Here is a 50832-nt window from a genome sequence, read left to right as displayed (position 1 = left end):
GTTTGAAAGTGTAATAGATGGAAATGAGTGATTGGTTATTGACTAGTAGTGGTTTACAAATATTCTCTGGAGTGTTTCTTGCTTTATGACTTAGTTTCTTTGTTGAGGGTTTCATGAAAGTATATTAGTGAATGACTTCACCCAATAGTTTATTTCAATATTCATTTGCCAACTATAAGGCCTGAAATGAGTTGTTAAATAGGGAGAATTTTGAGTTACAACGGCCATTTTATAGGTTTCACTCAAATTTCTATATTGGGTGTAGCTTCTTTTGTTTATAGGTTTATAGCTAAAAGCAGACGAAAGCAATATTGATATTGTGAAGGTCATAACTCATGGATTGTTTGTTTGGCCTTCAAAGAGTCCATGACTTAAAAAAAGTGTTTAATTTTCGGTTTTTCAAAAACTCTAATTTGACTTATCTAAGGATTTTTTTCTCATGTTTAATGGAATTTTTATAATATTAATAATATCCTTTGAAAATTGTGATTTTGATTTTCGTTTTAGTCGTGGTTTTAAATTATGAACTCTTTTAATAAGATTAATTTGCAAAAATTCCTTTTGAGTTGAAATAAAATGAAAACATTTTTGCAAAAGAATGTTTAAGATCTTGTTTGATAATTGTTTTATAAGATAATTTTTTTTTGTTTTATTGAAAAAAACAACTTTGGCGGTCTTCTTGAAAACAGAAAACTTGGAACTTGTTTGGTAGCTACTTTCAAAATTAATTTTGAATTTTTTTTTTTGAGAATAGTTTTTAAAAATTATTTTATTATGATAAAATTTTTTCAGAAAAAAAAAATATGTTTTTAATGTTTATAAATATGTTTTAAAAATAATTTTTATATATGTTGTATTTTTAATCATTTTGCATATATATATATATATATAAAATCATTTTTTAAATAATTTTTAGAAAATAAGTTAAAACAACTAATAATTTTATATAAAAATATTATGTTTTTTGTTTTTAAGAACAAAAAATGGTTTTTTCGTTGCCAAACATATTTTTTTATTTTTTTATTTTGAAAAATAAAAAATTATTGTGGAAAACAGTTACAACATGAGGTCTTAAAGCCAGTTTGATGGTGATTTTAAGAAACATTTTTAATATTTTTAATATTTGAAAATTTTCATCATTCAAATATTAAAAATGCTAGAAATGCTTTTTAGAATCACTTCCAAACATAGTTTAAGTGTTTTTATATTTTATCTTTTAGTTGTGTTTGATTGCTTTTATTTTTTAATGATCGATTTAAAAAATAAAGTATTTTATATACAAATTACTTCTAACATATATTTAAAAATATAGAAAATATATTGAGTATATTTCAAGTTCTCGTATAGATTTTTGTTTTACAACACATCATACAATAATTTTTCAAAATTAATCTTGAAAACACTTTCAATGTAAAGCTTAAAGATTTTATTACTTTCACCCAATGTGTTCTCACTAATTTTCATCAAATTCAACGAATCATTAAATGGTTGATAGGAAGGTGTCAAAGTATTTTTTAATAGATAAAGCTACCAAGAATTGTGTCAAATAATGGGTCAATCAGTAATCCCATGCTAAGAAAGGTTTGAACAAAATCAAGTTTCCCAACAACCAAACACTTTTCCAATTCAAGATAAATCTTTAAGAATGAGAAAAGGATTTTAGCTTATCCCCCCCATTCAAAGTCTTGAAGGTTCCACCCAGCTGCCTGAAGAAAACCAAGGTCTCTTAAGGGTCTTCACAATGGCAAAAAGGGGGGGTTTGATCATAGGCATGAAGACTCTTAAGGACTCTAGAAAAATATTTTTAAAATAAAATAAAAAAGAAAAAAAGTTGCTCTGCCAAGAAAAGAAAGTAACTACAGATTCTAAAGAACCCTAAAAAAAGTAATAAAAAAATAGAAAGGAAAACTGTTGGTCCACCAAGAAGAGAAAGTAATCAGAGACAACTTTGACTTCTGTTGCAGAAGTGGCTGGCTTATTATAAAAATATTTTGTCATTTCACTCTTGAATTAAAATATTATTTCTTTTTTCATAAATATTTTTATATTCTTATCCATATTTAATGATGAAGTCCCCCATATGGGGCCCATTTATTGCATGTGGTAGTTTGTAAATTTTCCTTTTCAAAAGTTGGGGCTAGGAATCTCTTTGATGGGTAGAAAATAGTAAATTGAAGTTACTTTTTCTATTAATTTCTGAAAAAATTGACATAAGTGAGGAAGCATTCACAAAGAAATGTCTTCTTTCACTTTGTAAATATAGGAAAGAAGAAATTTTTCCTTCAAGCTAGATTGTTTGTATTAATGGGTGAACCACTATTTTGTTTATTGTCACTACATTTTTCTATTTTTGTCCATGATTTTATTGGGATGTGTTAGTTTGTCACATGAAAATAGGAAAGGAGGATGACATTTGTTAGGTTTGAATTGGTTTTTAGAAATAAGAATGGAAATAAAAAATTGCGATAATGGAAAGCAAATTTGAATTTGTTAAGAATTTTGGTTTCCTCCGTCCCATGGTATTCTTAAAAGATTTAAAAAGTACAAATTTTTTAAAAATATGGCTATTGATCTTTTTTTTTACTAAACTTACCAAAAAAATCAAATAAAAAAAATTATCTTTTAAAAAGACAAAATCAATAAAAAAGAAATAATAATATATGCACCTATCTAAAAAAAATTGCAAAATTTGATAATTAATCATAGAAACTCGATCGAGTTTCTCCTCAAAAATTGTATGGACTACCATCAAAACACCAAATTTTGTTATTCGTTTTGAGTAACAAATTGACAATGACTACCAAGGTTATTGAGTTTAAATCAAAATCTATCAAACTTCAGTCAATCAAGATTTCTGTTTTTGAAAAGTTATTGATTTAACATATGATCGAATATTAATTTGTAAGTTATGTACGTCTAACAACTAGTTTCGGCTTGAACTACCGATTTTAGACAATTAAAATTCATTTATAAGTATTGCAAATATATTTGTCATTTAAAAACGAGTTTATAACTCATTATTAAGTATATTTACTTCCGAACTTGCAAAATCCTCTTAGTATACCTTGGACTTAGTTATAATTTATCTTTTATCCCATTTAAAGTTAGAGACCGTATTCTTGAGAATTTTTTTTAAAAATTTTAAAAAAGGGAGTTGGCAAAGCATAGAAGAGCACTTTAAGATCATAAAATTCCATTAGAATTTAAGAAATTCAAATGTAAAAAGAACAAGGAAAGTCTTAATTGAAAATACCCTTGGAGTTGGAATTGAATGCCTCAAAGCTTTTGGAAGGGTTATAAAATTCCATTAGAATTTAAGAAATTCAAATGTAAAAAGAATAAGGAAAGTCTTAATTGAAAAGACCCTTGGAGTTGGAATTGAATGCCTCAAAGCTTTTGGAAGGGTTAAAGTGCTCAAAGCTTTGGTGGGATTAAAGGGCTTGGATGTAGATGGACCACTCAATTAGATAAAATTGCTTTTTGTAATATCTTTTCTCCTACTTTTTTCATGATCAATTTTTTTGGACTCTTCTTGGGACCTATACCTCAAGGTGCTAATTGTTTTCCAATAATTAACACTGTGTAAATTCAAAGTATTATCAATGATAAAATTCAAATCCAAAACCATGTGTCATTTATTAGAACCATACTTCCCAACATTTGCTCTAACCAAAGAGCAATCTAAAAGCATTGAAAGACATCTTCTAGTAAAGCAACATGCTTCCTTTAATTGTGGCCTTGTGGCTAAGGAAAAGAAAATGGATTTTCATTACATGTCATGCTTATCATGTCCACATTTTCATTTGTTTTCAAGCCATAGAAATGCATTAATTTGAAAATGTAATTAAAAATAATTTATGTGAATTAATCAAGAAATAAATTGATGATTTATTACTCGAATTTAATTATATTTTCAACAACCTTTTTATTTCATATTTTACTATAGAACAAATGGAAAATTTTGGATTTTTTCTTTCCATATTATTTTTTTAAGCTAAAAGGATTAGTGAGGTTTAAAGATTTTATTTTTATTTTTAAAAGAGTTAATTAAAAAGATTGAAGTATTTTGTTTTGCATAAATCAAAGTTATAATCTTGAAAAATGGTTTTGCAATAATAAAAATTCTAATTAAAACCTTAGAACTATGAAAAGAAATTTTATTTTTACAAGATTATAAATTCATTTATTTTAACTTTTATATACAAATAAGTAATTTTAACTAATTATATTGTTTTTACTTTTTAAAATAAAATCAATTTCTTTTCTTGATAAAATTGTTTTTTGTAATAACTTTTCTCATACTTTTTTCATGACCAATCCTTATGACTTTTCATGGGAATCTAAACCTCACGGTGCTAACCACCCTATAACAATTAATATCAAGTAAATTCAAAGTATCATCAATGATAAAATTCAAACCCAAAACTATGTGTTACTTATTAGGATCACAGTTCCCAATATTTGCCTTGATCAACTGAGCTACCTGTTATTTTGATTTTCAATACACCATATGTAAAATAAGAACCAAAAAATGTAATCAAAATACAAAAAAAAAAAAAAAATAGTGATCAAAACAAGATGGATACAAATAATTTGATTAAAACAAGAAAAAAATTATTAAATACTAAATAATACAATTAACACAAAAATTATAGTATCAATTTAGTATCATATCAAATTATTGATATGAGCTACGAAAAATATATGACAAAATTTTAGCAAAATAATAGTCCAAACATACGATATCAAAATACAAATAAATGAAATCAAGCTATAAATACGACGAAGGCGTCGATTAAAAAGATTATAACTAAACTAGAAAATAATAAGACCCGAGTACAAATTAATGAGATCTTTCTCTAGTACCATGGAATTGAGGTATCTTTTCGGTATGGTATAGAAAGTATACATGATATTTCGGTACCATAACCAAAACCTACAATATTTGGGAGGCGGCTCAAAAGGGCAATCTAAAAGCATTGACGCCGCTATCTATTTGACACCCCCAAAGACGTCTTTTAGTAAAGCAACGATGCTTCCTTTAATTTTTTGTTGCGGGCCTTGTGGCTACCTCGTCCACATTTTCATTTGTTTTCAAGCTATAAAAATGCATTAATTTGAAAATGTAATTAAAAATAATTTATGTGAATTAATCAAGAAATAAATTGATGATTTATTACTCAAATTTAATTATATTTTCAATAACCTTTTTATTTCATATTTTGGTAGACAACAAATGGAAAATTTTGGATTTTTTCTTTCCATTTTATTTTTTTAAGCTAAATGGATTAGTGAGGTTTAAAGAGTTTTTTTTTAAAATTTTTTTTTAAAAAGAGTTAATTAAAAAAATTGAAGTTTTTGTTTTGCATAAATCAAAGTTATAATCTTGAAAAATGGTTTTGCAATAATAAAAATTCTAATTAAAACCTTAGAGCTATGAAAAGATTTTTTTTTTACAAGAAATGATATTATATTTTTTATTGTATTAAGGTTTTATATATATAAATATTATTCATCATGTAAATTTTAAAATAAAATATTATTTTTACAAAAAAAAAGTTAAACCATTTTTAATAAAAAAAGAGATAAAAAAAATAAAGAAAAAAAAATAAAGGGTTAGATTTTTAAATTTCGATCATATTTAATTTTGAACAATAAATATGAAAAAAAATAAAATAAAAATAGATTTAAAGTATATAAATTTATTTATTTTAACTTTTATATACAAATAAGTAATTTTAATTAATTTTATTTTTTTTACTTTTTAAAATATAATCAATTTCTTTTCTTGATACTTTCTAAAAACTAAACATAAACTTAAATTTCTCACAACCAATCAAACAGAGTCTTAAAAATTCAAGTCATTCTTTTTTGCCCAATACTAAAAGATGGCTTTCCTTCCCCTTCTTGGAAGAAATGAAAATGAAGACCGAGTATGGGATATGAGCACTTTTTTGAACAGGAAAGGAGTTGATAAAACCTTTTCGGCGAGTTCCCACAAAGACGAGTACATGAAACTACAAAGAAATTCCCTTATCGTCAAGCATGTGATAATAACTGTACAGATAAAGATAACATGACTCCTTTAATAATCACATCAAGGTGGAATACTTCATCTCTCAGCCTGATTTCCAAGTCATTCATATGGTAGGGCCAAGGTCGAATATGGGTTCCTTTTACCTTCCGACCGATACTCAGACCAATGATCCACAGCCAGATTCAGTATAAATACCACACCCATCTGGAGAGCTCAAGCCGAAGAACTCAATAACAAAGATTACCCAGCAAGGAAGCTGATTCTGAATGACTTTGTTCTTTAATTCTTTGGCCTTGAGACTCGTTTTTATAGGCCTGTGAAGCCAACCCCATTTGCATAGCAGACACACATCTCATAATCTGATCATGGGTTTGAAGAAGGGTACGTGGAAATATGCGTTTCCCAGCTGTTTCAGGCATACCGGCTCCAGGAATGTTGCTTTGAAACGAAGGTCGCTGAAGAGGCTGTGTAGTTCTCGCATTGCGACAGACCTTGATGTGTTTACTCTGGCGGAGGTGAGGGCGATTACTCATAACTTCTCTTCGAGTAGTTTTCTGGGTGAAGGTGGGTTCGGACCAGTGTACAAGGGGGTCATTGATGAGAAGGTTAGGCCTGGATTTAAGGCTCAGCAGGTGGCTGTTAAGGTGCTGGATTTGGATGGTCAGCAAGGCCATAGGGAGTGGCTGGTGGGTTTAATTTTCTTTTTCTTTTTCAAGTTCTTATATGGATTTCTGTGTTTTGAAATGTTGTGGGGTGGTGTGGGTTAAGCTTTTTTATTTTATTTTATTTATTATTTATTTATTTATTTATTTTATGTTTTGTAGGCTGAAGTAATCTTTCTTGGGCAATTGAGGCATCCCCATCTGGTGAAATTGATTGGATATTGCAGTGAGAAGGAGCAAAGGGTGCTGATATATGAATACATGGCTAAGGGAAACTTGGAGAACCAGCTCTTCAGAAGTATATATGCAGGCCATTTCTTTTACTGATAATTCAATTCTACCTCTGAAGCAATGAGAATTCACACAATATATATATCTGTCATTACTGCAGGATATTCAGCTTCTTTGCCATGGACAACAAGAGTCAAGATTGCTCTAGAGGCTGCAAAGGGCCTTGCTTTCCTCCATGAAGAGGAGAATCCAGTGATATTCCGAGATTTCAAGGCTTCAAACATCTTATTGGACTCGGTAATGGCCATGGCCATTCCTTTGTGGTCTTTAAGTATAGGGCACCATGAGCAATATCATTGATGTTGCTTTCTCTTCTTTATTTGTAGGACTATACTGTTAAGCTCTCTGATTTTGGCCTAGCAAAGGATGGTCCAGAAGGTGATGAAACGCATGTCACGACTCGGGTTATGGGGACAGAAGGCTATGCTGCTCCGGAATATATCATGACTGGTAATAATAAGCAGCTTGAGTTTGCAATTTCATTGAATTTTGGCACCATTGAGGAGCTATAGTTCTCAAGTTTTATGGTCTTTTCAGGTCATTTGACAACAATGAGCGACGTATACAGCTTTGGTGTAGTGCTTTTAGAGCTGCTAACAGGGAGACGGTCCACGGACAAGAGCCGGCCCAGTAGAGAGCAGAACCTGGTGGGGTGGGCATTGCCATTTTTGAAGGATCCCCAGAAGCTCAAGCGAATAATCGACCCCAAGCTCGAAGGGATGTACTCAACAGAAGGAGCCAAGAGGGTAGCCATGCTGGCCAACCAATGCTTGAGCCAAAAGGCCAAGTGCAGACCCAGAATGAGCTCTGTGGTCAAGACTTTAGAATCTCTCATGGACTTGGCAGACACTGGATTTATGCCTTTTGTCTACATTGTCCCAGCAGAAGGCCAAAAGAAAGGTGAAGCACAAATTACCTTAAGGGTGTGTGGGAAAGATGAAGCAGAAGCAGAAGCAGAAGCTAATCACAACAATGGAAAAGAAGCTGGAAAAAAAGACGAAAATAAAGAGATTGGGCTGCTCAAATGTCCTAAAGGCCTTAGACATACGCATAGATTGAGTCAATTCAGGTCAGGTCCTGTATACTCTGATAATAAATTTTGTATCACTCTTCAAACTGGCATGAACTGCACAAATCAGTAGAGCAAATGTAAAAATGAGTTCATGAACATACGATTAACTCTACTGCAAGTTAAAAATATATACAGATCAGGAATAAGAAAGCTTAGTCTAGTTTTTTCGATATCAGTTTCTTAATCCTGGATATGTACTCAGTTCCCATTCAATCAAGATAACCGAACCATTTCCTCTCATTTTCTTGAGTCATTGCCTTGTCTTATACACCATGCAGGTAACAAATCATATGCAGACAAAATCAACTCTCTGAAGTTTGAAAGTTCATCATCATTTTAATAATTTGACCACTTTTTCAACCCAAAATAATTGGTTGATCCATAGAATGAAAATATATTTCTATTTAGGAAATAATAAATTATCAGAACACAGAATCATTTTGCAGATAAGCTTTTCTTTTGGAGAATTTCTAGTGGGTTCTAGTAGTTCAGGCCGTTGGCATACTGGTTAGACCTGTAACTTACAATTTCTTTTGTTAACCAGAAAATTTAGAAAATTTTCCAGGAAATGAGTCCCCACCAGCCTAAATTATTGACTTTACCATCAGAGTTAAAAATTTCCTAAATTTCCATCCTTATACTAAGGCAGTTTTCTCAATCTTCCATGACAGTCTATTGGTAAAATCTGTAGAACCGTCCCTAAACATTCAGAGGTAACTTGAATGATGTTTACACAATTGTAAACAATAAGGGCAAGAAAGCTACATTGATGTGATTAAAACCCAAGTCGTATACACTTGGTAGTTTTTTATAAAAAGAAACTTGCTGTTCAAGTTCTGCAACATGTATAAAAAATTGTATTACTGATCTGCAAGCTGGAGGTTTGATGAATACCCTCCAACCAGTACATGAAAGGGAAAACTTAGACAAGTATTTAGAATGGAGACTACAGATAGTTAAAAACAACCAAATGAACTTCTAATTCTATTTTCTAGGTGGTGTTTTGGATGGACAAAATGGTGCTTCCTAGAAGATTTATGTTGACCAAGACTGTTTTTGTTTGTTCTGATAAGGCAAAGTCTACACCACATAAACCCTAAGCCCTAAATAATTTACACTACATGTCCCTTTCCTGTCGTACCAAAAATGAGCATTCACCAAATAGTGAATGGTGACACCTCCTAAGGATGTTAAATCTACACCATTTACATATATCCAAAATTACCTTAGTAGCTGTTTCTATCAAATCTGTTAGATGACAAAACCCAGAAGAGGAGATAGTCTTGCCATTTAGCGGGGTAGGATACCGAAGCAAACCCAGGTATAGGCACAAGTTTTAGCTGAAGCAAACTGATCTGAAATATGAGAAGATTGGACAATATGTAACAAAACACAGTTCTAAGTATTCAACACAACCATCTTACAGCAAAATGACCAACAACAAGGCTTCAGTGTCAAAACTTCCCATTCATAGATGTCCGCATTAGAGTGGGCAAAAAATGCTATAATGGAGGTAAGCTTGATCAATAGAATAAACGCATAAGTAATGAATGGAGTTAAGATACAGTTCAAAAGGCACTGTCAATATTTGCTGTTAATAAGGAATGAACCATGACGAAACACAATCATGTTGGTGGGAAGAATGTATGTAGATACGTGGACTTGAAAAACAAATGTGATTTGGATTCCCAAGCACCATGTTACTGGCTCTTGCAGATTATTGTGTTGAACGCTTGAAACCTCTGGCTCCCTGTAGTTCTTGTGCTCCACCCACTAATGGTACATTTCTTCTCTGATAGAAGCACCCTCCACCTCACATGTGCTGCTTCCATCAAGCAGTCTGATACTTGTTCAGATATGAGACCACTCCATAAGCTTTTCTGGTTCAATCACCTGAATTCAGTGGAATGAAAGCTGCCTTTCCTTCCACTTATATATCCAAAGTGGGACTTATCCAGACCAAGAAGGCACCCACAATCAAATGAACCAAATGGTATTCTCGGTTGCATAATATGTGTGCTGTGTGCCTTTGAGGTAGACAAAGGGTTTCTTTTAATTCTGATATCCGGTCTAAGATTTCCTATCGACACATCTTATGTCTCTGAGAGGTAAACTTAAACATCCTGATCTTTGGAAAATCTGTTCTTTCTTTTTCTTCTAGCTTTCTTGGAGCTGGTCTTGTTTCTACACTTATCATCACTTTTATCCCGCAACCAGTCTGCATGGTACTTTTCATCATATGGAACAACCTCCCCATTCACAAATGGTTCTCCTGTGAGAAAATACAAAGCAATTTTAGCAGAAGTCATACAATGAAATTAAGGGGTAACAAGAACATTGAATAGAAAAATGAACCAATTTATGCATGGTACTGGCCAAAAGTTACAGTAATGTTCGTTTGCCTCATAGGAGAGGAAGATAGAAGACAACTCCTTGTCTGCATCTGATCTTGAATTATACCTACACCATACTAGTATACTACTAGCTCCCAAAGAATGAACAAAAATAATATAAATACAAATTCATTGGAGTATAGAAACTGACAATTCACAGTTTAATCATAGGGTAGCCCAAAGGTACATATGCTGTCTCATTTAAATATCCATTTTTCTTGAGCGAAATACTGGAAGAAAGTATTGATTTTTCTCTGATGAAAAAAAAAAAAAAAAAAAGGGTCAAGCAAACAGAAAAGAAAAACCAGGGATTTGAATTGACCTTGGTATAGAATTGGTAGATTTATCATATCAATAATCAAATCCAGCATAAAGCATTTAAAAACATGGTATTAACTATTAACACAAGGAAAACACACACATTTTGACTATATTTGATAATCAATCAATCTCCTCCATAAGGCCTCTTCTAAGAAAATATCATCTTGCTTGTCTTTAAAATCCACCCATCCCTGAAACAGAAAAAACAAGATCCCCATTGACTTTCTTACTAGTCCCACCTATCAACATGAATAAACAAAAAGATATCACATAAAGACATTTTTGGTATCCCATTGATATGAATCATATTCTTGTGCGTAATGAATCCATCTTATTTTTCCATATTATTTGACATAAATCTACTGTAATATAATGTATATGATCAATTTTTCCAAATAATAATGATAATTTATATTTCTATTGTCATTTTTGGCAATGACCTCAACATTTCACAATGGAACATTGAGTCTTTTCTAAAGAAGGGAAGGCATTAGTCCCTGCAATTACCATGGAAAACAAAATGAAACAATTTTTTCATTTTCATAGAAGTTTAAATGCCCACATGCTTAGCTTTGAGAATTGTGATGGTAATGATCACCACTCTAGATTATGACTAACTTAATGGATCACCTAAATACTTGGCGGAAAGACACCAACTTAGAGGAAAGCAGCAAATGCAAAAGCAAACTGACTAACCGGACTTGTGCGCAAGCAGGATCCCATCCCACGTTACTAAAATATGGGAAAGTTAGGTGTGATGCATTCTGATAAGGATGAATGTATCATGCCTAGAGGCTGTTTAGGATCTAATACCATTTCTTTGTAACAACTCATAATATGGATTCAATAAAAAAAAAATCCAGTAACTATTTCTCCTATACCATTTCTACTTCTATCACTGTGAGAGAATTTTTTAGCTGGAGAATTGTTCTATACACAGCAATTCTTAGATTATTTCATCTCATCCATGAAATGGCGATTCCCACAGAATGCTCGAATTGATGATGCAGATACAAATAAAGCTAAAAAAGAGTACCTCCATAGCCATTTCCACCATGACAGAGATAAGAATCTGGCAGAACCCATTTCACATTGGGCAGGGCTGCAACCAAACAAGTATGCATTAAAGAAAAAATGTTGAAGAAGAAATGGAACAAGAAACATGATAGGGGATTTCAAGAAGGTTACTTACATTTGATTTGGTGGGCCAAATTTTCTGCAATTTTGCAACCAAATGCATAGTAGTACTTAGTAGAAACTGAGTAAATCGATTTTTTTGCTTCTTCTTCACTGCAAAAACCACAGTTTGGAATCCCAAATAGAAATAACCAAGTAAATTATACAATCACTGCAAATGAAACCAAACACTAACCCTACCTTAGGTTGGGAAGAAAACAGAGAAAAAGAATATGTTTCAGTGTCGCTCTGATTCCCAAAAAATTGAAAAAAAATTCAATCCAGCTACGGCAATTAGCTATATTAAGATAAAGTTAGAAGTTTTAATTTTCTCAGTTCCCAAATTTTCTCTTGTTCTACCACATTTTCTCAGCTACCAAACAGGAATTCAATAAAAAATCAAACAAATAAATACTGGAAAACAAGTGACAGTTCAAAACCCATCAAAGAAAAACTGGTAGCGAGTCACTTGCCCAAGTCACCCAGTCTACTCAGTTGAAAATCATCGACTCCACACTTGAGAGTGGCTTTACCTTCTTAAAACCATTGCCAGGGTTCTGATATACCCACGAACGATCTCATCTCGAAGTGGGTATCTCTGAGGAGCTTCCATAACCACGAGCCAGTGCTCGTAGTCGCACCCATCGAGAATAGTCGGAAGCCGGGTCAGCTCGGAGGACTGAGTCTCCGAATCACTGGAGAAGTATCCAAAAGCTGAACGAGAAGAAACGAAGCTAGATGTAGGGATTAACGGAAAATAACAGCGAGATAATCGGACGTTAGACGCAGCGGCGGAAAGAGACAGGACTGCGGTTAACTGCAACGGATTTCTGATCAGACTCCGTATCATGGCGGCGGTGGCGAGGAGGCGGAGACGAGAGCCGGAGATATCGGGTATTTCGGCAATCTATGACGACGGCCCATGGGCCTTCATGATACTGTGGGCCTAATGGTAATTATAATCAAGCTCATTGGGCCTCGATATCCCCGCCCCACTACAAGAAAATTTGCCATTTATTAAGGTATTTAAATTATTTATTAAAATCCAATATTTTGCTAAAATTCTAAAAAAAAATGATTTTTTAAAATTTATTATGGTTATATTTGATTTTTTGAAAAGTTGGTGGAAAATGTAAGAGAAGAAAAATTAAAAGGAAAAATAGAGAAAAAAATGAAAAATGAGTTTAAAATCAATAAATTATTTTTATATTTATTTCACATTTATTTAATTTATTTAACTCTTTTATATAAAGATTAAACATTTTAAAAGTATAAAAATTATTTATTAATTAAATAATTTTAATTATAATTTTACTTTATTTCGTACTTTTTATAGTAAAATCATATATTAAAAAAAAAAAATCATATTTCTAGTTTTTTTTTTTCTTAGCACTTTGTCAAACCATGAGCGGAAGATGTGATGAGAAACATTGTTTGAATAATATAATATCTAATTAATAATGATGTTTCGAAATATTGTATACTACGTTATACTATATAGTTTTTTTTTTTTTTTGAAAAAATACATTTTATTTTAATATTAAGTTAAATTTTAAATAAAAATATGTTATTTTCCATTGTTGGATATTTAAAAAAAATTGAAATCTCTATTATATTTAATATTATTTGAAGAATTTTTTCATAATTGATTTTTTATAGGTAATGTTAGTTTTTATTATTAATATTAATAATTGAAATATTCAAGGTTTATAAATAAATAATATTACATTTTCTAAACAAAGATGTAATTTTTTAATTATTTTATTTTATTTTTTGGAAAATGACTAACATAAAAAAGTTTTATAAAAAAATTATTATACCAACGAAAGCTTTGATATCCATATTTATGAATAAAAGATAATCATTCCAAAACATAGGATTATGTTTGGTTTTTTTTTTAAAAAAAAAGTATTAAAAAATAATTTAGTTGTACATAGAAAGTATAGAAAAAATGAAATATAATTAAAATTAAGTAAAAAATTTATGAATTTTAAAATTATATAATCTTTATATAATTGAGAAAAATATTTGAAATGGGTTTTAAAAACATACAAAAATAATTAATTAATTTAATTTTTTTATCTTTTACTTTTCCTCACTTTTTCAAGTTTTTCTTTTGGATGTATTTTTCTTTCCATTGTTTAGGAACCAAACATAACTTTAATATGATTATAACTTTTCAACACCTTGGATTGCAAGTCCTTATTTTATGAGGTATTTCAAACTCTTTGTCGTATCTCTAATTATTTGATATGGACTTTTCACAATCTTCTCTATTTCATAACTATTTTTTTCCTTATATGGTATTCTTGATTATTTTCTTTATTTTATAAATAAAATAATCTTTTTTACTCTTTATGCAAGATTCTTTTATAGTAATCTCCAGCTTTAATCAATTTGTACTAAATCAATATTTTTTTTCTCAATGATCAAGTCTTCCCCCATATAAACTAAACCCTTAATTGACGATATCGAAAAGTTGAAGAAAAATGCGAGAAAATGAAAATAAAAAGAAAAGAAAAAGTAAAAAAATAAAATAAAATTAATAAATCATTTTTATATACTATTTGGAAAAAATGTATTTATTTTATTATTTTATATAAAAATTAAATAATTTAAATATATACAATTTTTTTAATAAGATTAAATATAAAAAAAAAAACAATTTTCTTTTCCTAATACTTTCCAAGTACCCGTCTTAATTTGTTACATTAAATTTATTTAAATTTTATAGGTTGGTCTACATCAAATTTCCACTATCACCATAAATTTATTCAAATGTTGAAATTTTCAAAGCAATTTCCTCCAAGCTTACTTTAAAGAAAGAACTTTATGATAAAAAGTTGGTGAGCCCTAACATTTTTTTGTTTGGTCTGCCACTTTGTCTCCCTTTTATTTAATCCACTAGCATGACACCACCTACGTGCCATGTCATCCTCCACTCTATTTGAAGCATTTTCATTAAAATTTCAAATTATATACAACAAAGGGTGTATTTGATAAGTGAGAATGAAAAATTGCTCTATTTTTTATTTATCACAATATTTATATTATTTATTAGAAATAAAATAAAATAAAAAATTATTTTTTATTTTATTTGCATTTATAAAATAGTGAGGAAAATCAACCAACAAGATCTTTATAAGATTATAAAGAAATGATTCTTTCCCCTTCTGGAAATTCAATACAAGACTAGAAAATTGATTGAATATGACATGACTCAAAAAGTCATGAAGAAGATAAGAGGAAAAACCTCCATGCTATGGGTACGAAAATTCAAGAGAAAAATGGGCAAAAGCATGAGCTGTAGAACGTGGTGGGCGGGGGACCAAGCCACTCCACCTTCCAAGTCAAAGTGAACGTGAGGAATGGTGGTGGGAAAAAAAATAAATTATCTTAACTTATCATTTTGAAAGAATTCCTAATTCATATATCTTCTTATTCATAAAAAATATTACATAAAATATTTTCTATAATTATATATTATTATAGTATTAAATTTTCGAAAAATCATTATAAATATTTTAAATTATGAAATGAAAATATGAAGAAGAGTTTGTGAATATTATATATAGTGGATATAAATATAAGGAAAAATGGAAAACACAAGTCTGTAGTTTAGGTGTGTTATAAAAAACGAGGAAATATAGAATACTTTAGAGTTTAATTATTGTATTTGATTTTTTTTATTCACTATAATATCTTTCATAGGATAATGAAATAATCTCTCTCGCGAATGAATATAAGTATGATTGTCAAAATTCTATTAAAATCTCTTGTATTTTTATATCTTTATATATATATATATATATATATATATATATATATATATATATATATATATATATATATTTACATTGAAATTTTCATTGTCACAATAAGTAGTATGAGAAGTTAAATTAAAGATTTCTGAAAGAGTATGTTAAGCTAACCAAATTCAGTTAAGAAGTTAGCTAACCCGTATGGTTAGTTAGTAACTACAATTAATTGGTAACCAGAGTTAAAGTCTAGAAGTTTTAATATAAAAACATATGTAAATCAATCAGATGGTGTATGGAATGCAAGAACACGTTTTTCAGTTCCAGAATTTCTAATACTCTGTTGTTCTCTTCTTTATACTCTGTTTTATGCTATAGTCATGTTTTCTTTATTTTTCTTCAACAAGACATGGTATCGAGCTCCATTGACACACGTCCAAGATGGTGACTGATCACATTGATTTCTTTGCACCAGAGATGTCCTCACAAGGACTCCAATCTCCGGTAAGAAACTCGTCGAAAGTTTCCTCAATTCTTATGGGACAAATTTCTTTTACACTTCATTTGACCTCGGTGAAACTAGAGAGGAACAATTACACAATATGGTGATCTCAGGCATTACTAGCAACTAGAGCACATCAACTGGATCAAATTCTCATTGGTAATCTACCAAAACCTCCAAGATTCTCTCAATCAACATCAGTTAATTCATTTCAACCTGCATCCAATCCAGAATATGATCAGTGGGTGATTTTAGATCAATTCTTGTTGAGTTGGATTCTTGCTTCCATATCTGAAGCCATGTATGGTCATGTGGTTAATTGTCAAACATCAGCCGAAGTATGGAGTGTTCTTGAAAAACTTTTTGTCTCGAATTCAAAGGCAAGAACTCTTCAACTACATTTCATGCTACAATCATTAAAGAAAGGTGCTCTAAGCATAAATGATTATGTGCTAAAGATGAGAAACATAGCAGATATGCTCTCTGCCTCTGGAAAACCTGTACCAAATGAAGATTTAATTCTTTACATTTTAGGTGGATTAGGACCAGAATTTGAAACAATTGTTGTGAATATTACATCTAGATCTGAGGCAATCTCTCTAGAAGAAGTCCATTATCTACTACAAAGTCATGAAATTCGTCTTGAGCAACTTTCAGCAGCCTCTGTTATTGACGTTCCACCAGCAGCACATATTACAGTTGGAGGTGTTCAAAATTCTAACACTAATAATGGACAGTTCAGAGGTTCAAGCAGCATGAATTTTCGTCCTAGAAATGTACGTAATCTACAAACTTCAAGAATTGTTTTTCAATTGTGTGGAAAAATGGGACACACTGCTATGAAGTGCTTCCACCGTTTTGATGTGTACTTCCAATCTCCACCACGTGCACAAAATCAACAGTTTTCATCTCTTCATCAACCGCAACAACCTCAACTTCAGCCACTTCCACTGCAACCACAAATGCAGCCTCAAAGTTAGCTTCATATTCCACAGGGTCATTGGTACCATCACGTCCAATTCAGAATTCACACCAACAACATGATTCAACAAACACTTCTCCTCATGCCTATATTGTTACTCCGGATCTTGATTCAAACACTTCATGGTTTGTTGACAGTGGTGCTACTCACCACATGACCACTGATTCCAATACTTTTGATGTCTCTGATCACTACTCTGGCATAGGTAATGTTGTGGTGGGCAATGGACAAACACTAGATATATCTAGTGTTGGTCATACTTCTTTTCCTTCACGTAAATCTTCCAAGTCATTGCATCTTACCAATGTACTTCATGTACCTTAGATCACTAAAAATCTTATCAGTGTAGCTAAATTCACTCAAGATAATGATGTTATCCTTGAGTTTGACTCTCATTGCTGTTTTGTTAAAGACAAGAAGTCCAGAGAGATATTACTCCAAGGCAACCTTAAGGAAGACCTATATCAGTTGGATATCTCCAAGGTCTCATCTAACTGGCAGTTTACAGGTTTCTCTAAAGATACAAATGTGTTCCTACCTCATCTAGCTACTACTCCATCTACTATCAACAAACAACCAGCTACTCCATCTGTTGGATATAGCCTGCAAGTAAATAAAATTGAGTCTACAAGATGTGTAGAAGACAGCAACACGAGTGTTGGACACTTGTGGCATCAAAGACTGGGTCATCCATGCAACAAAAATGTGTCTCTAGTACTTGACAGATTAGGTATTAAGTCCAAGCTCCGAAATGAACTCAGTTTTTGTACTATTTATCTTTTAAGCAAGATAAAACAGCTTCCACTCCCTACCACTATTAATAAAACACAATTTCCATTTGAACTAGTTTCTTCGGATGTGTGGGGTCCTGCACATACAACTTCATGTGATGGGTACAAATAATATATTGCATTTGTAGATGCTTTTACAAACTATACTTGGATTTATCACATGCAACAAAAGTCCCAAGCAACATCAATTGTCTTGCAGTTCATAGCATTGGTAGATCGACAATTTCCCACCAAACTTAAGTGTCTACAAACAAACTGGGGTGGGGAGTTTTGTCTCCTTCAATCTCTTCTGCAGAAGAAATACATCATCTTCCGTCATCCTTGTCCTCATGTTCATCAACAGAATGGGAAGGTGGAACGAAAACATAGAAGCATTGTAGAAATTGGATTGACTTTGTTGGCTAAGTCTCAATTGTCATTTACTTTCTGGTGGCATGCCTTCTCTACAGCAACTTACCTTCTCAATAGACTACCAACTCCAGTTCTCCATTGTAAGACTCCCTATGAACTCTTGTTTAAATCCTCACCTGATTTTTTTTATTCTTAAAGACTTTTGGCTGTGCTTGCTATCCGTATCTCCGACCTTATAAAAACCATAAACTAGAATATCAGTCAACTCAATGCACATTTATTGGATATAGTCTCTCCCATAAAGGATACCTATGTTTGCATTCTTCAGAGAAAGTTTACATTTCAAGAAGTGTTATTTTTTATGAAAAAACATTTCCCTATTCATCTATACCAATGAATGATTCCAGTCCTACTCCACACACTTCCTCCACATCTTTCTCTATACCCCTTTTACAAACCATGTCACAGACCTCTTCTCATCTTTCCATGTGTCCAGCTGCATCAAGACCAATGTCCCCTTCTATACCCTCACCTCTTATTTCAGCTCATTCCCTTCATCCCATGACTACTCATTCAAAGGTGGGTACATTTAAACCCAAACTACTCCCAGACCATATTATATACCTGTCTACTTCCATTTCACCCTCAGACCAACTTCCTACCACTGTTAGTCAAACATTGAAAAATCTCAACTGGCACACAACTATGGTTGAAGAATATCAAGCCTTAGTCCAGAACAATACTTGGACCTTGGTTCCCTTTCATCCATCCATGAATGTCATAGATAGCAAATTGATTTTTCGTGTCAAATATAATTTTGATGGTACCATCCAACGCTACAAGGCCAGACTAGTAGCCAAAGGATTTCAGCAATATGCAGGTGTGGAATTTACTGATGCTTTCAGTCCAATGATCAAAGCCTCTACTGTTCGAGTTGTATTTACATTGGCTGTAACATATAATTGGGAGATTCGACAAATTGATTTCAATAATGCCTTCCTCAATGAAGAAATTGTAGAAACTGTTTATCTCTCCCAATCAGTTGGATTTGTTAGCACATCTCATCCCCAACATGTTTGTAAGCTACAAAAAACGTTATATGGTCTTAAACAGGCACCACGTGCCTGGTTCCACAAGCTCAAGGAAGCTCTCCATACCTGGGGTTTCATCTCCTCCACATCAGATACGTCCCTATTCATCTACAAGCACAATGGCAATTTTCTTTTGTTGCTGGTCTATGTTGATGATCTACTTATTATAGGCAACAATGCTCCATTTATTCAAACTCTTATTCAGGATCTTCAGAATAGGTTTGCGCTAAAAGACCTGGGTCTTGTGAAAGACTTTCTTGGATTTGAAGCTCTTCGCACAACAACTGGTCTTCATCTTACACAGTCAAAATACACGGTTGATCTCCTCACTAGGACCAAAATGCATTCAGCTAAACCAGTTCATATTCCCATGAGTGCAGCACTCAAACTTCATGTAGCCTCCGGTCCTGCATTTTCTTATCCCACACTTTATAGAAGCACCATTGGTGCTCTCCAATATTTAACTTACATAAGACCGGACATAGCGTTTGTTGTAAACAAACTCAGTCAATACTTGCAGCAACCTATTGAGCTCCATTGGACAGCATGTAAAAGAGTATTACGATATCTCAAGGGTACAGTTCATCATGAGCTACACTTCACTCCGGCTTCATCTCTGCATCTTCAAGTATACACCGACACAGATTGGGCAAGTTCAATTGATGATCGTCACTCTACAACCTGCTACTGTGTGTTTCTTAGCACTAATCTTCTCACATGGAGTTCCCGTAAACAGTCTGTGGTAGCAAGATCCTCAATCGAAGTAGAGTATCGTGCCCTCGCTCATGCATCAACAGAAGTAGCATGGCTACGTTATCTTTTTTCAGAACTTGGAATTTCTCTTGTCAACACACCTGTCATATGGTGTGATAATCAAGGTGCTGGTGCCTTGGCTACTAATCCGGTATTTCATTCCCGAACGAAGCATATTGAAGTGGATGGTCATTATGTTCGTGAGCAGGTGCTAGATTAAAAACTAGTGGTATCTTATGTTCCTTCTGTAGAACAAGTGGCTGACTTGTTCACTAAGCCTTTGTCTATTCCAAGGTTTCATTATATGCTAACCAAGTTCAACTTTGTTGTCTCTTCAGGTTGTGCTTGAGGGGGGGTGTTAAGCTAACCAATTTCAGCTAGGAAGTTAGCTAACCCGTATGGTTAGTTAGTAATTATAGTTAATTGGTAACTAGAGTTAAAGTCTAGAAGTTTTAATATAAAAACATATGTAAATCAATCAGATAGTGTGTGGAATGCAAGAACATGTTTTTCAATTCCAGAATTTCTAATACTCCATTTTTCTCTTGTTTATACTCTGTTTTCTGCTATAGTCTTGTTTTCTTTATTTTTCTTCAACAAGACAAAGCATAAAAGAATAGAGCACATAAAATGATTATAAAAGAAATTTTAGTTAAAAGTGAAGTCAATTGTTATCTCATCCAAGTATGATACAAGATGCATATTTTTGTTGTCCACAATAAGTATAGTTTCTCATATATATCTTGAAAGGTGGAAACTATGAAGTGTTTGAATGGTTTAAATTCATGAAGTAGACATGATCATAGCAGGTGATTGGACCATGGTGCATGAAATGCTCATTTTTATTATTATTATATTTTTAAGATCAATCCTTAAAAGTTTCTACCAACATTTGAAGAATCAAACTGAACAAGAAGTTCAACTAGTTAGACCGTTAAACAGACCCTTTTCAATTTAATTAATTTATTATATGTTGCTTCAATTATTAGAAACTATCTATTATCTTAGAACCAACAGATTATCTTATAATTGAAGGCATTAAATTTTTCCTCGTTTCTTTTGGGTGTGTCAAATTTTTTGGCCAAATTTATCACTTTGATCCTACACAAAGGTTAAAAGTGTTCGACCATATGCCAAAATATAACAACATAGATTCCAATGAACTTTTACGAACTTCAAAGTGTTTTCTCACACTTCACCGACTCTCTTTCATTGAGATAATCTTTGTTTTGTATAGTCATTAAAATAATAGTATAAAGCTATTTAATTTGGCTTTACTCTTCATAGATATTTTTTAATAGCCCAAATGTTAATAGAAATATTATTGATCTTCATGTTATATTAAATAACAGCTTTGAAATTTTATATTTTAGTATTAACATTAAATTAATTAAATAAAAATTTGATAAAAATTAATATAAAACCAACTTATCATACTTGTGAATGTTTTATATAACTTGTTATAATTATTTTTAATTTTAATAATATATAAATTATATATTTATAATATATGTTAATATCATTGTTTAATCATGATTTGATCATCGGTTTGATCACTGAATCATGATTAGCTAAGATCCAATGGCTCTAATTTGTACATCTCATGACTGATTAGAAAAGTAGTACATCTTTTTATTAAAAAAAGGATTTTGATGAGTACAACACACATAGCACCTTATCCGATCACAAAACATATTACAACCTTACATTTCCCTAATTATTAGTGACAAACAGCGAGCAAGCCACACTCACATGTCGTAAAGGTGGGCCGGCAGGCGAGGCTCCGCCATCGCCACGAGCGGGATCTTCTTAGGCGTCGAGAGGCCGAAAATTTCCTCCATGCTCAAGTCCCCGGGCTTCATATCGCCCGGCAGCTTCCACTTGAATCCATGAAGAAGGTTGGCCAAGCTCGACTGAATCACCTTGAGGCCGAGACTGTACCCTGGGCACATTCTCCGACCTGTACCGAACGGCAGAAGCTCGAAATCTTGGCCTTTCACGTCGATGTTTTTCCCGATGAATCTCTCCGGGATGAACTCATTGGGTTGGTCCCATATCTCGGGGTCTCTCCCGATGGTCCATACGTTTACGAGGACTCTGGTGTCTTTGGGAATATCGTAGTCGGCGATTTTTATATCCTCTCTGGAGAACCTGGGCACCAGCATTGGTGCCACCGGGTGCATACGCATGGTCTCTTTGACGATTGTGTCTAGGTATGGTAGATTTGGGATGTCTTTCTCCTCCACCCACCTCTCCTTTCCAATTACCCTGTCGAGCTCTTCGGTTGCCTTGTCGAAGAGCTCCGGCTTTCTCAGGAGCTCCGAGATCGCCCACTCCACTGTCACCGCCGAGCTCTCCGTGCCACCGGCTATCAGGTCCTGAGCACCACAAAAAAAGTTATAAATTTTTGTATTCAAAAGAAGTTATGTTTGAAAACAGTCTTCTGTAAATGATTAAAAACTAGTTCCCAACAACTATTTTTCAAAAGCTATGTCCTACGCCCTACGAGATGGGCGTAGGACATACCTGACCATTAATACAAACTGACAAAGTACAGTGTGGCCCTACACTGACGCTCACTGTGTGCCAGCCTTTCCCCACATTCAGCACAGTGAAAGAGAAGCTAACAATAGTTACAGTACAAACTAAAAACAAACCACATAAAACAAAATTTTCATAAAAAACAAATGGAAAGATAATTGTGATGTGTCATTTTCAAGGTGAGATCCCAGAGATACATTATCCATCTTAGATCAATGTTCCCAGTGGTCCTTGGCTCTGTTTGAATCATAAAGTAATGACCAATACTTTTATACTACTAATATATATAAAATTGCTTTCTCCTATCAGCCCTACTTATCATCATGCACTTTGGATAGTGTTTTAATGGTATGATTAAAAGAATAGATATGATAGTGTTTTTATTGAAAATATGTGTATGAAAGTGTTTTTTAAAAAATTATTTAAAAAATATTTATAATAATTTTTTAATATTCCAAGTAATTTTTTAAAATTTTTAAGATTCATTAAATATATTTTTTAGGTTAAAAATGTATTTTTAAATTATTTTTTAACATATTTTAAAAATGTATTTAGTAGTATTTTTATTTGAAATGTTTTTAATAAAAATATTTTTAAGATAATTATTTATAAAATGTTTCTCAGGTGTAATTTTTCAAATTCTTAAAAATATTTTTCAAATTTTGTAAATACCCTTAATTTTGTTTTCAAAAATACTTTTTTAAGTCAAAAAAAAAAAAAGGGGGGGGTTCCTACGATGACTGCCATATATGGGGATCTAAATGTCATTTGAATCTACCGTACATGTGAAAGATGCAGTACTGAAAATTCTAAGTTCATACCTGGGTGAAGGCCTTAACGCCGTGTCTTTCGAGCTTAACCTCTAAAGTGGGGTCGTCGGCGAACTGCAACAGCACATCAACCATGTCCTTAGCCACGTAGTTCTCGACACCTTTCCTCCTCGCGTTGTGCTCATCTAGAACATGCTCCAAAAACCGATCAAATTTCTTGCTCAGAACCTTCATCCTCTTCACATACCCCTGCAAATCCAAGAAATCGATCCAAGGAATGGAGTCTCCGATGTTCAAAACCCCGCTCAGCAGAAACAATTCGTCGAGCATCTTCTTGAATTCCTCCGGGGTCACGATCGAGCCCTCCACGTTCTCGTCGAGATACTTTTTTCCTAGAACCATTCGACTGATCACGTTGAGACTAACCGTGGAGAGATGATCTTTGAGATCCACCGGCGAATTGGATTGCTTGTAGAGGGAACTGAGGAGAGATTTGGTTTCTTCGACCCGAATGTATTCGTAGGATTCGAGGCGTCTGGCGCTGAAGAGCTCCATCAGGCACATCTTGCGGGCTTGGCGCCAGTAAGGGCCGTAGGGGGACCAGGTGATGTCGGAGTAGTTGTAGGTGGTGTATTTTCCGGCGGCGGTTTTGGGGCGGGAGGCGAAGGTGACGTCGTGGGTTTTGAGGAAGAGCTTGGCCATGGCGACGGAGGAGCCGACGACGACGGGGAAGGAGCCGAAGCGGAGCTGCATGATGGGGCCGTACTTTTGGGATAGCTCGTGGATGGAGCGATGGGGGAGTGCGCCGATGAGGTTCAGGTTTCCGATGATCGGCCAGGGCTTTGGGCCTGGCGGGAGGTTGAGTTTGCGGCGACGCCGGAGGTGGGTCGAGAGGAGGATAAGAGCCACAGTTGCTAGCCATGCTGCAACGTAGGAAGCCCAAGTTCCGGACTCCATTTCCGGCGTTGGTGAGGTGGTAGGATTCCGGTGGTAGTCTGGGGGGAGCGGTGGAAGTGGGCAGTGATGGTGGTGGTGGAAGTGAGAGCTCTGGAGGGGTATTTATAGGTGGTTTGAAGCCTGGGCATCGGAATTATTTATTTATTTATTTTTAGAAATTTGTTTATTTAACATTTATATCCATTTCTTTAATTCATTTGTTTAAAGGTTTAAAGTTACTCTGTGGTTTCACATGAATTGTCCAAAATATCCTTCTAGTTGCCTCTATGATTGAAGCATTGATCTAAGTTAAGAAATGATTGCTTTTCCTCGTGTTGTTTATTTATTTTCAACCATTTATAACCCTTAATATAATTACACATTATGTCCACAACAATCATCTCTTACTCCTTTACCTTTAAAATTATACTAAAATATTTCTACCTCGTCCTCTTCTTCTTTAACATCTCGTAGTGTTTTATATTCTTCGTCCTAAATCTTCATATTTTTCTAAACAATTTAATTATGAATGGGTTCTTCGTAATCCTCAGATACATCCATAAAAAAAAACGGATTGTTATAATCTAAATGAGAATTATATTTTAAAACTGTCATCAATTATCAATACTTGTATATAAGGAGGTGATAGAAATTTTAGGATAGAGAAAAATGATAGTGATTTTAGGACATTATATTCTGATTTGAATCACCAATCCAAATCAATCTTTTTTTATTTTTATTTTTTTTATCTCCACTAATTTTATTTCCTATAATCTTGATTTATATTTGTTATATGTGTTAAAATTTACATGTTAAAAAATTCCTAGCAATTGAGTACTAATCATACCCTCCCACTTAGGGTCTTGGTAGAAGTGCATGTTGATCAAGTGGATTTTTTTATGAGTCATTATCATTGTAGTTGAGAAAAAACAAAGATGTAGAATGAAACTATTTACAACTCGTTTGATAATAATTTTATGTAACATTTCTAACTCTTCTAATACTTAAAAGATAAAAAATTTCAAATGTTAAAAAAGTTATAAGAGTTTCTTAAAATCATTATTAAACGAAATCTTAATATTAAAAAAAAATTGATGAAAAAAATACTTCTATAAAACATTTCAACTCTTATATTTGAACAACAATCTTTTAACACACCTTTTGTTTTTTAATTTTATTTTTAAAAAAAAATATAGAAAAAAAATTTGAGACTGTTTTTTTTTTAATTAATAAAGATACAATGAAAAAATAATAATTTTTAAAACTATTTAGAAAAAAAAAAATAAAGTATCAAAATTTTTTTATCATCTTGAGTTTTTAAATTTTTTAAAGTGATTTTTAAAGATATAAGTTAAATTATATGTAGAGTTTATATATTTAAAAATTATTTTTAAAAAAAATTAAAATTTGAAATAGTAAAATTTTATGCTACCATGATTTTTTTTTTTTAATCATTATTTTTGTGACTAAAATTTTAAACTCAAAGAATAATAAGGTTTCCGCTTCCAAATTAAAAGAAAAAAAAATGTTCAGATTTAATGACCAAAAAAGGGGGGGTTAAATTTGTAAAAACAATTGGAAAGTCCAAATTGTTGGTTGGTGGAAAGGATGGGCCACAGAGGTGGGAATTGCTTGACTGTTGACCGAACCTGTGTGGAAATTTCATTTCCATTTCCACCACTTTCCCGTTTCCATTTCCAATTTTCCACCACTTTCCCGGAAAATTTTCCATAATGACTCGGGAAAGTCATTACATAATGGATTTTAATTGACTTGGGTCAAAGCAGCCGGTGGCTACTTTTCAATACAAAAAGACCCATACTTTGTGTGTCTTCCATTCAAACAATCATAGAATGCCACGTCCTCAGACTAAGGGTATTTATGGGTTTTAAATTTTGGGATATTGCCGTACCTAACACTTCTAAACATGAGGTGCACCACACCTGATTATGAGACCTAATTATGCAATTATTTAAAAAATAGAATTGGGTCATGAATCATTTGACCCAAACCACTTATGATACTAAAATTTAATTAAAAATTGGGGAAACTTATAGTTTTCATCGTAAATTTACATCAAATAGAAGTTTGAAATCCATAAAAAGGTTAATCTCCTATTTAAATTTCATAAATAATATTCACATCTTTCTACTTTCAAGTCAAATTTTGTCGTACTTTTTTTTTTTTTTTTATGTTTTAAAAATAATAATTAATAATAATTTTTATATAAAACTATAAACCCTCTATTATATAACTAATACACTTTTTTTTTTAATTATTTTTCTCTCACTCCGTTTTTTATTATCCCTTATGATTACGTTTTTACTCGACTCATTATTGATTTTTGGGCTATAATCACTATTATAAACTTATATTGAAAAATTAATAGTTTTAAAATAAATCGAATATGAAAAAAAAATTATTAGGTCAAATTTTAAAAACATACAATAAAATCTATATATTTTTTTCTACAACACATCATTTTTTTTTTAAAATAAAAAATAATATTAATTAAGTTGTCTTTCTTTGATATAGATTATTTAATCATCCTAATAAATAAATAAATAAATTATATATTTATTATTTTGTGGTGGTGGGTGGGAAAGTGGACTATGAGTTGGTCTTGAGTCTTGATATTATTATATGGGTAACTTAGGAAGATGGGTAAAGGATAGGGTAGACTCCACTTGTAACTTGTAAGTTCATACAAAATTTCCCAAAATAAAAAATTTTAGTTGCATGAAAACAATACAAAAATTCTTTAAAATATTAAAAATAAAAAATAAAAAATGAGAGGAGTTGGTGATCTTTTTCTTGGAAAATGTTCTAAAGGTTCACCGTTAATTACTAGTTTTCCAGGACCCACAATGAGTCTTGAACCATGTGGACTTTTTGGATCCATGTTGCAGGGCCATGGCTGACAATAATGACAAATATAATTTTTAAAAAATAAAAAAATAATTATTTTAAATAAATTTTAATTATATATTGAGACATTTGCATTCCTAGAACAAGGGAAGTAATTTTCTTAATTTCATCTCAAATAAAGAATGATACTTCCAAAAATACCCTTGTTTTCCTTCTATATTTGTCTTAAAAAATAAAACATAATCATCATTTTAGTTGCTAAAAATATTAAATTGTACCTATTTAGTGATGTAGTCATAAATCAATTTTAAAAATATTAAAAATTAGATTATTATTATTAGAAAACTTGAAATACTATTTTCCTATTTATGAAAAAAAATTGACAATTAAAAACAATTTTAGAAGAAAATTTAAACAAATTTATTAGAGTATTAGACTATGATAAAACTTATATTTTTAAAATTTTCACTTTTGATAGAAGAGAAAAATATATAAATTAATTTTTTATATATATATATATAATTTTTTATAATTGTCATTTTTCTAATAGAAATTATGGAAGAAAAAAAGGGAAATTGTGATTGATTTTGTTTATATATATAATTCATACCTACCACCACTTTATAATAAAAATCATACCTTTGTGTCACATCACATGTGATTAGGTCACATAGGTGACAACATCAAGCCTTTTCCCATTAAGAGATTTTTATTGGTATCACCAACATATCGCCTTTTCCCATTAAGATATTTTTATTGGTATCACCAACATCTCGCCATTTCCCATTGAGAGATTTTTATTGGTTTCACATGATTCAAGAAATTATTCTTTAGAAAGAATTTTTCATTAATAAATTAAAGCATGCATCATCGATAATATAAAATACTTTTAAGTTTAAAATATATGATTTCCAAATATGTTTACTTTGACCGGTGAACAACGTGTTTACTTGTGTTGCAACTATATATATATAAATTGCATTTGGTTGAAGTATTTTTTTGAGTGAATTTTTTATTTTTAGTGATTTTTTTTATTGAGAAATAATATTATATAAAGAGAGAAAAAAAAACGTAACATACTAGACCGGTATGTACCGAAATTTAAATTTAGATCAATGAATTAGGATGCAAATATGTGAAATTAATGTCACATATTTAAGTTTTTTTTAAACTCTCATGCAACACTTAGATAAGACAAGACAAAACAAAACAAAATCTTCCTGCTCTCCATTTAAGCTCAAAGGAGGATTATTTGGAGTAAAGTGTAACATTAAAATATAAATAAATGAGATCAATATATAAAGTGCTGAGACTACAAATGTGTTAGCCCAAGAATTTTTTTTAATTAAGTTTTAATGATTATAAAATAAAGTTAAATTAACTAATATTTAAAATTGAGTGAAGTTTTTATGTTTAAATGAAAAAAAAAAATTAAAAGAGGGCTTGAACAACTGTAGAAAGAAGTAAATATCATGAAGACTTGGATTTCTTAAGTGGTTAGGAAAATTTGTAAGTTGGTATTTATTAGTGCACATAGGTCTAAAACTTTTTTCATGCACTCAAAAGTTGGTTTTCATCCTCATTTAAGCTTAAAAACTATGTTTATATCAAGAAAAATGGATGAATCGTTATTTTAATTCAAAACTTTAAATCAAATTCTTTATGATTTTACTCAAAAAGGTTTTAAAAAGGGTTACGCAAGTTATTGGAAAGTTCAAACCTCAAATAGGGTGTTTTTAGGCACTTTAAAGTGCAACTAATTGATGGTAACTTGAACTGTTTAAATCAATTGGAAAACCGATTCAACCAGTTAGGCTCGATTGATTGAGGATTGATTAAGGTTTCAAAATATTTTTTCTCTTCTAGTAGCAGGTATGTAATTAGTTTTACCTCGACTGATCAAAGGTTGGTTGAATCTTTAACTTAAATTTATAAATTTCAACTATCACTGATGCATTTAATACTCAAAAACATTTAACTAGTCAAATTGGAACTCAACCAATCAAGGTGTTTTTGTGGTTTTTTGGGTTCCTGAGTTAAACACTTATAGATTGAAAAGTTTGACCGTATTTATTGATAAGAGAATAATAGCATTTAATTGAAAAACTTTTATTTTTTCACATTCAAAACTCTTCTTACAAGTGCATTGATTTCTAACTTGCAAATTTCTTAATGTACTTGTCAAATTCATCATAGTTTCCTTCTCATGAGACACACTTGTATCAATGATTGGAAGCATTAAATTCTTTATTATCTACTCATCTCGAGTGAAGAAACTTAAAGTAGGTGGAATACTTAAAAGGAATTGTAAATGTCCATTAGAGTCGTGAAACCAATTATAAAGTTCGAAGGCTTTTGTTAATAGCATTGATATAGTACAACCCTTATTGGGTTAAGAGGTTGAGGATAGTACATGTATACGAATTGTAACCACTATAAAACAATTTGCACATTTTTTCTCCCTATCTTTTATCTCTTATCTTTTGTTTTTTATTGATTATTTTCGAAAAGATTTTAATACCTAATTCAATCCCCCCAACACCCACCCCCCCCCCTCCTTACCTAATCTAATTAATTGTTTTTCACAATATCAAATGCAAAGCAATCTAATGTACCGAATCGGTATGCACTAAAATTAAAATCTAGGTTGTTCAAAGTATCTAGTAAAACCTAAAGAGATCAATAAAAGTATAAATATATTTAAGATTAAAGTACAAAATAATGAGACATGAATTATACACGTAATACCATTGGATTTTTTTATGCTTTTCAGTAGTTATAAAATCAATAAAGTATCCAATGTACAAAGAAAGGAATGAATTGACTAAATGATAATTTTACCATGATATACAATAATAGTACAATATAATATATTTATAGTAAGATTAGAAACTCATAGAATACCTAAGAAAAGTAATTTATCAAATCACTCATCTCTATATGATGACTGCATCATCGATTCAAAACCTACTAAAAAGCATCACCAATATAGTGGTACCATAAATGATTTGAAAATTGGAATCTCATGAAACATGTAAGATGAACCATGAGATGTAATTTCAATTTCATGATATCGGCAATACTTAACAATTTAACATTTTCAAAGCAATTTGACTACACTCAATTCAATGTCGTTAGAGTAAAATTGAAAGCTCGTGGAACATATGAGACAAGAGGCAAGACTCAATGCTTAACAATTTTTAGAAAATTTGAAAGAAAATGCAAAAAACAAAATATAATCAAACAACGAAAAAAAAATCATCTTTTTACACGACAAATTTTAAAGTTGTGGATTGCATTCAACTTTACGCATAACTTGTAGAAAAAATAAAACTTTAATTTCATACTAAATATAGTTCGAGTTTGAGTTAACATAAACCCTTAATACAATTCAAAAAAAAAAAAACATATTGGTTTGAAGTTGCATATTGTCAAGTTGCACTATATATTCCTATATGACTTCCTTTTCTATAAGTAAAAATTAGAAGCCACACATAACACGTATGAACGTGGGACACATTGAGACGGGACATTTGACTATTTGAGCGATTGAAACAAATTTGAAGTATTTGTCAACACTTCAATCAAAGAGGGTAGGAGCCTAGGGCCCAATAATTGATGTTACAATACTTTTTTTTGAAGAAAATATTGTAGCTGGTCCCATTTGTTTTCATGTAGTATAGTTCATTATTATTGATGGCATCTACTCCTTTGTAAATTTCTTAATCTTCTAAAAATAACCATGTATAGCAATTTCGTGTTTAAAGAAAAAATATTGGTACAAAAAGTCTAAGTATATATTTCATTCAAATTGATCAATAATATCGATTTAGATTGAGTTATTTATGCAATTTTACTTGAATTAAAAAGGAAAAAAAAACATGATTGTAAAATTAGTTATAGACGAAAGATTAAGTCATATTTGATAATTGTTTTAAAAAATAGTTTGTGAAAACTGTTTTATGATGTTTTATAAAACAAAAATTTGTTTGAAACTTGAAATGTTTTTAACCCGATTTTAATATTTTTAAATGTTTTCTAAAAATAATTTTTATATCAAGTGTTTTATTTTTAATCATTTTTAAATATTTGTATAATTATTTTTTAAAACAATCTTTATAAAACAAGTGAAAACAACATAAAACAACTAAAAGATGCTTTTGAAAATACCCTATTTTTGTTCTTAAGAACACAAAACAAAAATTGTTTCTAATTATCAAATATATATATATTTTTTATTCTAGAAAACACAAAACTGTTTTTGAAAATAGTTGTCAAATAAGTCCTTATTGTCTTAAATGTTTAAATTTTTAAGAAATGAGTTAACTATACATATCAAACCATTCTATTTCTTTATTTATTTTTATTAGTTTTTTATATCATAAATTAAATTTTGAGAAATTATTTTGCAGACCAACTTATTAAATTTGAGGAAAAGTACTATAAAGAAAAATAATAATAATAAAAGGTAAAAGAAAAAAGTATAAAATAAAATATAAAAAATTTGTTACATGCTTTTATTAATTTATTGTCTATGTTAATTGAATAGTTTGAAAAATAAGTAATTCAAAATATATAAAATTTAAATATAATTTTTATTTTATTGTGGGCCAATGCCATGAAAGCTAACTGCATCACATGTTTATAAGTAAAATAATTAAATTTACCAAATTCATTTGACCTTGGGCCAATCTTGCCCAAGCTCGGCCCAAATACTCTTTGGGCCTAGCTAGAGGAGACTTGAGACCAAGCCAAGGGCCCCTGTTTTTCAATTTTGTGCACCCATTTTCTCTACATTTATTGTTTGGTCATTGGTTATCTTCAATCCACAATTTTTCTTCCATGAATTTTTCGTTTTAATATTAGGCCATAAGTCAAAGAATTATTTTTAAAAAAATTTTGGCAATGGAATTCACAATTTTAAAAAATAATAATAAAAAAATTTGAAATAAATGCATACCAAATATTAGTTGAAAAAACACATCAAATGATTTTTAAAATTTTCTCAAACATCTAATTTTTATAATGAAAGTGCTTCCAAGTATTAAGAAGTAATACTTAATTGTGGACCCCGCATTTCGGCTCAATGCGTTTCCCACTCGATGGCTCGATTTTTATTTGAAAATTTGATTTTTTTTATTGTTTAAGAAAATGACTTGGAGTCGCCACTTATTTTTGTTTTATTTTTAAAGGGTAAACAAAATAAGAAAGAAAAACCGTAAATGTGACTCCTTATTTTAGAAAAGGTGGTCTGTGAAAAAACCGGATCGGGTTCGGGGGTCAGGTTACTCATCGAGAAGGTACGGTAAAGACCGTAGCACCCCTCTAAGCCCCTAAAGTCGGGTCTCTACTAATAAAATGAAGCCGACGTGGCAATCAATAAGAAAGTCAATGGATGCCTAAGTCAAATCATGCACATATGAAAATCGGAACATGCATAGAGAATGATCAAAATGAAAGTGTATGCGTACTTGAGCCACGAGCCACAATGCGCTATCAAGAAACGGGATTAGTACACAATTAAGAAATAATATCATGCATGTCATAGAGCAGAATAACTCAATCATGTACGACTATCAAATCAACTAATTAATCAATCAATCATAAAAACGTGTATGTGGGGCCCCTACCAAAGCCCGATTTATATTGCATGAATTAATCCCATAAATTCCATTATTCGGAATTACGGAAAATTTGTTCTTACTTATTAAAGTCCAGAGGAGCAGAAGATTGTTTGAAAGCCAAAGCGGAATTAAAACTATTCGGAAGAAAATTAGATTTTTGAAATTTAATTGAAAAATTGGAATCTCGAAGATCATTAGAAAATTGGAGTTTCAAAGTTTATTTGGAGGTTAGACTTTTGGAGATTGATTGTGAGAATGAGAATTTTTAGAAACTGAATTTGAAAGAGGTTGAAATTTTGAAAACGATTTAAGGGTTCGGGATTTTAAAGAAAAATTAAGTTGCGAAAATTGAGACTTTAGGAGTTGAATTTTGAAAGAGATCAGAATCGTAAGTTATTTGAAAAATAGAAATTATGAAAGTTGATTTATGAAAATTGGAAATCTCGAAAATCATTTGAAGGCGGACTTTTTAGAAACGAACAAATAAAATGGTAATGATAATGATAATAATAAGTAGTGGGATAAGTACGGGAATTGGAGCATGGGAAACTGGAAATTAGGTTCGAAGATAGGACACTTGGAATTTTAGATAGCTAAATTTAGAAATCGGAATTTTGAAGAATTAGACTTTAATGATTGAGATTTTTAAGAGAAATAAATGGGTAAATATGGAATAACGTTATAAGTTAATCAAAACGATATTTGGACGGATGAATAGTGAATAGTGAGATTTGTGAGATTAAAAATTAAATTGGAAAATCGGATTTTGATGAAAGTGTTATTGATGAAAGTGAATAGTGGGATTTTTGAAAATTAAGTTTGAAAGTTGGATCTTTGAATAATTGGACTCTAATTATTGGAATTTTTGGAAGAAATAAATAAGTAAACATGGAATTTATAACAATGATAACAAAGATGATATTTGAATGGCGAAAAGTGAATGGTGGAATTTTTGAGTCTAAAGGTTAAATTTGGAAATTCGATTTTGAAGAGTTGAATTTTAATGATTGAAATAAATAAATGAACGAATATGGAATAACGGTACTTATTAACAAAAATAATGTTTAAACGAATAAAATAGTGGAATTTTTCTAATTGAAAATTTGAATTAGGACGTTGGATTTTTAAAGGATATGACTTTGAATAAATGGGTAGGTATGAGATTATAATACTAATTAACGAGAATAATATTTAGGCGAATAAAGATGGATAGTAGAATTTTTGGGATTGAAGTTTTAATTAAGGCATGGGGCTTTCGGAAGATTGGACTTTGAATAGATATGGAAATAATGATTCTAATTGATGAGGATAAAATTTAGACAAACTGTAGAATTTTTAGGATTGAAAAATTGAGTTAAGACAAGAGATTTTTGAAGAACTAGGTTTAAAATAAATAGACGAATACGAGATAATAATCCTAATTGATGAAAATAAGATTTAAACGACTTATTGAGAAACTAAATTAAGACAGAGGATTTTTGAAGGATTAGATTTTAAATAGCTAAATAAACATGGGATAATAATTCGATTTATGAAAATATGATTTAAACAAGTATTTAAAGAATTAAATTACAGCATGGGATTTTTGGAGGATTGGTATAGATAAATAAATGAATATATAGAATAATAATTCTAGTTGATAAATATGAGATTTAAAAAAAAAAGTATTTGAAGAATTAAATTATAGCATGTGACTTTTTTGATGGATTAGAACTTTGAATAACTAATAAATACGGGATATAGATTCGGCTAACGAAAATATGATTTAAACAAATATTTTGAAGAATTAAATTAAAATGAGGGATTTATGAAGGCTTGGCATAAGGCCCTTCATCCACACGAACTGGGCCTGGGCTGCAACTCAAATCTGAGCCCAAAGTCTTCATGGGCAAGCCCAATACAAACACCATTTCCCCTTCCAAACTTGGGCCTAGTGCCCCGACTCAAATCCAAGCCCAAGGTCCTCATGGGCAGGCCCAACACGAACACCCCCCCAACACCTACTCCTCTGTCGGGGCAACACTCCCCAGAGCTGATCACTGTCGCCGACAAGACGAGATACGACGCGGAGGCGACGGGAAGCTAGGGGGCTCGAGGGGTCCCGAACACGAACGCTGCAGATGGAGACGATGGGGACGACGGAGCGACGAACCTCTCGTCATATGAGAGGGCGACGTCAATGGCTGAGCTCCTGGCGCGGCTGGGTGAGTCGTGGTCGGTGCAGGTGGCTGAGGCGCGAGCGAGCACGAGGTCCAGGACTGCGTCACGCCTGACGCCATGCCGCCAACACCGTGAACGGGTCTGGCGAGGCCAAGCTGGGCCTGAGTACTGGGTGACCACGGCGTCGGAGGTGGCATTGCTGACGAAGGAGATGTCGTCGTCGTCGTCGGCGTCAACAAGGTCTTCGTTCAAGGCCCTTGAACGGAGAACGGCTAGCTGGAGATGGTCGAGGTAGTGGTGGTCAGACTGGTTGGGAAACAGGGGCTGTCGATGGTGTCGATGAATGACGACCAGGAAAGGAGTTTGCACGCGAGGTTCCCATGCATGCCGGCGGGTGGCTTTAGGGCTCTTATGGAGATGAGCAAGGCGTGGGCATGGTGGGTGGTATGGGGAAAGGAATGGGCTTGGAGATTGAAATGGGGGTTGCATTGAAGAGCACAAAGGGTTAGATGATCTGGATGAATGAGAGAAATGGTGAGGGAGTGAGTGCAAGGCTAGGTCTGGAGTACATGGGTGCATGGATACCCGAGAGGGCAGGAGGAGAGGTGCTTCATGCAGCCATGCATGCGTGCACTACATGTGTGTAGGATATGAAAGACCATGAAAAAAAAAGAAACACTTTAAGCAAGTGAGAACGCTCAACTGAAAGCAACTCTATGGCCCTTGACATCCACAGCAAATGATGCAACCATATTCATAGTTCAATAGAAAATGAAGCAATATGTTGAGGGAAATGAAGACATACCGTGCCTTGTTGGGAAGCCGACGATGCCCTCTCCTTCCTCCCCCTCTCAGCTATCCCCCATCTTCTCCACAGATCCTCCTTTTTCCCCTGTTTTGTGTCTTCCTCATCAAGCCACTCTGCCTGCTGCTACCCGTCTCATCTAGCCGCCCGAGAGCTCTGCCTCCCCTACAGCTTCAGAGCCCCCCCAGCCGTTTTTCTTCACACGGTCCTTTCATCCCTTTTTCTTTCTTTCTCTGTCCAGCTTCTATTGGTTCCTCAAAAGCCCATCTGAATCTTCAACAGCCAATCCGGGAGTGACACGTGGCTGCCTAAGAGCGCGACACCTGGCCAAAAACTAATTGCAAAAAATGCTTTAGATATATCCCAATTTGGGGGTCTACACTTAATACTTATTACTTAATGACAAAAGTCGATCTTAAGTTAAATTATACTTAAATTGTTAATTTAAAATTTATTATTTAATTCTTACTTTAAGTATTAAGATTGTTTGATAAAATTAACTTAAAATATATTTTAAATCATCAAATTGATATATTTGTCATCATAAATTATAACTAAGGTAAAGGAAATTGAGTAATAGTGGAAGTTGTGGAGTAGCAAAGGAAATCGTGGAAGTAACTAAAACAAATAAGAGTAAAAAGGTCAAATGAAATTATGAATTTAAGAATAAGTTAATTTTTTTTTATTACTTAAAATTATTTTTTATTATAAGTTACACCATTAAGTTATTTTACTAAACATAATTAATTTAATTAATTATTTAAATTAAGTTATTAGTCACTTTAAATTATTAAGTTAGTTTACTAAACTCCTGCTTAATCTTCTAAAATTCACTCCTAAATCAACTCAAAATTTGTAAAAGCCTGAAAGGATTCTTTTTTCCAAGTTAGGCTTTGAATTACTAGTTCTTACACCATAACAGGAACATTATACGAGCCCTTAAATCAAAATCACTAAACAATGTGATCAATCATATCACATTAGGAATATATTTAAGTCTTATTACTTTATATCAAGTCTAGTCTTATTATTTTATATTTTGTCTAATTTTTTCATCATCATACTACAACTTAAATTTTATCTTGTTTTTTTATAATGAAAAATTTGATACCTTTCACTTTGGTGTTTTAAAGTTTTTTTTTTTTCAAATATAAAAGAAAACGTAATTATACGATGAATTTTATGTTTTAAAAAGTAATTTAAATAATTCATAATTATTAATTATTCATCTTGTATTTCTTGTCCCTAATGCCCACATTAAATTAGAAAAAAGAAACAAAAACAAAAGCAAAATGAAAAAAGTGCTTTTCAAACATGACCCATTTGTGGAAATAATAAAAATTTTGCAATATAAAATAATTTAAATGGCTTATGATATGGTACAGCCCTATGCTTCATTATGAGCTCTATGTTCATATACAACCCTAAAAGTTAAACTCAGCACTTAAATTAAGTGCTTTTACACCAAAATTTACGTACAAATATCCAATTATGTTCATAATCCATGATTACTCTAATGGTCTTTCATGTAACTGGGCTTGTGTTGTGCCCAATTGGTCCAGGCCCACCTCCATCTTGGGCCTCATATCGACACACTGTTTGGAATCCCTCTACACGTTACTCCCGGCCCCGAGCTCGGCGCCAGTAGTTCATATGGCAAAACTCCTGCACCGCACCTGTTTCTTCGGCTAAATTCGGCGTTTCTCTTCTCGATCTCCTTCTCTATCCTCCTTATTTCCGCCGAGAACTCATAAGACGCCTCGATGATCTCGGCGTCGCCGGACCACGTCGAGGGGTGGTTCCGCTCGCCGATGTACTCTTCATCAGGCGAGTGGGTGGAAAGAGTGTCGACCACCGCCATGAAGCTGGTGGATTGGAGGACGCCGGGCAGCGCGGAGAGGTAGTAGCGTTGTGGGTCGTTGAGGAAGTTGGTGTATTCGGGGTCCGTTGGTTCCGGGATGAGGCGGCGCATGAGCGGAGGGCGGTTGGGGACGTAGCCGCCGTAGGGATATTGGCCGAAGTTTAGGGCAGCGTGTTGGGCGGAGGCGAGCCAGATGAGGGTGGTAAGGATTGAAGCGAGGTCGTCTGGGGTGGAGAGGGAGGGCCACCAGGCGGCGTGGCGGAGATCAGCATGGCCAACGTTGACGGCCTCGGAGTACCAGGCTTGAAGCTCCCGGTCGGATATGACGACGCTTGGGCTTGGGTAGTAGTGGGCCACGTAGGTTTTGACCCAGTTCTCAATAGCGCGCCAGATTAGAAGCCCATCGTTGGCATATGGGTAGTCTTCTATCAAAAGCTTCAGCCCATGAGGTTGTGCTGGGTCGGGAACTGCCATCCCCCTGCATCATAAACACTTATAAAATTAAAAACATTTATACATTAAAATAAAATAATTTCAGCAATAGACCATATTTGAAATCTTTTGAATAATTAAAAAAAATATATTTATTATTACCTGCGAATAAGATCAGCTGGGAGACCCTCTAAGTCGAAGCGCCAAAAATTTTTATATGCAGAGGCACTTATTTCCATGCAATATCGGCCTGGAGTGAAGCATGACTCTATCACTCCATCGGCGTTGATCAAAGTCTGACGTGCCATGCCATTGATCTCTAGAGTATATCGCATATGCGGATCTAGAAGCTTAAATATAGGGTGCATCGCACTTAGTTGCCTATGTGCGGCCAGTATGAATGGTTCCATGCATGCATGTGTGCGCAACCTATATGATAAGACCAATTTCATAATTTAGTATTCGTTTCAATAAAATCTTAATCTTAACTACATCAAAAGTGAAGTCTATTTACCAATGATTAACGAGTTGATGAACTCCTGCATCGTTGGAGCAGACATGAGCTTTTGCGAGCTTCCAAGTCCAATCACTTGTTGCATCGACCGGAGGTGTGATGACCCGCTTTGCTCGAGTAATAGGCGCCGATGGTGGAAGGCTAAGCTCGATTGCGATGGGCTTTAAGGTTCCAACAGGAGTCAAGAAAAAGATGGTACGAGTTGCATACGCCTTTCTACCATCAAGGGAATTGATACGATCAAGGAATGGAAGGTAAATGTCATGAAAATCCACTATGAATAGTTTGTTTTCTTCCAAGGCCTGTAGAATTACCAAAGAGTACAACAACCCTTGTAAATAACCAACTAATACAAAAGATCAAGTAGATGAAGGAGCATGGTAGCTAGATCTATGATATGATGTGTAGGATAGGGATCATTACCTGTTCTATAGTCATGCCGTTAAGATGGCCCACGATGTGTTCTTCTTTGAGTGCAGACTCTTGTGGACCGTGGACCTCAGGATCAAGGTTGCTCACCGGAGGGAACACCTTAAGCTTCTCAATGTTAACTGGATTTATGCCTGCTATTGCTTGGCGGGCGAATTCATCATCTCTTAACCAAGCGAATTTGTCCTCTGCAATAAATGATTCAATTGCATGTCAATATTCAATACATAAATGTTTTTAATTTTAAAGAAAAAATTAATGATATGATTAAAATAAATAAATAAATCTAAGTAGAATTAAGTGTGCTTACTAGTAAGAATCTTGGGAGTGTTGTATCGGAAAATGCCTTGTCTTGACTCTTGGATGGTATCAATGACCTTAGGAGGCAATGGGAGCTTCTTCAATTGTTCATCATGTAACCCTACTTTAGAGTCGTCTTTGTAGAGGCAATCGATATCAGTAAACAACTTAAAATCTTGTTTATCGGCCAACATGCTAGCCTTTAATCCCGGTATTAAGTTATGTAACACTGCCTTAGCCCTCATATCAGAGAATGTGTCTTGCTTCACCTCCTCAAATTGTTCATCCCTAGGCACATACATTGGAAATGGCAGCTCAACTCGACTCTCTGCATGCATGTCTGCAAACATTTTTCCAAATGACGATGGACAAATTGGTCATTTCACAGTTAAGTAGGAGAACACAATCAAAACCAACTATGAAAGGAAATCCGAGCCTACACAATTTTCACTACTCATTTGGTCACTTATGCAATGAAGGTATTTGCCCTATCTTAGCCAATATAAAATTAATCATGAACATGAAAAAGACTACTTACCGGTCTTGGATGGAGGCCGTCCAGTGCGACACCGTCTGGGAAATGGGATTTTTTCGCCTCCAAGCATTGGCCGAGCGGAATTGATTCCATTATCAGGGTTTCCCAAATCATTATACACATCATAGTCATATATCCGATCGGATGATTTCCGAACTCCTTTGCCATCACCCCTCAAGTCTCTCAACTCTTTTTCTCTCAATGCTCTCAGCCCTGCAGGTGTCTCACCAGGCAGATATGGCTGCAAAATTGAAACATACAGAATTAATAACCAAAGCTTATTGTATATGGTAGTGTTGCTTTCATAAGCAGTTGTTGAAGCTCAACTGTCCTAATGGGCTATTAATGGCCCAAGGCCCAATTGGCCCATATGGAGCCCAGGCCCATCATGTGGTAAGACAGTGTTTGCATATATGTTCAGAGAACCCAAAAGCACAACCAACAAAAAAAGGACAACAGAGGGAAATTATTATGAAAGTCAGCTAAAAATTTGAAATTACGTCATCATGACAATAGACCAGATCAAATGCAATCAAGACCCTCATACTATTATATATCTTTATGGTTGAGGGAATATTCACAAAGCATAAATATAAATTAAAAATTATATTTTTGGATGAGAGTGGCAAGTAATAAAATTACAACTTCCCAGCTTTCCTAAAATCTTAAGATATTAAGCTAAAATATATATTTATAAATTAAAAAATTATGGTCTAAATAATCCAAAAGAAATAAATAAATAAAAGGGAGAGAACCATTCAACCCAGAAGAAGACTTTTCAAGAACAGTGTGCCAAGAATGGTTCAACTCAAGGGTGTCATTTTTTGGGCTTTGCCAAGAGTCAAAGATATAATACCTACCTTGAGTGATTGACTCTTTATTGTCTGATCCAAGACAACACAAAAATAACATCTCAACTGGCATTGTCCTGAAAAGTCTTCATTGGGGTTGAAAAAAGGCCAAAGAATTGGATCAAAGAAAAAAAACAGAATCATGAGTTTGGGGATTTTGATTTTCGTTTACCTTGTTGGAGAAGAACAACCTTTTTCCAGGATGATCCTTTTTGGATTGAACCCATGAGTTGCAGGGGAAGTGGACTGGACCACAGGCAAACCCTTCAATGGTGATGCTCTCCAAGAAGAACTCTTTCTGGTGTTTGTTGGTCACTGTGATTGCCCCAGGGTCTCCAAAATTGGAGTCCACTGTGAATTCTGCAGTGTAGTTCACCCTCTCGGCTTTGATGTTTGTTTTCTTGGACCAGTCTTTTACCACTGCTGGGGTGCTCTTCCTTGGAGCCCTGGTTTCTACAACACAGAAAAGGGACAAATTTATTGAAAGTTTTAGTGAACATGATAAAAACCCAGAAAGGATTTGAGGAAATAATGGGAAAAAGGGATGGGAAAAGAGGGAAATTCTCTAACCCCAGATGGGATTTTGATTTTTCTTAATCAGAAAAGAAAGAAAAAACAGATTTAGAGGAAAAATCACAGGGACCCAGATGGAGAAGGACTTACTAGGATCAATCTCTGTGCTGATAAGCTCAAGAACAACATTCCTCCCAATCTTATCAGTCAAAGAATCCAAATGCTTCACAAGAGTCTCCTTCAAATCCTCTTTGTTCTTCTTCTTCACAGTCAAAACAGCTCTCACCTTGAACTTGACAGCCTTCTCAGCTGGCACTGCAGAAGCTTTCATCAAATCCTCACTCACAGCCGCAACAGGCTGCCTCACAACCCTCCTCAAATGCAACCCCCTCTTCTCCAGAGGCACCCAAAGTGGCCTCCCCAGAAGCTGATTCCTCTGCTGAAAGCCATGATTTAAAAGCACTTTTGAAGAAGAAACAAAAGAAGACCCATCCACCATAGAACAACCCATGATTTCTTTAACCACTGCCATCTGTGATCTTTACAAGAAATAGATGAACAAAAGAAAAACTGCAGACAACAAGAAAAAAGGCCAAAAAATTTAAAAACTGAGATGGGTGGCGTTCTGCCTTGGATTTGGTGAGCTGAAGAACTGGGTATATATAGAAGCTATGAAAAGGTGTTTTTGTATGGTGGAACTCACCGTCCACACGTTTTTATTTTTCTTCTTGTTGGGTTTCTTCCTTCTCTCTCCTTACTCCTTTTTGGGTTTGGATTTTTGCTGATACAAACCCACACTTATATATTGTTTTCCATGGAGGATTTGTGGGGTTTTTCCTCGATAGAAAACTGAGGCTCTTAGGCAAAAAGGGCTGCTTTCCTGAGTCAAAACGAGTTTCAGATTTCCGAGTAAAGACGCGGTGTGGGAAGCCAAACAGAAAGTGGGATTTATTTTGTGTGAAGGACATCTCTATTTCTTTGTCTTCTCCTGAAATGGCACTTGTGTCCTCTTCATCTGAAAGTTCCATTACTGTTTTTCTCGTGAAAGTTTTATCCGCATAGACACACTGTGGCTTTCGGCTGTTACTGTGCCAATGGTAAGTTCTGTTTGGCGCTACTTTTCTAATGTCTCAACCACTTACTTAGGCAATTAGGCCTTGTTTGTGATAGTATTTGGTTTTTATGACTCTTATTAAACAAACGCCAAATTGAAAGAATTTTTGTTTTTTTGCTTTAATTAGATATTGAGACATATAAAATCTTATTAAACTTAAAAATAAAAACTTTTAATTTTGAAAAATCTAGTTACTTCACAAAAAGACTTTTTAGTAATACAAGGATGTCATAGTCAATCATACTTTTACTTATGTATTAATCTCCCTTTTAAGTTAATTTTTTTGAAAAAATTAAAACCATCCAAAACTATTATTAAGTTTGAAAAAGTAAAACATTTATGATTAACCTTATAATTAATATCAACTTATCTAAATTAAGTCTTTTTGGATAAAGTTGAATCTCAAAAGAATTTCACAAAAAGAAAAAGAAAAAGGTCTGAAAGTTAATTGTGATAAATTGGTGCTAAAATTCAACAATAATTAAATAAATAGAAAGCAAAATGTAAGAGAAGAATGTTCACTTGCCTTAGGAATAAGAGAACAACTCAAGCTTATCAAAAATCTTTTGCTCTTTCCAATAGTATATATGAACTTTTGCATAGAGAAGCAACTCTCAAGCCCATTAAGATACTTTAAAATAGAAATGGAATACAAACTTTCTAAAAGTGAACCTGCCAAATTGATAAGAACATGAGATTCAATCCCTATCTCATTCATAAAAGTTGATAAAGTTATTTAAATAAGGAAAAAAAAATCATAGTTAGGGTTACTTTTTCAACATATTAAAATATATAATGGTATGTGTAAATTCGAATCAACGAATTTAAGCTATTAATTAGAATTTCTAACATTCCTTCGCATAAAGGTAGAATAATAATATATTTTATATAAAAAAATAATTTTAATTTTGTAATATCTCACATTGGATAAAGATAGAAATTTTTTATGTTATATATGTAGTAAAATTTTAATATATCTAAATTAGTTGTATTATTAAAATTATATTAATAATAACAACCTCCGAATAAAAGTTGGGTAATATTTCTATGTTGTTATTTATTTATTTGTTTATTTTAAAGATTGTTAAATATGAATTTCAGGTTTTCCATTTTTCCTTATTATAAATAATTCATATTTGGTTCGATGATCAAAAATTCGGAATTCAAATCCTCATATTTAGAAAAATCTCACAAAAATGAACTAATTAAGAAAACATGTTGATGAAAAATTAGAGAAAGTCGTGTTGTTTGTAATTGTAGTGGTCCCATTGTTGATAATCTAGGTGAGCCAAAATGATATGGCTCAATGATGTCTTCCAAGCTCAATTATCATTTGGGAGCAACACAAAAGGGCATGATTTGAAAGGAGGGCTTATGCCATGGCAATAGACCCTTTAAGTCAATGGACCCATCTTCTAATAAAAGAGAAAGATATCTCTTTGATTCCATCTAAGATGTTGGTGCCTGTCCCCTTTGTTCTTAAATGCAGTCTGCCCATGGTGATGGCTACCCATTGCATCACCAAACCCAAAATTTAGGGTTCTAGGGATATCCTTCTCATTACCCTCTTCTTCTTCTTCTTCCCTTTTTTCTTTTTTTTTTTTATGAAAATAATAGTGAGTCTTAGTATTAGTCATTATATTTTAATACATCATTTGAGTGGTTAATAATAGAAAGAACATAGTATTTGAGTTTTATGCATTAATCATATTATTTGTAGTTTTTGCTATTTTTATTATATTTTATTGATATTTTCGTTGTTAGAAAGTGTTTTAAATTCTAAATTAATATCGATTTCTTTTGTAAATAATATTATATAAAATATTTATTAAGTTGATTTGTTATTATAGGATTAGATTTCTTATTAAATAAGGAAAGTTATTAGAAATATTTTTATAAATGTTTATAAGGGGAAAAGTTAAGACGGACTAATAAAAACTTATATGTGGCAAATAAAAATATGAGAAAAAATAAGCGTCACCTGCTAGAATAAGGTCAAGGTATAAATATAAGGAGTGAGGAAACATGAGATATTTTATGAATCAATAGTTGTATGTAATTTTATTTTCTATACCGACATAATTATATCCCATTTAGGCATGATTGATCAAATTGTATTAAAATTTCATGTACCTTTATGAGGATTGTTTTATCTTAATGTTCTTCAACTAACATTGTTTGCATTAAAACGAGGGGTTGATAATAGAAAAGAACATGGTATTTGAATTTTATATATTAATTATATTATTTGTACTTTTTGTTATATTGTGGTATCACACTCTTGATATTATTCATAATTTTTTATCTTTAATCATATATATTTATTTTAATTGCATTTAAAATAAAATAAAAATATTAAAAATTAACATTTTGTATTAAAAAAAATGTTTTAAGATAACCATTCCATATTAAAGTAAATGTATCATTAAGTATATATTCCAAAATTAATCAAAGGTTATGTTTGGTTCCAAAAATTATGGAGGAAAAAAATTTAAGAATTTTTTTTTTCATATCTAGTTATAATATATATATATAATTAAAAATTTATGTATTTTAAATTATTTAATCTTTACATAGAAAAATTAAAATAAGTAAAATGACTTTGAAGGAGAATATAAAATGATTTATTGATTTTAAATAAATTATTAAATTTTTATTTCTCTATTTTTCTTTCTAAATTATTATTTTTTTAAATGGTCGGTTGACATTTGGAAGGAAGGGTAAAAAAAAATCCCAGTAATTTTTCAAAGAGGGATGCAATTGGAAATAAAAGGAAAGTGGAGGGCAGAGTGGGGGTTGGATATTCTAAGAGGAAAAGCAAAGGAAATAGAAAAGTGATAGGCGTGCAGCAATTTCCTTTCTGCAGTTGACTGCCGCCGCTGCGCAAAATCATAAACTTGCTGGCAAAAATAATATTATTTGACATTTCACACACACTTTCTTTTTCTTCTTCCTTTTTTCTTGCCTAAATTGCAATCTCAAAAGCCCCAATAAATAAATATAGAGTTTGTATACATTTTAATTTTAATTTTTAGGAATAAAACTCTTAAATAAAATAAATAGTATAATGTCTCATACAAAAATTACATATTTATCTTAATTTTTAATCACCCTTTAAAAATTATTATATTTTCAATATAAACCCTTAAAAACACATATTTTATATAAAAATTACTATTATTTTCTATTTTTATCAAATAAAAATAAGGATTCAAATATTTGTTCCATACCCGTAGTATGAACGAGTTTAACAATTTTTTTAAATCCATATTGGATTTGGATGTTGTCTTATTATATCTCGATTATATATAATTAATTAAAATAATTTAATTTAATTTTTCTTTAATTAACTCATATAAAATAAAAATAAAAATCTACTTAAAAAATAAATTATAAGAATTTAAAATAGTTATTTATTTATAAATTATAATTTTAATGTAATTAAAATATAAAAATAAAGAAATTGTCCTATCACATGACTTCATACATTACGTATCTTTGTTCTAATTCATTTGAAACTTCTATGATATCGTTAAATTGACTTCATACTATATTTTCAACGTTCAAATTTGATGTTCCCTATTAATTCATTACAATTTTTTCAAAAATAAAGGAGAAAAAGATTGATTTTTACGTGAGTGGCTGCCACTTCATAAATTTGATGACTCCTCCAATAAAGAGACTTACCACTGTGTTGTCCCTTTCCAGGGATTAAACATGGTATCCTAAATTATAACGTTAACCACACTTCATTGACGGTCCATTCAAACTATATTAAAAAATAAAAAATATAATTAAAATTATACATACGAGCCTAAATGTTTGATTTTTTTTAATAATTAAAATCATTATTATTTTTTCAACCGACATAAAATTAGTTGTAGATCGAATGGAGTTAGGTGGACTCCGAATACTTTTCTATTGCAACAACTTTGACAGGATTACGGAACCTCAATTGAATAACACAGAGAAGAAAAGAGGAAGCGAAAGCAAAGACCGGAGAAAATTCAAGTTGGGCAATCTTCTTACTTTTGAATTGGGCTTCTCTTGAGAAGAAAAGAAATTGCCCAATGTCCACTCCATCCATGGAATTTGGCTGTGAGAAAGCTTGAATCTTTTTTTTTTTCTGGGCAGTTCCCACCACCCATTGACCCACTCGTGTTGAACAGAGACCAAGAGAAAAAAAAATAATAATAATAAAAATAAAAATACTATTATTAATATTAAAATTCAACTGGGGTTGGTGATTTTTTTTTCTAATTCTATGATCAAACCTACGACTGGGATGCATATTCTGAGAATAACGTCTGTGATTCCTGTTCGTCCGACAGTCACTTTATGTGCAAAGTCTGACTCGAAAGTGACTGATTTTTTTTTTAAGTTTTTTTTACGTGTTGATTTCTCCATCGACTAGTGTAATAAGCTGAGTCTCCGACATGTATTTTTGAAATTGGAGACGAGTAGGATCTTCTTTCATGTGACTCCTTTAAAACCCTGACCCTTTCCCTTCTCATTTTCTCGTGATTTCTTGTCCGTCGTTTTTTTTCCCTTTCATTTCCTTTTACACATGAAATACTTTAAATACTATTTTCTTTCACGTGACTTCTTTAAAATCCTGTCCCTTTCCTTTCTCATTTTCTCGTGGTTTCTTCTTCTTCATTTTTTTCCCTTTTTTCCTTTCATTGTCTTCCTCGGGTTAGATTAATTAAAAATAATTTTAAATAATAAATAAAAATAATTAACTTATTTTTAAATTTATATATTTATTTTATTTTTTTATCCTTATTTATTTTAATTATCTTCACGATCTCTTTTACTATTTCATAACTTCCACTATTATTTGATTTCTTTTACCGTAATTATAATTTATGATAATAAATATGTCAATTTGATAATTTAAAATAAAATAATTTAATAATACAACCTAAAGTAAAAAATAACTTTAAACAATAAGTAAAAATAATTAACATACTTTTAAATTTATATATTTATTTTACCTTTTTATTCCTACTTGTTTTAATTATCACGATTTCTTTTACTACTCCACAACCTTCACTATTACTCAATTGATATTAATATGTTAATTTGATAATTTAGAGTAAGTTTTAAGTTAATTTTATTAAATAATTTTAATGTTTAAAATTAAAAATTAAATAATAAATTTTAAGACAACAACTTAAATATAATTTAATTTAAAATTAACTTAAATTATTAAATAATAAGTATTAAATTTTATTAAACATTGTCTAAATATAAATAATAAGACAAAAATATAAAGTTTATATTATAGTTTTTTGTTATTTAAAATCAAAATTAAAGCTTATTATATAATTAAATGTATGCACTTAAATTTAATTTAGAAAAATATAGATAAAAATTCTAAAATTTTCTTCCTTACTTCAAAACCATTATTGAGATTGTGAATCCATTTGGTACCCTCTAATTTATTCAAAATTTTAAGAATAAAGAATAATTGTAGCTTTTTTTTTGGAAACTTATTATTTGACTTTAAAGTAAAAAACATTTTAACATTCTAATTATAGAATTTTCTGGATCAACCCAAAAGGTTTCAAAAATCCAAAATCTTGACCCACTGACCGTTACCGGTAACCGTCGAAAGAGACCGCGTCACGTTCTCTGACCGAGAAAAGTCAAATCATCTACCGGTCCCAACCACCGTCCACGGCTCACACGTGTAAACAGCACATAATTCTCAGCTCCCCAAAATGTCCTTCTCCACAACACATGGTGGAGGGGTATGATGGTCCACACGCATAATAATTTATGTAGTAAAGGACTGTCCACCGTCCTAGTACGGGAAATCGGGGGCGCAGTAATTTGGTGGGCCCACAGAAATCGAGAGGAAATTCTCTGCGATGGCCCACTGGATCCACCCGACTGATTGACAAATCAGAGGTCGGAGCGATTCCAGCCCACTAGATTTCTTTGGGTGGGTCCCACCTTCAGCTACCTCCCACGGATTGAAATGATTGGTTTTTTTTTCTTTTTTTCTTTATTTTCTTTTTTGGGGGGATTTTTGTGTGATGAGTATTTGATGATCTTCTCAGTCGTTCAGTGTGATGATATATGGTCACGTCTGCGTGTGATGATTCCAAAAATAACATAGATTTTTTTAATTTGTGGTGTAGCTTTGTACCTTTAATTTTTTATTTGAACGAGTGGTTACATTGATTTTTAGAAATTTTAAAAAGGCTTTTGAAAATATATTTTTCATGAGGAAATGGAAAAATATTATTATTTTATTTAAATGAAACATATTTCTTATTTAATAATTTTTTATGATATGTTCTCTTTTAAAATAGTTAAAACAAAAGGTAAAATGTGAGGAATAAAAAATAAATTTTGAAAAATAATTTTTTAGAATAGTTTTTAAAAATAATTATTTTATATAACAAAAATTTATTTGATAAGCTAAAATATTTGAAAAGCTGAAACGTTTTTAATTTGTTTTTAAATATCCTTTAAAATTAATTTTTACATCTACATATTTATATAATTATTTTTTAAAACAATATAAAATATGTTTTATGAAAATATTATATGTTATTTTTTAATAATAAAAAATAAAAAAAGGGTATCCGATTTTTAAACATGTTTTTTCTTTTTTCTTTTTTTAAAAAAAACGGAAAATTGTTATTAAAAATCATTATCAAAGAGGCCTAAAACACTCCTTTTCTTCAAACTCTTGAATCCATAGTTTTTTTTTTTTCTCATTTATTTCCTCCCTCTCATTGCCTCCTCCCCTCCTTTTTATTATTATTTTTATTTTTTTATATTTAATTTTACATTTTGTAAAAAAGAAAAATAAAAATGGGGAAGAAGATGAGGGGGAGAGAAAATGAAGGAAGATATTTTGGTAATTTCATATATATTTAAATTACAAAAAATGATGGATGCATATAGAGTTGCGTGTGAATGCACTTCACAATGTTCTAAGATATTATTTTTAATATTTCATTTATTGGACAACTTTAATTCGAATAGAATAAATCAAGTATCAACCAAACCAAACCCAAGTCGAAATCTTATATCTTTAAATTAAATTGGGTTGACCTCGTAAAATTTGTACCCTTTTAATTAATATGTTCATATTTCTTTATTAATTGACCCAAAAATGCTGTTAAGTGACCATGTATTATTAATAACTATTAACATATTTTTATTCTATAAATTATGATTTTAAGGTATACAACAATTATGGGATTGATTATGTAATTTCCATTTTAATTCTTTCTCTAAAGTTTTCCATAAAAGCACTTTTACATTTGAATTTATGGACTAGTATTTTTAACCTTTAAACATCTTTTACCTTTATGGTATTTTAAATAAAGTTCTTTTAACATTTAAATTAATTTTCATATATTCCAAAAATTATATGAATTAGAACTTAAATAACTTGTAAATTTTTTTATTTCAATCTCATTTGTGATAAATCGCTATTTCTTTAAGGGAAGTTCAAAATGAAATTAAAGTCATAATTTTTAACAGACAGTGTATCATAAAAGTTTTATTAGATATAAGAGAATTTTTATATAAATCAAAATGGTACTTTTATTTTTACAATAAACAATAATTTTTAAATTTCCATATTAAGTCATTTTTAAGTCAGAAACTCTAACTCTGATTTTTTATTTTTTATTTTTTATTTTCAAAAAAGTTTTTAACTTCTCAAAAAGAAAAAGAAAAAAAGAGCTTAATGATAAATTTTTTTTATATTATTAAATTTGTTAAAAATGACAACTTATATATATACGTGGGGGGTCTCTTTCCTCACATAGAATGTAGGGATGTAAGCATAAACTTACATCTTCTTCTCATTAAAAACTCCCTTGGGTGCAAGTATTTCCATCCACCCACCTCATTGAAGCCTTATAAATGAGTTTCTTTCTCATGAAAAAGACAATCACCATTTTGTCAATTCCATCAATAATAGTGGAAGACTTTGTCATGGACTCGTGGCCCATCTTCCACTACAAGAGTTCAATGGAGCCACATTTGAATTTAACAAAACTCATAATTCATTGTACTCCAAAAAAGCATAGAACAAGAGCAATAATATAGCACTCATTTTTGGAGGTTCCATGCCCTAGAACTATAGCCCATGCAGTTGCACTTCACTAAAATATCTTCCTTAAAGGTATTATCTCCGGTTATTATAATCATAATGAAAAGTTTAAGCCTAGTTTGGATACACGTCATGTTTTTTGTTTCTAAAATTATTACATTTTCACAATAAGTCTTCCAAAGTTCTTATAATTTATTTTAAAGTTACTATTATTTTTATTTTAAAAGCAAAAACATGAAATATATCTCTATGGAAACAAGTTAATTTTTGGTTTTTTAGCACATGATTAGAAAAGAAATATTTAAAAATTATT

At 31.8% G+C, this 50832-nt stretch overlaps 4 protein-coding genes across 6 annotated transcripts; 1 reads left to right on the top strand and 3 right to left on the bottom strand.

Moving 5' to 3' along the window:
- Positions 1–6152: 6152 nt before the first annotated feature.
- LOC100265158 (serine/threonine-protein kinase RIPK) lies at positions 6153–8302 on the top strand. Its single transcript, XM_002272875.5, has 5 exons — positions 6153–6723; positions 6862–6997; positions 7091–7227; positions 7317–7440; positions 7528–8302. The coding sequence occupies exons 1-5, from the start codon at positions 6403–6405 to the stop codon at positions 8130–8132; spliced, it is 1323 nt and encodes a 440-aa protein (XP_002272911.2). The 5' UTR covers positions 6153–6402; the 3' UTR covers positions 8133–8302.
- A 1260-nt stretch (positions 8303–9562) lies between these two features.
- On the bottom strand, positions 9563–12887 carry LOC100242867 (multiple organellar RNA editing factor 7, mitochondrial). 2 transcript variants are annotated; one of them, XR_786529.3, is made up of 5 exons: positions 12486–12887; positions 11969–12066; positions 11813–11878; positions 10877–10967; positions 10219–10334 (listed from the first exon to the last, which is right to left on the bottom strand). XR_786529.3 is itself a non-coding variant. In XM_002272836.4 (4 exons), the coding sequence occupies exons 1-4, from the start codon at positions 12800–12802 to the stop codon at positions 10177–10179; spliced, it is 639 nt and encodes a 212-aa protein (XP_002272872.1). In that variant the 5' UTR covers positions 12803–12886; the 3' UTR covers positions 9563–10176. The 2 variants fall into 2 exon arrangements, 1 of the variants encoding a protein (XP_002272872.1); XM_002272836.4 differs by lacking the exon at positions 10877–10967 and having other exon boundaries at positions 9563–10334; positions 12486–12886.
- Positions 12888–21788: 8901 nt separating this feature from the next.
- LOC100263428 (trimethyltridecatetraene synthase) lies at positions 21789–24690 on the bottom strand. The gene is made up of 2 exons (XM_002273354.5): positions 23543–24690; positions 21789–22558 (listed from the first exon to the last, which is right to left on the bottom strand). Exons 1-2 carry the CDS (start codon positions 24446–24448, stop codon positions 21929–21931), a joined length of 1536 nt encoding a protein of 511 aa, XP_002273390.1. The 5' UTR covers positions 24449–24690; the 3' UTR covers positions 21789–21928.
- Positions 24691–37206: 12516 nt separating this feature from the next.
- Positions 37207–42231, bottom strand: LOXO (lipoxygenase). 2 transcript variants are annotated; one of them, XM_019221934.2, is made up of 9 exons: positions 42023–42231; positions 41470–41889; positions 40979–41259; positions 39959–40196; positions 39431–39760; positions 39115–39308; positions 38692–38993; positions 38340–38606; positions 37207–38223 (listed from the first exon to the last, which is right to left on the bottom strand). In XM_019221934.2, the coding sequence occupies exons 2-9, from the start codon at positions 41849–41851 to the stop codon at positions 37467–37469; spliced, it is 2751 nt and encodes a 916-aa protein (XP_019077479.1). In that variant the 5' UTR covers positions 41852–41889; positions 42023–42231; the 3' UTR covers positions 37207–37466.
- Positions 42232–50832: the final 8601 nt, after the last annotated feature.

This window comes from Vitis vinifera, chromosome 9 (assembly GCF_030704535.1).
Source record: "Vitis vinifera cultivar Pinot Noir 40024 chromosome 9, ASM3070453v1".
NCBI classification, from domain to species: Eukaryota; Viridiplantae; Streptophyta; class Magnoliopsida; order Vitales; family Vitaceae; genus Vitis; species Vitis vinifera.
This window is presented reverse-complemented; position numbering and strand designations above follow the sequence as displayed.

Excerpts from the sequence above, each read along its gene's own strand:
- LOC100242867 (XM_002272836.4), bottom strand. The coding sequence starts at position 12,802 with ATGATACGGAGTCTGATCAGAAATCCGTTGCAGTTAACCGCAGTCCTG. Across the intron at positions 12,067-12,485 it reads CTGGCAATGGTTTTAAGAAG|TGAAGAAGAAGCAAAAAAAT; the intron begins GTAAAGCCACTC and ends TGGTTTTTGCAG. Across the intron at positions 11,879-11,968 it reads TTTGGCCCACCAAATCAAAT|CCCTGCCCAATGTGAAATGG; the intron begins GTAAGTAACCTT and ends GTTTGGTTGCAG.
- LOC100263428 (XM_002273354.5), bottom strand. The coding sequence starts at position 24,448 with ATGGAGTCCGGAACTTGGGCTTCCTACGTTGCAGCATGGCTAGCAACT. Across the intron at positions 22,559-23,542 it reads GCGTTAAGGCCTTCACCCAG|GACCTGATAGCCGGTGGCAC; the intron begins GTATGAACTTAG and ends TGTGGTGCTCAG.
- LOC100265158 (XM_002272875.5), top strand. The coding sequence starts at position 6,403 with ATGGGTTTGAAGAAGGGTACGTGGAAATATGCGTTTCCCAGCTGTTTC. Across the intron at positions 6,724-6,861 it reads AAGGCCATAGGGAGTGGCTG|GCTGAAGTAATCTTTCTTGG; the intron begins GTGGGTTTAATT and ends TATGTTTTGTAG. Across the intron at positions 7,441-7,527 it reads TCCGGAATATATCATGACTG|GTCATTTGACAACAATGAGC; the intron begins GTAATAATAAGC and ends TGGTCTTTTCAG.
- LOXO (XM_019221934.2), bottom strand. The coding sequence starts at position 41,851 with ATGGCAGTGGTTAAAGAAATCATGGGTTGTTCTATGGTGGATGGGTCT. Across the intron at positions 39,309-39,430 it reads CACTCCCAAGATTCTTACTA|AGGACAAATTCGCTTGGTTA; the intron begins GTAAGCACACTT and ends CATTTATTGCAG. Across the intron at positions 38,994-39,114 it reads ACGGCATGACTATAGAACAG|GCCTTGGAAGAAAACAAACT; the intron begins GTAATGATCCCT and ends GTAATTCTACAG.